At 32.3% G+C, this 72,089-nt stretch overlaps 2 protein-coding genes across 3 annotated transcripts; one reads left to right on the top strand and one right to left on the bottom strand.

Annotated features, from left to right (window-relative positions):
* Nucleotides 1–12,238: 12,238 nt before the first annotated feature.
* Nucleotides 12,239–13,400, bottom strand: LOC132728591 (uncharacterized). Its single transcript, XM_060714255.1, has one exon. The coding sequence runs from the start codon at nt 13,398–13,400 to the stop codon at nt 12,255–12,257; it is 1,146 nt and encodes a 381-aa protein (XP_060570238.1). The 3' UTR covers nt 12,239–12,254.
* Nucleotides 13,401–20,440: 7,040 nt separating this feature from the next.
* LOC132728592 (heat shock 70 kDa protein 12A-like) lies at nt 20,441–26,550 on the top strand. 2 transcript variants are annotated; one of them, XM_060714256.1, is made up of 5 exons: nt 20,441–20,539; nt 21,980–22,307; nt 23,191–23,415; nt 24,352–24,508; nt 24,976–26,550. In XM_060714256.1, exons 2-5 carry the CDS (start codon nt 21,999–22,001, stop codon nt 26,034–26,036), a joined length of 1,752 nt encoding a protein of 583 aa, XP_060570239.1. In that variant the 5' UTR covers nt 20,441–20,539; nt 21,980–21,998; the 3' UTR covers nt 26,037–26,550. The 2 variants fall into 2 exon arrangements, with proteins under 2 accessions (XP_060570239.1, XP_060570240.1); XM_060714257.1 differs by lacking the exon at nt 20,441–20,539 and adding an exon at nt 20,790–21,130.
* The last annotated feature ends 45,539 nt before the right edge of the window (nt 26,551–72,089 follow it).

Genomic DNA, 72,089 nt, shown 5'->3' with positions numbered 1-72,089 from the left:
AAAAATGGGTAGCATTTTGGATGTATCTTGAGGTTAGCAACCTAGATATTGCAACTTGCAGATTGTGTCATGGTGGAGATCGTTTGTGCCAAGTAATTTTAAAACCTTTGAATTGTCAATAACCTTATAGAGTGGACATGAAAAATATACGTTTTAACATTGGACCTTCGAGTGTGACCCTGACCTGCTATCATAATTGTGCTCATACCTGCCAAAAACATTAAAGCGGTTTAAATGTTATGAAGCGGACACGAAATGTAGACTTTTTAATACTTGAACTTTAAACCCTTTACTTCAAATAGACATACTTTGACGGCTTTTCGACCCCACCCTTTTTTGAAGGGGACAGTGAAAAATTATCCTATATAGGCCTCAAAACATTGTTTTTCGTTTGGGAAATGGTGCTAATAAAAGGTTATCACTTTTTGGCGCCGCCCCCTATCAAAAAGGTTCATCAGGGGGGTGCCAGAAAGTGGATGTGCCCCGTTCTGTTTGGGGGTTTGAAGTGGGCGGTAGTCCCCCTCATCGCCAAGAAAATGTTGGATTTGTTAGAGGCTAAAAATGACCCCATGCCGATCATAAGGTAATGTGTAACCAACGCTGAAAAGCCTTTGACTCAATCTCAATCCATTGAGAATTTGCAGCACTTTGAAATCAATTTTGATGGAAAAGATCAACGCAAGATAGTGATTTTTGGCAATTTTGAGATGTCCCGTCGTTGCCATGGTAACAGATAATGGCTGAGCATGTCTATACAAAGGCAATGGTCCAGTCAACATTTGAGCCAAGTTTGATTAGTACTGAAGCATTTTTCATAGTTTCATAGCAGTTTGAACTTGTAACAGGGGACACATCGTCTCATTATGATGATCACTTGTGCTAAAATAATTTTATCGGTATTGACTTGATTGTTTTGTCCTGTACATGGTATTATAATGGTGATTATTTCTGCCAAGTTTTCTTAAAACTATTGCAGCGGTTTAAATGGTATCGAGCGGACACAAAATGTAGACTTTCAAACACTTGGCCTTCAAGAGTAACCTTGACCTTAGGGGAGCAATCCGATTATAGCGCTTTGCACATTGTCTCATAATGGTGATTATTTCTACCAAGCCATTTCAAAATATTTTAAGTAGTTTATAAGTTATGGAGCGGTCACGCAATGTAGACTTTTTAACACTTGACCTTTAAGTGTGACCTTGACCAGTGATCTAGCAACTTAAAGATTGGGATTTGCAAACCATTTTATAATGGTGATCACTTTTAGCTTTTTATTTCATTTTTGTCAGCGGTTTAAAAGCTATGGAACGGAGTGTTTTTAGAATAGCCAATGAGGATCCCAGATTTTATTTCCTAATATTTAAAAGGATCAATGAAAACTCTTTTTATTTTCAGTTCTTCCCTTAAATGTTTAAGGAAGTCGAACTGATTTTAGACTGGCCTTTGACCGCTAAGACCTTGATAGACCTTCAATACAAAATCGAAGGAGAAGCACAGAGAATAATGACATGTAACAACGTAGATACTTTTGACAAATATTCAGATATTTTGAAATATATTTTCATTTCATTTCAGTATGCATTAAATGTTTTTAAATTCCATATGACTAGGAACAGTTTTCATTCATTAGACTACAGTGGGTGCGTTTCATGAAGAATCTTAAGACCGACTTTAGTGGTAAGTGCAAAACTGTGATAAAACTCCGTTTCCAGAAAAGTCCCAAGTACAATTCTGAACTTAGGACTTTAAAGTTGCCTCAGGGTACTCCTTACTTTTGTCTTAAGTTATAAATACAAAAACAAGTGCTAAACAAAAATAGCAGATCTTGTTTTCATTTCTGAACGTAAAAGTGGTGGGCGTTTACAAATGATGAAAAAGCATATATATATTAACAGTGTTTAGTCTGCAATACATTTGTTATTATTGCACTGTTTTTTTTACATGATAACAACTTGAATATATTTTAAGATAAATCAAACTTTTCTGAAAATTAACACGTTTATTGTTGCTTACCAGTGAAATGATAGGTTTTATTCATAAAAGAGCATTCATTCTATACCATTATTCATAATATATGACTGAACCATGATTGTTATGGCTTTGACAGACTTATTTATTTGTTTCAATATGCAACATTCTTTAAACATTTTGTATTCAAAAACGCTTCACAATATTCCCATATAAAATAATAAGGCAATTAAGTGCATTATTACATAAAATTATTTATTTATTTATTATGCATGACATAAAAAAGAGGAATAACACATAATATAAAGTAAGATATGACGTCATATAAACCAAATGACGTAAGATAAATTATGCTCAATAATGTTCAACATGTTTTTATGATTATTCTCCATGTAAGAATGGAAATAGATATTATTTTTCTTACGTTACAATTAAATAATTTAAGGTTAATAGTTCAAATGCTTTGTAATAAATCACTCAGACCTATCAGCTTTTGTGAGTATATTTATGCCAAGTGCATTTTACTACAACAATTCACTCAGAATTGATATTTGTTTCCTAAATATTAAGAGGATCTTTTACGTTTGGGAAAATTGTGGACGATTTTTTCAAGAAACATGTCCACTTTATGCAATTTAATAATTTTATAAGAAAGTTATTAGTGTCCAAGGTTACAATTATAACATTAATGATATGAAGCAAGTTAATACATATATAAGAAATATTAAATTAATATATAAATGTAAATTTTTCAGCGTTATTTTATTTTATCATCTGCTATTATACACTTTTTTACATGTCAATGACATATTACAGGAAAAGGAACAAGTGATTATTTTTTTATCTCCATTAGTAAGATTTTGTCTTAAGTAAAAAGTTAGGACTAATTTTAAATACAAAAGTTATGAGAGTTTCTTTAAACGCTCTTAAGTGCAATATTATTCCAGTCCTATCTTTAGTCTTATATTTTAAGCTTACGAATCTTTATGAAACGCATCCCGGGACTATACAATTAGTTATCACAGTCTTCTTACTTCACTGTGTATTAGTTTGGTTGGTTTGGCTGTATGTACCTTTGTATGGCTGTATCTATTTTTTTATGTTTAAAATAATCCAGGTAATCCTTAAGAAGCCTCAAAATATAATGTACTTAAACATACCTGATACAATTTGAATATCATATTACTAAAATTTTAAAGGACTTCAATAATAAAAATGTTTTGGTGTGATATGGGGAGTATAGCTTATGTTTTCACTAAAATATTTTAACTGTTGTGTTTGTTTATCGTTATACAGATCATTTTTAAGCGATATTTTCCTTGGTTATATCTCATGTTTAGGAATTGTTGAAACACATCCTCACAAGCAAAAGGGAGACACGAACTTTTTCACAAATATCAATTTCATTGTATTCTGTGTTGCTATGATATCCAAGCGTATTGAAAAGTGGTAATAATTGTTTTGTTGATGATGGCAATGGTGAGAAGAAGCATATTGATTTCGTGATAACGATTATGATACTAGTAATGAATGAACAAATATATTTTAATTGTGATGATGATGATGACTATGTTGATGAAAGTGATGATGAGCACAAATATATTGATTGTGATGATGATGATGATGATGATGATGATGATCATGATCATGATAATTATGTTTATAATGGTGATGATGAACAGATTTGTGTTTATTGAAGTGATAATAATTCTGCTGATGAAAGTGATGATGAGCAGAATCATTTGACTGCAATGATGATTATGTTGTTGCTGTTAATGATGACTCTGATGACCATATATGTGTTGATTGCACTGATTATGTTTTTGTTGATGAGCAGACGTATTTTGATTGTTATTATACTTTTCTTACTTACTTATTTATTTATTTATTTATTTATTATTATTATAATTATTATTATCATTATTATTATTATTATTATTATTATTATTATTATTATTAATTATTAATATTATTATTATTATTATTATTTATTTATTTATTTCATTTTATTGTTCAAATGGGATAATGGACTCTAATGTTTAGAAAATATCAAAATACGAAGAAAAAACGCTGCGAAAATATACTAAGATAGCAGCAACACGAAAAAGACAAAAAGGTTTGTTCTTAGTTTGTTAAAAACGTACGATTTTTTCTTTGTCATATTAAATAAAATTATATGAATAAATGTTCTTTATGTAGATCAGACACGTTGATGAGCAGAATTTATAAAATGTATATAATTATACTTTATAATATTGCACGTTTGTAACGTCGCTTTTCATTGGATAACCGTGACGTTTATATAGAGAATAATAGGTTGGTGCCGTGGATGGAGAAAGTTTATCTGGCGAGGCGGAGGAATTTATTGGGTGAGCCGAAGGCGAACCCAATAAAATCCGGAGCAGAGCCAGATAAACTTTCTCCATCCACGGCACCAATCTATTATTCTTTTTATCCTGTCACCGTTTTTTTAAAGAAATTTATTTGGCAAACTACCTTTAATCACACTATCTTAAATGTTTCTATATAAACAAAGAAGGCCCTAATTATTCTACAACAATGCACTCGCCGTTCTTATTATCTCCCTGTGTATTTTCACATTGAGAGCGCCATTTTGTTTGAAAAATGTGATAAATAAAAACAATTTTTTGTCGAATTTTGTTGTGAAAACTATCTAGAATGAAAGAAAATGGTCTAACTAAGAAAATGAATTCGAACACCAATATCTTTTATTCAGTCGTTAACCGCTGTACAGACGTTTTAAAGTTTTGTTTACGTGACGTCACAATGTAGCGCCAAACAGCACGTGCAAAAACAATCAAATCGAGTACGCTATTTTAATATCGCAAACGAGTTAAGTTTTACATTTATTTCACTTTTAATATTTTTTATTTCGCTTGAAAAATTATAGAGTGAAATAAAATAAACAAACAAAGTTTTATCAACGTTTCCAAAATTCGTTATTCTACACACAGAAGATTTAACGACAGTTTTTATATTTTTTCTTGAAAAGTAGTCCGGCAAACATACATACCACGTGATCAAGTGCCGTAGATCAGTAAAAATATACGGCACCTTGTTATCGGGCCGAAATTGATACAAGTGACAGGATAAATAGTTTTATATACACGGCTGCTGTCGATTCATGAAGAAATCTTACGTTTTTTCTATAAAAATGATGCTTGCTGTATTATAAATTCGTTATAAAGATCGTTGACAGGTTATATGGCCGTATATAAACGGCTGTTTGCAATATAACCCTCTCCTAACGGCTCGGGTTATATTTACAAATAGCCGTTTTTATTACATGCTTTTCGGTGGTTTATAGATCTGAAATATATCAGTGATATAAAAAACTGGTAATTTCACTGTTTGAAACAGTGAAATTACCACTTTGATAATTTCACTGTTTTGAATTTAAGCCCCTTACGTTGTTTCAGTGAAATACCGGCGTGCACAGAACTGGGTACCAACTTAATGACGTGACGTCGTAAATGACGTCACGTTGTATTATTTTTTGGCGCGCTTTTCATTCAGTATTAGGTTTAATGTCTTTTTAAAACGTTTTTTTGCATATAATAAAAAGAAAATTTGTTTAGTTTAGTGTAAGATCGAAATATATTTCACCTTGTGAACACCAAAAGTTCATATTTCACTCGTGGCTGCGCCACTCGTGAAATATACCTTTTGGGGCTCACTCGGTGAAATATATATTCCGATCTTACACTGAACTAAACAAATATACTCTATATATAGGACCATATAACCTGTCAACGATCTTTATAACTAATAATATATATATATATATCAACATATAAAATATTCATCACATACCTGTCATACACATACAATTGTCCTAACGAGATGAGGCGGTATGTGAAAAATGAAATCACTTAAGTAAATTAAACAAGGAAGTGTTGGCCCCCGAGTGTGAAATTAGATATTTCTTCCTCAAAAATGACAAAATGGTTTAATCTATATCCTTTCTTTATTTCTATGAAAAGCTTGTCAAATATTCACAAGTAGTAGGACAATCGGTTTTTGTTATACAAGTAAGATACTCATCTTTATATCTACAGGCTTCAAGAGTTGCGTTTCATTACAAATCGTAATGCTTAAACATAAGACTACAATTCAGAACCGTTTCAAGAAATGCTTGTACTAAGGAATAGTCCTAGCTTATATCTTCCGAATGAAATTAGAAAACGAAATCGCTCATGCCTTATCCCGCGATAATTCATGGTCGTCTGATTCAGTAAGCGTAACAAGTACGTCAGACACTACTAACGTTGCGCGATAAGCAACCTGACATTACGGATAGCTGCTTTCACTCAATCTGTTATAGATTTCATTAACGGGAATGTTACATGAGTAAACATGGAGCGTTGGGAGTCGGTGACAGAGCGGTTTATAATTATCACGCAAACGTTATATGAAAAGGATGAAATGCCATTAAAATGAGATTATTATTATTTTCATGTTTGACATAAAATACTGAATGTGATAAGGAATTTAATAAAGTGTAACTCATTGCTTTAATATTTCACATGTTAAAATTCTAGGGAAAAAGAGTTATCAATGAATTAGCAAGTTTGTCACGACCAATGTCCATTTATTCATTCACCTAAACGCACTTTTCAGTTAATATATCAACATTTAAATGGGACTTACGCCAATCAAACGGCAAGATTTTGTAAGGATACGTTTGACACTACTCGCAAACTTCCGGCAAACTTATTCCATATAACTGACATTGTATTTGAGTAATAATATGTACTCATAAAATTTATTTAAGTAATGCGCTGAAAAGTATAGTCGCGCCACAGTACTAGATTTTGCTGAAAGCGTAAGGTACATAACATTGATGATGAATTTTGGACAATAGCATTCCTTCTTCATTAATGGAATGATTCTACGATTACAATATTACTGAGCTTGAAAGAACAGTTAATTATTCAGTCATGTGATTTGCTGCTCTACTGAAATTACATTAACTAAAGAAAAGTTGCCTTATATACTAAAACTGCATTATTATTAAGTAAAACATAAGTTTATGTCTGTACTAAAATGAAGTATGAATAAGTATGAAGTATAAAACAGTCGTAAAAGTCGCTGTCTCATAAACTACATACGAATTAAGTCAAACATAATAATAATAACAATGATATAATAATATTGTTTATTTAATAAAATCAAATCTCAGATATTACACTTACTGATCACCTAATTGATTTGATACTGTTTTTGAATATTTATGTTTCTCTACTGCACGTACATGTAATACATGTTAATTATGTTATATCATCATTTCATCTTGTTCGTGTATAAATATGTGCATTTTGTTTATCTCCTCATATTTGTTTGTCTACCTGTGTCAACCGTATTGAATTCGTCAAAATTTGTCAATATCAAAGTCGAAAATTTCCATGATAAAAATCGCTTTGAAATAGCGTCTTGTAACTTGCGTTTACTGTTGTGTCAGTGAATATATTTTCTTTATGTTTTCAATATGGTTATGTTAAACTACAAGTTTTGCAAGTAAATGATACAGTACTTGAAGTAATTATTGATGAGGAGCAGGACTGGGCATTATGACAAGCAAAATGATAGCCGTAAGGAAATTGAAATCAGTTTAGTAGTATTTGAAATGAAAGTGTTTGTATGTTTCATAATCATAAATCATAAATGACGGATACTTTATCATGAAGGTCAATACAATAGGTTTACAATTTGCAAGTTTGACCCTTAACTAAAAATACATAAATAAAACAATTAATTAATCATTAATTGATTAATAGTGAACGGCCTTACAAAGAACGAAAAATGCAGTAAAGGACAACATCACAGGAACACGCGCCATTGTCGCATTCTTTTTGTGTGAGTCACACAGGGAGCTATGTAAAAGTAATTGACTGCACTGACTGCCTCTGTACTTTCATTATAAAAAACTTAAACGTTGGTGAAATTGCATCGCTTTAGCACTTGAAAAGCATGGCGAAACCGGTTTACTTACATGAAACTTATAACACATTGCTAAATTACCCAATGTATTTGTATATACAAGTTTAGCGCTAATTAATCTTTTAACTGACATTAACATCTGCTTATGGTAAAGGAACCCTATATTATCATTCTGTAGATTGAGATTGATATTTGGGCTTTATTAAGCCATAAGTATAACATGAACAAGAATGAGGTAATTTTTCGAAATATCTGGCAGGGAAAAACCGCCAGCACCAAATAACAACTAGAAAATAGAAATATCATGATAAATCAATATTAACAATCGGTATATGACTAGAAAGAAAAATAAGCATGAAGTTACAAAACCATTTATTTGCAAGACTGTAATGGAAATTTATAATTGTGGTGGGAGGGTGGGAAAAGCAAATGCGAGTTTCTTTGTTCACTGAGGTACGCGAAGTGACGTAGGCTAATTATAAATGCACCGTTTATTTGTCGGTAACGAAACTTCGGTATGCGGACCTCTATCTGCAGTGCATAAGATATATGCGGATTTACAGAAAAGTAAAGTGAATGATATTAAGAATTATGTTGTCTTGCCATATAAATAATTTTATGACACATAAAATACATTTATATTAACTGCAACAACCACCAAAAACTCAATTGAAGCTTGTATGGAGAAATAAGAAACAACCATGTTATGAGATTGATATTTGGGCTTTATTAAGCCATAAGTATAACATGAACAAGAATGAGGTAATTTTTCGAAATATCTGGCAGGGAAAAACCGCCATAAATGGGTTGTCAATAAACCAACCCATATCCGCCAGACAAAATTGAGTTTTTGGTAGTAATATATACATGGTGTAAATATCAAATTATAATGTTAAGATATGGGAAATGTCTTATATGATAATAAAATTGAAAAAGTAAAAAACATAAATTGGCCATAGTAGTTTCTAAGTAACGTGAGACAGTTTAACTATAATACTGTTTAAAGTAAATATTAACAATCATCGTATTACTACATAACATTTGTATAATATGCTTGTTGTTTATAAACTATATTTTCATAATTATGCCTTTGCCTAACTTAGTCCTGTATAACAATTTAGATTAGATTATTTAGAAATATGATTTTAAATGTAATGAGGAAACAAAATGTAAAAGTATCAATTAACGTTTTCATGTTCTAAAATCTTGTTGTCCAAGCCTGTCATGAAAATATGAATAACAAATAGGTAAATGTAAAAATATTAACCGTCATAAATATGTACAGATATATAGCTGCTTAACTAGTCAGAAAAATATGAATTAGAGTTAAAGCTGATACACTGTAAGATTTACATATATGTACAGATATCCTGCTGCCTAAGCCAGTCAGGAAATATAAATGATCAGAGTAATAGATATAAGTTGTGAAAAATGTTGATACATACAAATATCCTGCTGCCTAAGCCAGTCAGGAACATGTTAACAAGAGTTAAAAATTCCAAGTTGAAAAATGTTCATATGTACAGATTTCCTGCTGCCTCAGCCAGTCAGGAACATGTTAACAAGAGTAAAAATTGTAAGTTGAAAAGTGTCAATATGTACAGATTTCCTGCTGCCTCAGCCAGTCAGGAACAAGTTCATAAGGTTAAAGTTGCAAGTTGAATAATGTTCATATGTACAGATTTCCTGCTGCCTCAGCCAGTCAGGTAACTGTGAAAACGAGTAATCAATGTCAGTATTACTTAACATTTAATATTACAAATATCCTGCTGCCTTAGCCAGTCAGGACGTTGCGAACAACAAAACAATCACTCTAGGTAGTATGATGGCACTAGCTTTTATATGGCATAAACTTTTTCGTATTATAAATTGACAGGGCGAATATATCCTTTGAAAGCATTGGATTTCCAGCGGCCTAATTTCTGGATTTGTAATTGAGTATATTGACAGTTGAAAGCGTGTGTGGCGCCACCTATTCTGAATGAGTGAGGTGTATATTTTGTTGGATCCAAACCTATATGTTCCACACAACTTCTCAACAATGAGCGAAATGTAGAACTGAATAATGTACGGTCATTTCTGCATATGAATAATTGACCAGACCGTGCTGACCTTCTCTTAAGGTAACTTTTTAATGCATTAACCGGACAGATGGTAACATCGGAATTCTTTTTCAGTATAATTGTGGAGGTTTTACCATCAAAATGTTTGTACTTCGGCATATAAATTGTTGCTTTATTGATTTTACGGGTGGACTTTGACCTGTGGAGAGTGAGGTTATTACTTTGTATGACATTAGTAGAACCTGTTGGTGTGAGTGTTATTTCCCCAATCCTTAAGAGGCCAAAGAAAGACACTATGAAAATAGCCCTGTACAAGAGTTTGTCATATGATGAGGGCACTATCGTGTCAAGGGCTTGAATAATTGATTTCAATATAGGGATAGTCATTGGAAGCCTACTGTCAGACGGGGTGGAGGTTGTTCTTATTGAATACAACATTTTCGAAATGACAAATGAGTCTGTAGGATTGCGATATTTATGAATTTTGTGTAAATAAGCAATGGCTGATATTTTAGTGCGTATAGTGGAATAGCGGTAACCTTGTTCGAAACAGTATGCTATATATTGCGCAATTTTATACTCAGAGACAGGGAAATGTGTTTTTCCCGGGTAGGTACTTTGCATAAATGTGAAAAAATGTTTTAATGAATGTTGATATGAGTGTTTGGTTGACAATGACAAAGAATTATCCAAGAGGTCTAAGACCGTTTGGTCTAAGTGAGATCGGACACGATTGATGTTACGTCTGTGGGGTCTGGATCCATGTGCTGTTGTGCTACTGTTTTGAATTGGTTTATCTGTAAACGTGATAAAAGATCAGGGAGATAATTCAATTTACCACTGATATGGACAGCTTTAATGAGAATATTATATTTCATACAAAGTAATACAAAGCGTCTAACTAAACGCATTACTAAAGGGTTTTTGGAAGTTTGTTTGTTTAAAATATATACCACAGCTTCATTATCAGAATGAAGAACGAGGCATTTATGGCATAATTTTTGCCCCCAAACCTCAATTGCTATTACTATAGGGAACATTTCTTTAAAGGTAATGGCCATATTTGATAGACTTTCCGGCCAAGTACCATAGAACCAATGTTGCCCAAATATTGCTCCAAACCCTAAAATTCCGGATGCATCAGTGAACAAATTTAATTGTTCATCTGTCAACCATTTTCCATCTAACAGTAAATTTTTTCCATTAAAATGTTCCACAAATATTTGCCAGGCTTTAATATCTTTTCGGCTTTAAGCATTAAGTGTAATGCGGTGGTTCGGTTTATTGACCTTTTTAGTAAGATCAATTTATCTTCTAAGAAAACATCTGCCAGGTGTGACTACATAGCAACAGAAGTTTAGAAGACCAATTAAGCTTTGCATGTCTTTAAGAGTTATTTTCCTACGTTTGATATAAAATGATAGCAACTGTCTTAATTTAATAAGCTTATCTTTGTGGTAGTCTGGCCACCATTTGCACAGAGTCTAATTCTAAGCCCATAAATGTAATGATATTACATGGTTGCTGGTCTTTTCAGATTTAATTTGTACCCAATTGAATTACACATGGACAAAAATTTATCTAAATGGAGCTTACATGTATTTGACTTTGGAGGGCCCATAATGAGAAAATCATCTAAAATGTGTATTATATGTGGAATTAGCAATTTTTCTTTGCAATCCACTCAAGGCTAGAGCTAAACCGTTCGAAGATGGCACAACTGCTGGAAGCTCCCATAGGCAGACATTTGTCAAAATAAATTTGGTCTTTGAATTTGAAACCTAACAAGCTATGATCATCTGGATGAATGGGTATTAATCTATAGGCATCTGCAATATCTGTTTTACTGAACAGGGAACCAGGGCCCAACTTAATGAGGAGGTTGACGGCATCATCAAATGATGTGTAACTTACTGTTGATAATGAAGGATCTATAAAATCGTTTACTGAAGAACCTGCTGGGTAACTTAAATGATGAATAAGACGGTATTGACCTGGTGTTTTCTTTTCAACAACTCCTATTGGGCTAATTTTTAAATTATCGAAGGGAGATACTTCAAATGGACCAGCAATTCTATTATGTTTTTTCTCGGCTTCCAGTTTTCTTTCTACAATTTCTGGATATTCCATGCAAGATTTCAAATTTCTACTATCGCATGCTGACCTATCACCTATATAACCTAAATGAAACCCTCTTGGAAACCATTTTTTATGTAGTTTATGTCGTTATAACCTTGTAATAAGGAAATGAGGGGTTGAATTTCAATGGGGGTGGGAAGCTGGTTTTTGCACATATTTAACAGACTGTGGTTTGGTGAAATTGGATTGTTTCCCTTGGTTTTGGCCGAGGAGGGATTGAGCTGCATGCTCTCTGTTTCGATAATGGCACTGGCCTGCATGATGGGTACCTTTACAGAAACCACAGACATGGGGTAATGTGCAGTTAGTTGACCTGCAGTCTTGTCTATTGTAAGGCCAGCATGTATTTGGCCAAAACTTTGACAAGGGTTGGGAAGGTTTAGGTTTGTTCCAGCGTCTATTTGATGGGAATTCTGAACGAAAGGGCCGGGGACTTGACTGCGTATAGGGAGTTGGATCGGTGCATGCCTTTAACCAAAGTTCGTAATGCATTGTATCCCAAGGCATGCCCATCTGGGATTTCAGTAATCGGAACTGTGTGTCATAATTTTGCCACGCCAGTCCTGGTCGACGGGTTGATATATCCCGGACTACTTCAGCATATTTCATCAGAGCAGCTGTTAAGTATGGAAATTTTTCCGAATAAACAGCTACAAATCGCAGAAAGGCAGTTGTCCAAGTCTCAATGTTGAAAATTTTTCTGGGTTTGTGAGATGGAGCTAGGCTTACGTTATTTGAGGCGAAGTTGTTTATTTGAAGCGTAAATTGATTGGTATTGGTGGATGAGGGTTGCATTGGTAGAAGGTCTGCCATATCAATGTATGCGTCAGACCAGATTTTATTCTTTAGTTTTTTGTTAATCTGTGGGGAAATAGGGGTAGAAATGGGTGTATTTAGAAGAGTGCCATCATACCCACCATTTTGAAAGAAATTATTTGTGTGATTAGCCGTAATTTGACTGAAATTCACATCATCCATGTCTGAATCTGAACCATCACTGGATGTTGAGGATTCTTGGTCAGTTTCCACTGAGATATCATCTTCTGTGGGGTCTACCGGCATTGATTGGTTCTTACTCTTAGCCTTCTTTCTGGGAGGGGGTGCTCTTCTGCTTCTATTAATGTCTTTATTTGAACCGATTTTAGTTCCTGTTTTTAAAAGCGATTTTACATTGGTAGAGGAAGATTTTCTCTGTCCTCGTTTTGTCTGTATTTTAGTTGATTTCCTTTTCTGAGCTCGGCTATCAGAGGCTTCTGTACTAGCCTCCATGCCTGACCGGGTCCGTTTTACCTACAAAAATTTATAAAACATTAAAACAAAGAACAAATATCTTAATAAAAATAAAAGATAACCCTCTCTAGGTATAATATATGAATATTCTTGTATAATACAGTAAATTAGATAAGTAGTAAAAAGCAGTACCACTACAAAGATGTATTGAAAATATTTTTTAATATAATATAAATATAGTATATATAAAAACCTATACAATCAGGTTTAAAGTAATATATTAACGTTAATGAAATCTGTTTGTCGTTCCAGAAATTTGATTATTATTTAAGACTAAAAATGTTTGCGGAGGAGATTTGTATATGAAATGAACTTTATGTATTACTTTAGATATGTATGTACATTATACATGTACTCTGTAAAAGAAAGTAGAAAGTAGAAAAATTTTGGAACATCGGACCAAATTAGGAAATTTACCTATAAATTGATCTGGTTCATCAAAAAATATATACATTTGTTATTAGTAATGTACAATAACACTGTTACTATATATTAGTGTTAATCATCGCAATAAGGCGACTATAGAGTAAGTGTAATCATCGCCATTTATAAGGCATACTCTGTTACTATAGAGTAAATGTTATCATCGCCATTTATAAGGCATACTCTGTTACTATAGAGTTAATGTAATCATCGCCATTTTTAAGGCATACTCTGTTACTATAGAGTTAATGTAATCATCGCCATTTATATGGCATACTCTGTTACTATAGAGTTAATGTAATCATCGCCATCAGGCATAATCTATTACTATATTGGAACATCAGACCAGCCCAAGTGCATGATCTAGCTCATCAAATATATAAACTGTACTGAAATATGTTTTGTCTATGAAACACTCTTACTATAGTGTGAAACTAAAATATTCTGGGTCATTAGATTCCAAAGGTAAATTAAATCCTTGAGGGAATCTAGAACATCAGAAGATATACTAAATAAATGCTGTATGACTGCACTTAAATGAATTAAAATATGTATATGTGAAAAATACATGTACGGATCATAAGGTAAATTTTACTTGTGGTTCTTTAAGCTAGTAGATCTACATGTACATAAGCCTCTAGAAAATATAAAAAAAATTTATGTATATGTAGCTATTGCTATATAGTATGATATACAGTTTCAAATCCTGATAATAATGATTTGATAAAGACATTATAAGTCTTGAGAGATAAGATATTTAAAGAAAAAAAAAAAAAAATCTAGCAGTGTATGGAATGTATACATATCTTGATTTATAAATCCTTTGTTACACTGATAATGGCTGCTCTAACATTGTTGTACAGTTTTCTGTTCCCCAGGGGAGATAAGTGTGTGCCGTCTGCAGCAAATACCCTCTGTTGATTTGTTTCTGTCCAAAAGCCTTTCAATCGCCACAATCTGGAGTATCCTTTAGGCAAATGGGAATGTAAATGATGGTTGAATGTGTCCACCTGACTGTTAAATAATTTGCAGTCCACCGGATATTTAAACAAAACACGTGGGGTTATTCTGTGTAATGTTTGTAAAACGACCACATATTTCACTTTGTACACATTGTATAGTTTTTCCGTAAGAATGCATATGTCCTGTGCTATACGTTCTGGATAATTGCCCGTTTGGTAAAGATCACACGTTCCTATCATTAAAAGCACAATGTCAGGTTCAAAATCCTTCACAATTTCCAACGAGCTGCTTCGAGCCAATTTCGACACGGTTGATCCTGGGAATGCAGAAAACTGCACCATGTAATGAGCTGGGTCCAAATTAAATGAATACGAAAGATCATGTTCATTCCGAATGAAAAGTTTTAAATGAGACACAAATGAATGACCATATAATAAAACCTTTGTTGTTGACATAGTTGTAGTTGTGCGCATGCGTCGGATTGCTAACAGCTGATTTCCGTAGCTCTCATAAAAAACTCTGTAAACACTGTGTTTCGGACTGTTACTGCATTTCTGCTGCTGTTCAGAACGTTGAATGAAGAAATCTAATGAAAGTTTCATTCATCCATTGTTAAATTAACACCCAAAGTATAGTCACAGGTATCTATTCTGTCAAAAAATTTTCCCGCCAGACCAACCTTGACCTTTTATTGTCCAACTTCCGGTGGGAGAAAAAGGTAAACAATATGTTTGTAGGTATTTTTATATCCCTTCTTTTTCTCTCGACATTACTTTATATGGTGAATGTACCAGATAATTTCATCAGAACCAACATTACCCTACATCCTAGGCCCTCCATCCTGCCAAACGCAATGTCGCCGTCAAAAATCTCCTCGTGTGGAATTATTGTAGGCAACCTGAAACTTAGGTTTAGACGCCACCAAATTCCCACCAAAATTCATAGAAGTAAGACCTTATCACATCTAGTCATACTACTGCTGTCTATTTCATGCGATGTTGAACGGAACCCTGGCCCGGATTATCCTTGTGGAAGCTGTGGGTCTGAGGTCAAAGATTCTGACCATGCTGTTGAATGTGATAATTGCTGTATGTGGTTCCACATACAATGTCAAGGGTTGAACAGCACATGGTACCAAGATCTAACCAATAGCAATACATCCTTTGCATGGACATGTACAATATGTGATGAATCAAATCTTTCGAATATTTCAAGCATCCTCTCAATCTCATCACATAACAGCTTCTCACCTCTAGTAGATGAAAATACAGATACACCTAGCTCTATAAATCCCAAAAATCCAAAACAAAAACAAATTGATTATGTATCCAAACTGAAAATTATATGCATAAACTGCCAGTCAATAGTCAACAAAAAACATGAATTTCAAAATTTATTAATAGATCAAAACCCAGATATTGTTACAGCCACAGAGTCATGGCTAAATAAAGAACACTATAACAGTGAAATTTTCCCACCTGAACTCGGCTACACAGTTTTTCGCCGTGACAGACTCAAAGGTAAGGGCGGTGGAGTGTTTATCCTTGTTAAAAACAACCTCCTACCAAGTGAACAACCAAAACTGAACACCGATTGTGAAATAATATGGATAAAAATAGAAATCAAAGGTAGTAAGTCACTCTTTCTGGCATCTTATTACAAACCACACGAACTTGATATGAATAGTATTTTAGAATTTGAAAAATCCCTTGAACTTGTGCGTAACTTAAAAGGTACAAAGTTAATCCTTGGCGATTTTAACCTCCCAAAATTAAATTGGGACTCTGAACATACACCATATCTTAAAGAAGGCTTAAACACAAGTCCTGTGTATGATAAATTCCTGAAGATCATTGATGATCATAACCTCGTACAAATGGTCAATGAAAGTACACGAAATGACAATATTCTTGACCTATTGCTCATTTCAAACCACACTCTTGTTAACAATGTCAAGGTCATACCTGGCATATCAGATCATGACATCATATCCACAGAAATATCTTCTAGGCCTACCCTCCTCAAACAAAAACCTCGTACTTGCACCTTGTATAAAAAGGCAAATTGGACTGAGTTGAAAACCTTCATTAAAACCTCAACATCTGAAATACTTCAAAAAGCTGAATCTTTGTCTGTTGAAGAACTTTGGTCGCAGTTCAAACACACACTTGAGGATGGCATATCAAAATTCATACCCACTAAAAGAATTACAGCTAAACCATCTTTGCCCTGGATAACAAAATCCATTAAAAAATTAATTCATAAAAGAGATCAGCTCTATAAAAATATTAAAAAACCAAAAACAAATAAAAATAAATCTGATCATGATCAATGGCTAAAATTTAAAAATTTGAAATCGCAAATAAAAGCTAGAATTAAACAATCATATGAAGCTTACTTAGAAAACATCCTGAACCTTGCAGATGATGATGATGAAACTAATACACAAAGTAAAGTTTGTACCAAAAAACTATACTCACTTATAAAAAACTCTAAACAAGATTCACAAAGTGTGTCTCCATTAAAAGATCAAAAGTCAGGTTCTCTCAAAATTAATAACACTGAAAAAGCAAACATTCTTAACAAACAATTTCAATCAGTTTTCTCACCAATTATACCACTCACACTTAAAGATCAATGTATACAAAAACTGAGACTCATGGATCCCAGAAAGTATTGTCAGTACCCACAAATGAATGACATCATCATCGGTAGGGCAGGTGTACTAAAGCTCCTCGCCAACCTCAATGCCAACAAAGCTGCCGGCCCTGACAACATTAGACCAATTGTCCTGAAGGAGCTGAGAGAAGAGATTGCTGACATCGTTGCAGTTCTTTTCCAAAAATCCCTGACCACCGGTAATATTCCCAATGACTGGACCCGTGCAAACGTATGCCCTGTCTACAAAAAAGGTGATACAAGTGATCCAGCAAACTATCGCCCAATTTCCCTTACATGCATCCTCTGTAAAACACTCGAACATATAGTTGCCTCTCAACTATCCTCTCACTTTACCACCCACAACATACTCTTTGATCTTCAGCATGGATTCAGAGTAAGACGATCATGTGAGACACAACTCATTGAACTTACTGATTACTTTGTGAACAACCTTTCAAATGGCAAACAAACAGATCTCATACTTCTTGACTTCTCCAAAGCTTTCGATAAAGTAAACCATCTTAAACTCCTAGATACCCTGCAAGAACATGGTGTTTGTCCTCAAATTCTAAACTGGATACAGTCATTCCTTATTGGCCGTAGACAGACAGTAGTTGTGGATAGTGACTGCTCATCTGAAGTCCCAGTTACCTCTGGAGTGCCCCAAGGCTCGGTCCTAGGGCCCCTCTGTTTCCTTCTATATATCAACAAGTTACCATCTTCTGTCCTCAAATCCCAAGTCAGATTATTTGCAGACGACACTGCTGTATACCTAACCATCAATTCCTCCTCAGACCCCCCAACTCTCCAACATGATCTAGACAATATGGTTCTGTGGGAGAAGCAGTGGGACATGGAGTTTAACCCTTCAAAATGCCAAGTCATCCATATCACCAAAAATAAGACCATAATTAAACACAAATATATGCTCCATGGCCAAATCCTAGAGTCTGTTACAAATGCTAAATATCTCGGACTAGATCTATCTGCTGACCTTAAATTTAATACACATATATCTCGAATAACTTCCAATGCAAACAGATCCCTTGGCTTTATTAAAAGAAATGTCATCACTAAAAATGAGAAAGTAAAAGAACTAGCATACAAGTCCCTGGTCCGCCCACAGGTTGAATATGCCTCATCTATTTGGTCTCCTTATGCTAAAACCAATATTGACAAAGTTGAGATGATCCAGAGACGTGCAATAAGATGGGTTAAAAGGGATTACTCCCCTCACTCTAGTGTCACAGCCATGCAGGAAGAACTGGGCTGGCGATCCCTTGAACATCGCAGACTGGACTGTAGACTGATAATGTTTTATAAGATATACCATAACCTAGTTGCAATTAATCTCCCAACTTATGTTCAAACCCCACATAGATTAACCAGACATATGCATCCCTTATCCCTACGTCAAATACAGGTATCCTCCGACTACCATAAGTACTCTTTCTTCCCTCATAGCATTATACTATGGAATAAACTTCCTAGTAACATTGCCACCCTGCCCAACCTGAGTCAGTTCAAACAGGCAGTGGTGGGTTTGCAGTACTAGTCTTACTCCCAGTGTTTTTAAACTATTTTATCTCTTATCATCTTGTTTCACTATTAACATTTTAACCATGACTAGAATACATTCTCAGTCTCACCTTCCAAGCATGTCAATGTTTGGACTTTTCTTTTTAGCTTTTCTCTTCACCTTTTACTAACAATCCGACGTGCACTAAATTCCTGCCTTTAACACTCGTAAGAGGGGTTGGCAGTATCCAGAGATAGATAGATAGTTGTTCGGTTGAAGCGTCCCTGTTGACCTACTTCCTTTGTTTGAAAATTTTGGTCGATAAAAATCCTTCGTAAGCAGTCTAGATAAGTTTATATCCACGTAAACACGGTGAAATATAATACCCAAAGACGTCGATGATACAATTCCGCTGATTATTTAAATGTAAATGTAGAAAAACAAAAGTAATACACAATTTGATTGAGAGAAAAGCAAATGCGAGTTTCTTTGTTCACTGTTCACTGAGGTACGCGAAGTGACGTAGGCTAATTATAAATGCACCGTTTATTTGTCGGTAACGAAACTTCGGTATGCGGACCTCTATCTGCAGTGCATAAGATATATGCGGATTTACAGAAAAGTAAAGTGAATGATATTAAGAATTATGTTGTCTTGCATATAAATAATTTTATGACACATAAAATACATTTCTGTAGTATGTATGCATTGCCTTTAAAGAAAGTTTGTTGGTATCATACTTGAATAAAAAAGACATCAAAACACGCCTGTCTTGTATTGCATTGCTTAGGTTCGATATTTGAAAGCAAAACTTTCGTATCTCTTCATTGTAAGAAATCTGTCAACAATGGACAGTTTTGATTTACCAGTCCGACGGAATTTATCATAAAATACACTTGAATAAAAATCCTATACATTTTTTGTTTCGTTTTTTTTCTCAATAGTGTCCCTTAACTGTACCATAGTGCAAAATTCTTTAAGAGTATCTAATTATAAGTATAATTTTAATAAGGTAATTACATAATATATAAACATTATTATATATATCTCGATTCACAGCTACCATAAGTGTTATGAATTACTTGTAATTAGTTTTACAAGTATACTTGTTTACGAAGATAAATGATACAAGATCAATAAGGATGATTTTTAAAGTATGTTATAAATATAAAATTACTGTAATTACCAATCTAATCATATAATTTTGAATATAATTCTTATTTTATTTCTTACTTTTAAAATTGACAATACTATTATATTAGCTTAAACATTTGACATGATTTTAAAATTGGAAATGCATGTCATGAAGTCTTGACATAAGTATATCTTTCAAATACTATTTTCAATGTAAAAAAGTCATTGTATAAATTCGAAAGCTTTAATATTGATTAAATAACATTTTAAACCCGATTTTACACAAGGTTTACATTAAACTACTAATATGCGACGTTGCCACTTTATTTATGGTTTCGTTATTGATAAATACCTTGGCGGTTTCGTAGAAGTCGTAAAATAGGAAGTAAATTAGATATCATTTCAACGGTGGCAGCGCGTAAGTCATAATAATATATTTCAACATAACAAGGTAGATTAACTTGTTTAAATGGGGGATTTATTGTAGATTATTAAATTAAAATAATCATATGATATGACAGTAACTACGATGATTCTATTTCCGACTGAAAGCCTTCCAGTTTGTTTAAAATGTTCAGACTGGAGTAGAGATATTTTATATTGTAGATGTATTTTACCAAATTAAATGGATCTTAAAATGTTAAATCAAGCTAGTTCTTTTATGTTATCATGTTCATTGCTAGAACCAATACTTCTGTTTTCCGTTCTTAAAAGCGAAAGTAAGCGTTCTGAAAACCGAAAGTAAACAAAACATACCATACGTTTAGAAGTTTCAAAGGTTTTCTAAACAAATGCAGTATTTGAATATTTGGTAGCACAAACGGAATAGAAAATTTGTTAAAAAGTTAATATACGTAATTTTAAGGTCATAGTTGTAAAGATTTGAGTTACGATTGGGATTAGCTTCAGACCAGGAAGATATTTATATTCAGAGAATAAATTTTTTTAACGAGAAACAAACAAGGAAGTTGTTTCACATCCTTAACATACAACTCAATCATTTGTACAGGTAGATACTTGTAACATATCCTCATTCATGAACAATTTTTTATGTTAAGGTTTTAATACGGTAAGCATTGCGCTATTGTTTTAAAAAATAAATGAGCCGCGTCACGACAAAACCAACATAATGGGTTTGCGACCAGCATTGATCCAGACCAGCCTGTGCATCCGCGCAGTCTGACCAGGATCCATGCTGTTCGCAAGTAGAGAAACTGATAGCGAACAGCATGGATCCTGATCTGGATCCATGCTGGTCACAAACGCACTATGTTGGTTTTGTAGTGACGCGGCTCTTATAGAGAAAATAGGAATCCTTACAAAAGGTCTATAACGCCCACATTGAACAGCAAAATGGTTCGTTAAGGGCACAGTCAAGTGCTAACTACCATCCACGCCCCTAGCACTAGCTTAAGCAGAATTCAACATTCAACCATGAAAATGGTGACATTTTAAAAAAAAACTAAAATTACAACAGACACAACAGCAATGTTGGACTTAAAGATCTCAAAGATGTTTATATATACTTATCAATTATGAAGCTGTTTAAAGAAAGATAAGAAGAAGAAGCTTTTTCTGATTTTTCTAATACAAATTGCAGAAATTGTCCTTATTTGGTGTTTAAAAATTAAACGATCGACTTTGCATTTTTGAAAATGAAAACGCTTAAACTATATGTAAAGGCGATGTTTCTGTACGAACCATCCTGTGTGTAATCTCTCATGCTATAGTTTAAGATGTGTCTTTCGGAAACCATCATCCTACCATCACATAAATTACATTCTTTTAACTATTTTTACACAATAAACAATTAAGATTAAAAGCCCTTTTAAACATATATTTTTCTGAATTTTTATAGCTCAAGTTAAAAAAGTGTCATGTCAAAGGGCAACCAAGCACTTCTTGTGGCAGCCATTGATTTTGGTACCACCTACTCTGGATATGCTTTTTCGTTTCGGCATGAGTTTGAGCAAGATCCTCTGAAGGTTTGTGCCAGCTCCTGGACGACCGGATCTAGAGTGTCAATTTCTCTGAAGACGTCTTCCACGATTCTGTTTAAGCCAAACCGTCAGTTTGACTCATTTGGATTCGAAGCTGAGGACAAATACAGTGACCTTGCCCTTGACGATGAGCACCGTGATTGGTACTACTTCAGAAGATTTAAGATGATGTTGTACAGTTCAAAGGTTTGCATCTTTAAATGTTTCTATTATCAAAAAATAAAAACAATTGTAGGTCTTTATTCATGCCAACACAAAGCAAAATAATTTTACAAGAGTTATTCTTCCGTTCTCATACTTTTCTTGAATATAAAACTGTTTGAATTGTATTGCATATGTATATAATGTAAATGTATATATTCGGAAAATTACTATGTTTAAACTAGACCAAAATATGACGACTTGATAAAGCTATGATGTTTCAATCAGAATAGAATTTAATTACAGTTGCTGTTTAATAAGCTAATGTTACACCTTTTGATTTTATAAAAGAGAGGTGAAAATAAGTAAATATCATTAAATAAGTTTTATATTCAGCACGAAGAGGATATTCCATTTAACGCCACCTGATCGATAGATGGTTTGTGTTCATATCTGTCATAACATTCTCACATTTATCGTAAAGTAAAAATTATTCTTCAGCTCAAATCGCTAGGCCCACTAAGAAAGAAAACTGTGAAATATCAAGATCACCAGTGTCAAAGACCGTACTCTTTTGGTGTTTTTTTCCTTCAACTTGAATTTGTTCATTTTTATTTTGCTTTCGATAATTTATTGCACATGTAAATACAGCATCTACAGTTTACTAACGGCGGTTTCTAAATGCAAAATTTCACCATCATCATGATTAAATGTTTCATTCTGCCTCATGGCGGTGCTAGGGGGCGTGTACGGTAACTTCCACTGTCATTACCGCCCATGAACAGGCTCAATCAAACCTAGCGTGGAATGTTTACAATTTTGTCGTTTTGTGCGTTCTTTAAGGATTCTTTATGTCTCTCTATTTTAATGATAAAAAAATCTTTTTTTTTCCAAAATCTTAATATATTCCATGTAATTATTGTTCAAGGATGTACACAGGACATCTTTGATAAAAGATGAGACAGGAAAGGAATTACCAGCAATGGAAGTTTTTGCTGCTGGCATCCGCTATTTAAAAGATCATATGATGCAGTCTTGCACCGAGAGAATGTACGGGGGTGACATGAACTTACACGACATTCGATGGGTATTGACAGTTCCTGCAATTTGGGATGATGCGGCTAAACAGTTTATGAGAGAAGCTGCATTAAAGGTATGCAGATACAAACCATGATGTTAATGATTTCAATTTAGAAAAAAAATGATGTGAGTAAAAACCCAAGAAACATAATATTAAAAAAAGGATGTAAAGGATTGTGAATGGAATATGCTTATGCATTTTGTCAATAATTTTAAGCATAGACTTTAAAGTAGATTGCTCACCAAAAAGTACTTCTTATAGATGTACTTAAATATTGGTATAAAAGAACAATAGAAGTTTATAACAGGGATATTCTTGTAAAATCTTGTAAGAAGTTCTAAGTGATTTAGTATGAACATTTCTTTGATGATATGAATTATAATATTTTGTTCTAGAACATTCATTATCTGCAATATAAGGGTAAGTAATATCGAACCATATGTTTCACACTAGCTAACGGCGTACACATTTGTGTTGCTTAGTTTGCTGCTGATATATGTGTATACTATCAACGTAAATATGTGTTGTATCACGGAAGTTCCAATATAGACCAATTCACTTTAAAAGATTATACCATCATAATTATTTGATCGGGTAGGGTTCAAAAAATTTACGCATAAAGTGTTATGAATATAAAATATTGACAAACTATGCTCAAATTTGATATTTGAAAATACTGATGATAGCTTCACAGTCTTTTTGTAAATATAATATAACATGATATGACTTCACACTTAGTAGATATGTTATGTTTTAAATCCTACACACTATAAGTGGACACACTATGAATATATAGTGTCAATAAAAAAAGTTGCAGACCCATAATAAGGAACGCGGACTCCCATGCATAGTTTGTACATCAAATATCTAAATTAGACATATTCAATAAGAATTTTATAGATTTCAATCAATTTCTTCAATAAAAATATTTTACTCAAAGATGAAGTTCAACATAGCCCTCAGTATATCTTAAATATATTTTATTTTAATTTTAACTATTATAATTAGGCTGGAATACCCGGAGAGTACCTAAAACTTGCACTAGAACCGGAAGCAGCTTCAATGTTTTGCAGATATCTTCCGGTTGAACGAATGATGGGATCTGCAGACAAGAAAATAACTTGCTTTCAACCAAAGTCAAAGTACCTTGTTCTTGATGCAGGAGGTATAGCCAAAATAGCTATGTTTCGACATTGAATCAGCATAAAGAAAATCAAAACTTAAACATTTTATAGCCATACTTTCAAAATATTTTCAAAACATGAAGTGCAAATAACTCAACATTGTGTTCACAAATTACACAATATATATGCATTCCCCTATTTTGTTCTAGTGTGTTATAGTAAAGTTGTAACTCTGCATACATTTCTAAATTATTTAGCACAACTAAAAACGGTGAACAGTCAATAATGCTATACAATTAATGTGATACAAATGGCTTGCCGTCATTCGTTTGATAAAATAATAAATATAAAATAAAATATGTAATATATTCTATATATTGAATATTATGATATATATTCATTAAATGAAAGGAAATGAATAGATCGCCCTCTTTTGTTAAAATGTGTTTAAAATGCTATTTTGAAATATAGAAATATGAAATCAAAAGAGTGTTATATCAAATTTCAGGAGGAACCGTAGATATTACCGTGCATGAAGTTATACAAAATGGAAAGTTAAAAGAACTCTATAAAGCAAATGGTGGAGCCTGGGGCGGCACAACTATTGACGAAGCTTTTATGCGCTTTATTCAAGCTATAACTGGAGAAAAAGTAATTTTAAGGTTCCAGGAAGATCACAAAGACGACTTCATTGATCTACTCAGAGAATTCGAGATAAAGAAACGAACAGTCAAGCCTGACATGGACTCAAAGGTAACATTTAAGATACCGATAACCCTCCACGAGCTTTATAGAGATGTAAATGACGGAGAGATACGAGACGCCGTTCGCAAGATTCCTACTTTAGAAGGAAAGGTTACGTTTGCCGGTGATAAGATGAGAGTTGAAGCAGACACTGTAAAAGCACTGTTTGCACAAACAAATGATACAATCACTAAGCATCTACAAAACATATTAAGCTTACCAGTAGCGCAAGGTATATCGTCAATTCTCATGGTGGGTGGATTTTCTGAGTCACCTATGTTGCGTCACGCCGTGGAAACATCGTTTCCAAATGCTCGTGTGATTATTCCACACGAGGCTGGATTGGCGGTTTTAAAGGGCGCTGTTATTTTTGGCCATGACAGCAATATCATAACTTCACGCATTGCGAAGTTTACATATGGTTTAAAATGCTACAGTGAATTTGATCCTTCTATACATCCAAAGGAAAGAGTTATCTATAACAAATGCGGCGGGAAAGAAGTGAGGGGTAGTTTTTCAAAGCTTGTAGAGGTTGGACAAAGTGTGTCAGAAATTGACCAATCTAAAATGATGTCATATCACCCTACTGATGGAGAAAGTGCTTTCTGTATAAAACTGTTTGCATCACCTAAAAGGGATCCAATATTCGTTGACGAGCCGGAATGTATTTCAATTGGTGAGGTTAGCGTTGATTGTAGAGACCGACATGGAAAGATTGGAAGTGCATCTGTAGGTCTTATTTTTGGAGGAACGGAACTAGAAGTAAGGGCAGTGCACAATACAACTGGAGAAGAAACGAAAGCAACCTTCGATTTTTTGGAGTAACAGGGATTTTATTGGCATCGTTCTGTCGTATTAATTTTATTGACGATTGAAAATGTTATTTTTAGAAACATTTTTTTAATTGTATTATTGACCTTATTTCGTATTTTATAACGGAAACAACTTTCTTAAAACTTTTTTTCCAATTTAATCGAGCAAATGAATAACTGCAAATGACGTTAAATCTGTATTGCGTGACAATTAAGGTCATTTGCGTTTAAAGAGAAAAAGCTGATAAGCTGGAAATACAAAATACTGTACACATGTCTTATTTTAACAAAATGGGGAAAAGGGACATTCCTAAAACGCGATAAAAACATCCCAAGTACATCAAAATGCAAATTTGGTTTGATTGAGTGTTTATGAGGGGTAATGGAATAGTGCAACACCGACTTAAGCGGTATTCAATTTTAACACCTTATGTACTTGAATCATCCCAAGGGAACAAAAATATAACAACACTGAAGTGAAGTAGAGGCAACTCACGTCATTTGACATCTGCTGACGTGAAGTATTACTGTTTAAACTACAAGGGAGGTAATTCGAAAATTTATTCAATTTCTATGTTTTTAAGTTTCAAAATTTATGTAGAACAACATTCATATGTTCGGCAGTCTCTTTGTTTGTTTAATAGAGCAATATTTTAGATATCCACTGACACAAATACTTTTAATTGAAAATTGTTGTACACATCCCATGCACCAACTTAGGCAGTAATAAATTGTCTTAATTATACAAGCAGAATAACCATCTTCATATTGTCTAATCTGTACATATCACTGTCGTCGTAGATGATACCTTTCCTTTTTTTTTAGTAATTAGGAGTAAAATTTAAAATAAGATCATACCTTGTTAAGTTTAGTAAATCGTAATTGATGACTAACATTTTAAGTATGTTTTATTGTTTTAATAGCATAAACTGACTACGTTTATATCGTATTATAAAACATGAAACATCTTTCATAAAGCTAAATTAACAAATTATTGAAAATCATGTTTTTAAACATAAATGGAGGCAACCTCCTATTGGTTAATATGATCTATCTATACTACATATCACTTATGTAAAGAAGTGGCGGCGTGCCCGAGTGGTTCACGCGTCGGACTAGTAATCACAGGATTGCTGACCGCGTGGGCAAGCCGCTGTTTCCGCGAGCAAGAAACTTGACATTCATTGCTTAGTACTGGTTGGTTCAAGGTAATGATTTGAGAGTGTAATATAGCTTTCAACACAATCGAACTGAAATAAATTTGTTTAAAATTGTTAAACGTTTTATGCATGATTCTATTTTTCAAATGAGATTGGATACTACTGATTCTTAATCCAGTTGATGATTATTTTGTGACAGCATTTGTTGCACTATTTAAGGAATTTGTGACATTGGTAGTTTTCTCTCCGGACAATGGCAGAAAGCTACATTGAATTTCACAAAGCAAAGATCAGCCAAAGCATAGTTCCTGGGCAGGGTGTCCAGCGGTTAACCAGTACTAGTTCCCTTCCCTTTCGGAAGTAACAGGTAACTTCTGTACATGAAAGTGACCTACACTTTCCAAAAATTGGACCCGGGTCGCCCGATTCACAGTCCAACGCTTTAGATATTCGGATAACCTGATGACTTATTTTGAGAATTGTTATATGTAACCTTCTGTAGTTGGTGACAGGGAGACGTGAGAGGTGTTTGCGCCTATCATTATCTGCAATTTCATCAAATTTGTTTTCATTGCGTTCGAAGATCCCCCATTTTTGTAATCTAAAATTTATTTATAAAGGCCTATTTAACAAGGCCTAGTATGTTAGGTGAGGGGAAATTATACAATTTTATCATAAAGTTTGTAAATTCATGTTATCAACAAAGCGCCTATTCGTTCTTATTTAAACGTGTGATAACTCCTCGGGTCTTCTTTTTTATTATATTTCAGTTATCTCCCATTATTTAGATTTAAGGCAGTTTATGATTTAGATTGTTTGTTGTACGTAGTATGATTATCGAAATACAATGTATATCAATTGCTATAGCATATGCATAAGCTATATGTTATAGCAACAATAACGTTTAAATTATAAGAAATACGCTATACATGTATACAATGTACTGGATATGTGAATATGTGACCGGGGTATTAAGCAAAAAGGTGCTTATTTATAAACTCTGTCAGTATTGCTTTGCTCACCAAAGGCAATAACTTAAGAAAATATGAAACAAGACATGAAATCGTTTAAGATTAAATGGTCAATGTGCGGGGTAATATCTAAAATTTTGACAGGCTATATGGCCCTATACAAACGGCGTTTTTTTATATATAACCCGTGACGCAAGCCCGCACTTATAATTGTGCTGAGACAAATATATAATAATCATAAGTTTTAATTCTATTTGCTGAAGGGTCTCAATCTATTTATTTTTGTACCATTCTCAAAAATCAGTAAATACTACAAGTAATCAACACATTTTATCTATCACACAAAATAATGAAAAAAGAAGTCAATGTTCAAGAAAGTCTTAAGTGTGTCCTTATGACAAAATATAACAATAACAAAAGACCGTTTCAATAAATACTTTCATCTTATTCATTCTCATGAGAAAAGTTACAAAAAACAATGGCATGCGCTTCTATCTGTAATGTGTGAATGTTCGTCTGAATCGCTATTCAGAAATTGAAGAGTCTGTTAACATAATACCCCGGTCACATATTCACGGAATACGCCCACGGAAGAGCCACGGATTAATTCCGGCATCTTCCGTAGCTACCCGTACTGGTCAGTAGCTCTCCGTATTGTAACCGTAATCAATCGTAGTAGTCCCTGTATATCCGTAGCGATCCTTGACAATTTTTGAACATGCACAAAAATTTGCTACGGAAAAATCAACCGTAGCTCATCCCTACTAGTCCGTATTAATCCGTACTGATACGTACTGGTCCGTACGAAAACCGTAATAGTCCGTACTGATTCGTAGTCCACCAACTTGTCAAGGATTTCCACGGTTTGGTACGGAGAACTACGTATTTGAACGGTTACCCTACGTATAAGCTACGGTTTTAATACAGATTATTACGGCATTGTCACGGAAAGCCACGATAGTAATACGTTGTACTACGGAGAGGCAAGGATTAGCACGGCCTTATACGGTTTTTTGCGTTGCAGCACGAAACGGTACGGAATGGTACGGCCCACCACTGTTTAGTACGGATTAATTAAGTATCATGTACTTTTTCAAGGGTATAAATACTACCTTCTTGTTAAAAACAGACATATATATTTGCAGGAACATATAATAAATGATAATTGCCATTTACTGGCTGCAACTTTATATTGAAATGGCTCAGAATGCGGAGGCAGTGGTCGAGCTGCTTGATGACATGCATAGAAGTAAATTTATACTAATATCGTACTACAATTCATAAGAAATAGAATAACATTTAATGTTACATATGTTACAAACATTGGATCGTGAAAATGGAGTAAATAGGTACATAAAACGAAGTGTCTCATAAGCCTCGGACACTGGCTATTGAGTGATAATAAGATTAATTAACAAGCTTTTTACATATTTTAAAAATAAACATCACGATTATGAATGTAATTGTAAGATGAACAGCAAATCTCAAAATTAAAAGAGAAGCAGTATTGATCAACAGTTTTCATTCATGATTACTAGTCCATATCTAATCAGGTAAGGGAAGACAGACGAGATGGTGGACTAGAGATGGGCTTTTACGAAGAGAATGAGGCGCCCATGGCCGAAATTGTTGAGGATCCAGCGTTCTTCAAGAAATTCACTTTAATTGGACCTGATGTGTCTCGGGGTTCGGACGCGATTAGGCTGAATTCTCTCCGCCAAAATCATTGAACGCTACAGTTCGTTTTCTAGGTGTTCTTTTCTTCTGAGGCATTTTGAAAATGAGCAAGCAAGAGGTTGTGGACGGATGTATTAGGTCCGTATAGATCCGTGGCAATTCGTTCTTCTCCGTATCAATACGTTCTTCTCCGTGTCAGACCGTACTTATTCGTACTAACCCGTGCTTATACCGTAGCAATCCGTAGTGTATCCGTAGTGCGTCCGTCCTGATTCGTGTCGCTCCGTATCAAACCGTGTCGGTCCGTAACAATCCGTGTCTCTCCGGGGGCTTTTGGTGGTAAATCAGTCGGACTCCGTACTCATACCGTTGTGTGTCCGTACTGGAACCGTAGCGGAATACGGAATTTCACTTATCCGTAGTAATCCGTGAACGATTAGACCGTAGCTCTTCCGTGGCATTATCCGTGAATATGTGACCGGGGCAGTCATATGTTAGGACATTTTCTTTGAAGCAAATATTGTCAGACTGTGATCAAATTATGCATAATTGAGGCATTTCTCGCACATTCTGGATTACTCAAGTGCACTAAAGCCTAAAAACGTAATTATATATTGAGTGGGTATGTTTGCAAGAAAAAACATATTTTAAAGAATTGTCATTTTTAATAACATTACATTAATTTGAATCAATAGCTCGTCATTTATGTTGTAAATGTTTGTATACTAGACCATTAATTTATATATACAGCTTCACGTGAAAACCGACCATGCAAACATATTCATACTTTTAATATATTATTTACACCCGTCCTTAACAATTTCAAAGTAGGTTGAAATATCATTTTTTGCATTTACGTCAGTTGGGTAAATACCCAACTTTATCGCAAATAGACTGTTAAAGCTATAAAGGTACTCACCCGTATAAATTTTATCAATAAAAGTGTGCCACAATCGTGATAATTTTTCGCGTTTTTGCCAATGGGAGGCAAAAACATAGTCACGTTTTAAACATGTATTAAAGGCAATTAATTGTTGACTTTAAACAAGGATGCAGAAATGCAATACCTGTACTAACGAGCATAATATATGCACAAGTTGTCAAGCAGTTTATCATGTACCAGATGTATTCATTTTTCGCAAGGAACAACTAGTTACTTTTGTGTATGACAAAGCAGAGTTACAGTGCGAATAATCTTAGAAAAGATGGCATGATCGAACTAAACGAAAGTGACTTGCAACGTCTGGGAATCAAACCCCGATCGCCCGAATCACAGGCTAATGCTCTAGAATAATGGGCTAACCGGGCGGTGTAATATGTTCAGAAGCCTACTGCGACTAGACTAGCTTAATATGTAAACAGTACATGACCAATTTCTTACCAAAAAAAACAAAACAACAACAATCAAATGAACAAATAATCATTCATTTACATTTATTGTGCACGGGTTGTCTACAGTTAAAATCATATTGCTTATTATCAGTTTTATTAGTATGTACAAGATTTCTATCTTTGTAATGAAACCTTTTAACATAAAGACCAGTGCTTATTTTGTAAACTAGATACAAAATGTAGCTTGAGTTTCATTTCATTTTTGAACCATTTTACATCGTCGGATACCCACGGCTGAACCATTAACATGATTATGTATTTCATATTACGTAACAAGTTAATCAGCCATGACCATCAAACTTTGACATTTTAGCGGCCAGATTTATTTTTCAGATTATAACACATTAAAATGTTTGCTGAAGAATTACTTAAAAGGTTGTATTGTCTTCCAGCTGAGTAAATTTGGTCTTACTTACTACTTTCATTTGTTCCGAAATACAAAAAAGATCATTTGAATAATCAGTTCTATTCTATGAACTTCATTAATGCTACCCATGTCGTGATCAACATTGACGCACGGCATATTAAATCATATATTTCAAATTATACGTTTAAATGTTTGAACACAAATTATTAATTTAAGTGACAAATTCGCTTGATGTTACATTATGTATTACTAATTTACACATGCAATCATCGGACTACATTATTACTGAACCAATTTATCAATTAACCACTGAATAAGTTTTATCCATAATTTTCAAATGGACAAAATACATGCACACACTTGTATAATTATTGCAAAGTTGGCACAGCCACTTAACTAGTACTCGACAGTTCCAAAAAGAATCCACAGGCTCAACATTCTGGTACAAATATTACAAGCAACACGTACCTGGTACAAATATGACAAATTACGAAAAAGCACGATCTTAAAATGCCGAACTTTGGCTCTGTAAACAGACTAGGAATACAAGACAAACACAGGTGCTCATCAACGTATTACTAAATAATTCATATATATATATATTATAAGAACAGTAAAACGTAAATTGTGTACATTTTCCAAATATTACAGAACACATTTTTTAATTTCAGTAAAAGCCATTCAAACTATTTTTAGAGACATACCGTTACATTTAATAATTTAAAATACACTTTCAATAAATGAAAGAATCGTTTACATCCTATTGCTTTAAAATGAGTAACAAATTATAAAGCTCTATAGAAAAAGCCTATTGTCAGTTAGGTTATGAATGGAATATTTGCATCATTATAAACTTTAATTGCCATATTAAATTATCGTTGAAACAATATAGCCAGTATTTATTCTTGCTTTGACAATCGATCAGATATATACAAATACACAACACATGTGTCAAATAAACATATTATCAGCGTTATTGCTCAATGCTTTTATCACGGTTTGATATTCTTTCAAAAGATAAACATATCTTCATCACAGAGCCTGTGGTTTACGATAAAAAATTTATATATATATTGACCGCAACTTAATTCTATAATCATTATTATAGTTATATCGTAAACCTCAGGCTTTGTTATGTGGATATGTTTATCTTCTGAACGAATATCAAGCCGTGATAAAACCATGGGTTTTACGTCTTGGCTAAGTACGGCGCTATCATATATTTTATCATACAGCAATATGATAAAATACGAGTCGATATTGTTTAAGATATAGTTAAATGGTCTACATATACACACGCTAATGTATCAACTTTATAATATAAAGACTACTATGCTTACAATTGTATATTATGTACTTTATAGATATTAACATAAACATTTATGTGCGTATACGCCTAGCAATTTGATCTACTCAATAACTCAATAAATAACGCTTGAATGAGCAAGTAGTCAAAATAATGAGACTTGAATATGTCCATTGCAACGGTTCTTCTTTAAATAAAAGATATCAATTTATTATTGAAGGACAAAATATAGCTGATTGTATTCTCTAAACCATTTATGTTTGTTTTTATTTGTTTGGGTCGTCAGACCAAACAAATAATGGTAGCGAAATTTCAAACTCTAATGCTGTTAATTGCAACTGCCGAAAGTAGTCCGCTTTTTTGAAGCGGTTACTACCCTTTATATGTAACACTTAGGCCGAAAAATTTAGGGGAGATCACTGCGTAAATATGGTCACATGACAGGCGGATTAATTTTCAAGCAAAATAATTCCCGAATAGTCGAAGATTTCTAATATTGTTTTATTCTTTATAGATATACATGCTTATAGTAAGCGCCATGATTATTTACAAAAGTGTTAAACAACAGTTAGCGTCGTTACAAACCGTAACTAGAATACATGTAATATGATTTTCTTCAGACCGTAAATATGTAAATCCACTGTGGTCGAGGGGTTTGCGCACTCGCTTAGGATGCGACAGAACTGGAGTTCAAATCCCAGTAAAGGCAACACGTTTTTTTTTTTCAAATTGTTTAAGTCAAATAAACATTGGATCGAATATCAGTGTTGCAATTAGTCTTATAGCCAATCTACTACAATTAAAACGCTAGAAAGCATTGATGGTACTATACAAAAACAAATTGTTTTATAATCTCACAACCTCCACCTTTCTGACATTCTGAAACCCAAACAAATTCAGCGCCTTCTGTGCTTTGATTTATTTATGTATCTAGGCTTAAGTTGCGATGTCCTTGTGATATGTTTACATGTTTTTAAGTTCATACGTAATAAATAGGCCGATGCGTCAACGTATTGTATTTGAATGTACTAATAACTATTTTTTTTTTAGTAAATACCCGATTCTATTTTAGGTTAATAATCTATTTCTGTCCTACACGTTTAACATGAAGGTGTTAATACATCTGTATTTCCGTATTCAGTGTCTATTTTTGTAATTTAAAAGTTGTTTTTATAAAATGAAAAGTAAACATTTACAAAACAAATATTTTGCCCGAGTTTACACCCAGATTATCTTTTATGACGCTTAGCCCATATTGACATAGTTTGTATATCTAAATCTAATAATAGGAAATTATATTGTATTGTTCATATGATATCCGCCTTTGCCTTCTACAGTAGATAGGCGTCCTAAAGACAGAATCACCACATAATTATATAAAGAAAATGATGCGAAACACCGAAGGTTGCGATCAAAAACATCATTCTTAAATATATCAATAAATGCAAAGCACATGTTAACAAATGTTCACTTTCCTCATTGCAAAGTAAGGTTTTCTGACAATAGGAATAAAGAAAGAAAGAAATATAGTTCCTGTCTTGAGAACGACATCAATTGAGTTATTATTTGTTACTTTTCGTACCATTGCATAATGATAAACATATGCATGTCATTTGGTTATAACCTTGTGGTTATACAAACTGGTCAATTTAGAGATGTTATCCGTCGAAATGAGACACATAAGTACACTATATGTACTCATAATCACGTGTAAGATTGATTAAATATATCTTTAGCTCGGTGTTTCCATGTTCGTCTGCTGACCTCAAAGTGGATACCTGATTGATACTCGAGGCCATTAGATATAAAAAAAAATAAACTTGTCTATAATAGAAAGGAGTGTTTTTAAGGTGTTTATTTTAGCACTACATGAATAGGACAAAATAAATTTGATCAAAATGGCATTTATCAATGTTCAAACGTTCGGTTTCTAAAACGCATTAAGTGTCTAGGTTAAGTATTTGTTTATTTGTCTCGGTTTATCAGCATATTTCACACTTGAAAAGATAAGTCTCGAATCAAAATTATTGTAAAATGGCTACGTCGCTATCAATTTGGGATCGTAAAAGCAAAATTACATTGAAACAACGGAAACGGTTTGGTTTCTTTTTTTTATCGCATACTTGACTATATTAATAGGTCAGGAATTTAAACATTTACATTTCATTTATTGTTCTCCGGTGGAACTCCCTAGCTCTTGATCAGCCTATTTATTGATATTTACAATGTTGATCAATATCAAACAGTAATGATGAGTGCTGCTTAAAAACATGATATCTTTCTTTGCACTATAACATAAAGAACACAATATTTTCGAAACTTGTCTTTTTATGATAAATAGAATAAAATACATTATCAGACGACAGATTAGATAAAGATCTTAAATAATGCCCGTACTTCATTTAAAGCTCCCAAATTTAGGCTAATGTTCATGCCGGTGCTATTGGACTTCAGCTGCATTGCCTATTTCATTACCAATCACGGAAATCTATCAGGTAATAAAAGTTTTATTTACAAATATATGCATATACAAACTGCAACAGCCGTTTGCATAACAACATAATATTGTTATGATATTAACTATTATTTGATTTTCTTTCAATAAACGCACATTATGCTCAGAAGTCCATTTTTGTTTTGAAATTCTTTAGAAATCTTAAACAGGTGTTTGATAATGTTTAAATAATGGAGTTTAACAAATGACCTTTCAGCCACCATCTGTCGTTAAGGTAACAAAATGTAATCAATCAAGTGGTAATTTGACTTCCTTACAAATAATGATTCCCTAAAGTTGTACCAATTACAAACAGAGCAAGGGGCGTCCGTGGCCGAGTGGTTAAGGTCGTTGACTTCAAACCACTTGCCCCTCACCGCTGTGGGTTCGAATCCCGACAGGGACTTTCGATTCTTTCATGTGAGGAAGCTATCCAACTAGCTTACGGAACGTCGGTGGTTCTACTCAGGTGCCCGTTCGTGCCTGAAATAATGTACGGAAGGGCACCTGAGGTCTTCCTCCACCAGTAAAGCTGGAACGTCGCGATATGACCTATACTGTGTCGAAGTGACGTAAAACCCAAAACAAACAAACAAACAGAGCAAAAGAAACAAAAGTGTGTTCACATAATTATATGGCAAATGAGTACCTTTTTATGGAGACTATAACGAATAACGAAAAAAAAATCTATGTTTTTGAAAAATAAAAATGAAAGCATTTTTGAGTCATAATTTCTGGGTCTTTAAATACACAAAAATAACAAATTTTGATCATAATGTGAAGCCCAAATTTATAGATTCAGCCAAAATTTTATTATAGTGCAAAAGTAAAATTGTTTTAACAGACCCCTTTCCCCCTTGTATTTTTTATTACTCTTTGTCCTATACGTTCATTGGATATCGCAATCAACCAATAGTATGTATTACAAATACAACATGGATTACTATACTGTCATTTTGAAAGATTAGTGTTACGATCAATATACATTAAATTTAAACTTATAAGTCGCACCCACCAAAATCAATGAAAGGATATATTCAAAAACGTTGAAAAATCATTGAATGTTTCGCTAGATTATTTTTTATTTCATGAGCTTTACTATGTTCTGCGCATTTCTTACACACCACACAGTTCAATTATAATATTATATCAAAGACAAAACAACGAGTTACGACTATATTCAAATGCAAAAGAAAACAAAAGAGAAAAGATGTTTCAAGTTTGGACATAGCAGGCCTACATTTTGAATTAAATCTTAAATGCTTACAAATAATTTATACGAAACTAATGTAAATGATATTTTCGATTCATTGATATTTGAAAAAAAAATATTTTATTATCTTTTCGTATACACTAGGCGTCTTCAGTTTAACCAATCGAATGTTTAATGATATATTATATGATATATTTAACAGGAAGTGGACATGCATTTCCTTATATATTTTTAAGACATCCTTTTACTACTGATGAACGTTTATATAGAAGTTTATTTCATGTTTGCGTTTGATAAACACTTCCATTCAATTGGACCAGCCTTGAATGCACGCGTAGATAAGCAGATTGGTATGTTGAGTAGAAATATGTGATTTAGTTGACACAATTAACTTTAATACTTGAACGATTGATTAAAATAAGACAAGACAATACTATCAACAGTTGTAAGGATTCAGAACGTACTATAATTACATTATAATGTTATTTTTTTTAACTGAACAAATCAGTTATTTATTATTATATTACCAAATATTAGTAATAAAAATAATAAAGTATTTCTTTAAAGAAAACACCGTTTGTGAAATATTCAGAGAAAACGGTAACTTTTTGTTACAGATAGTAGGTAATGTTTATCCATAACTTCAGCAATAACATATGAATCACGCATGTGAAGAAATCATTTACATGTATATATATATTTAGTGTTTAAAACTACTTTTTTGTCCAATAGGATTGCAGTATTTGAAATTAATCGTAACACATTTACTTTCAATTGGCAAATAGAAAAACAATAAATCAGTAAAGTAAATCGACTGTTGATAAAAGTACATTTGTAACTTCAAACAAAAATTAGTAGGTGTTATTATAAGTAAGCATTTTACCAAATTGAATCGGTTAGACGTGACCAATTTAATTGTGTAAATGCTTACAAAAAACACTAACCTATATATAAATATGAAAATTGTGTTATCAAAAAATAATAAACATTCGAAAATTTGCTATGAAACCACCTATGTGACAGTTCCTTTCATCCCAATCTGTACTTTTTGCTATGGACAACATAGTGGAGATATGTTTCACATAAAGCACTTACATATACCTAACCGGTTTTCCTGGATAACAAACTAGTAATTACAAAGTTCTCTGCCGGTAACATTCGACTATTACACTCAAAATCCGAGATCAATTGCCACATTGTTTTGCATGGTCCAAGGCTTGAACTAGCGACTTTTGGATTACTTGACCGATGCTCTCCTTATTTTTGCAGCGATAATGGCAAAACACGGTACAGAACTGTTAATAACTGCTGTAAGAAAATAAAATGACAACCTTATTTTTAATAGCACTATATTGCTTGACAAATTTAAAAAAAATGATGAGTAGAATTATACAGTTTATTAAGTTACACTGCTTATATTGACATGATACTAAATATATATTACCCTCTACCATACAAGTGTTTGTATGTATCACAAACTGAAATAATTATAAACTATGTCAATTAACAAGAGCTTATTTTCTACATTATCACATGCTTCCTATTCTATATGATGAAATGAACAACTTGTATGATAACTATATATATTACAATAACAACTTTAGTTTGCACTTAAAAGTTATAAAAAGATTGAGGTCAAATGATCCATTTGATATATACGTGACTGCATTTTTGAACTGCCTGCAATAGCAATACTATAACATGAAATATGTTACTACAAGGCCAATCAGTAAGCAATTATAAGAGTTTTTTTATTAACATTTTATGTTTGCATTATGTCCTAATTCAGCTATTTAACTTCGCTCTCTATTGATACAATCAGAAATGATTTGTAGCTTATTTTTGTTAAATTAAACCTTAACCATAAGTGCCACTTTTCTTTCCTAGTATTTTATTTATTAGACAGCATGAAACGTCAAGGCAAAACAAAATTTTTAACAAAATGTGTACATGCCGAAAGTGTAAATTGTATCACTCAAGAAACTTTTTTTTCAGATTCGGGTCCAAATGTTGATCCGTTTTATTGGAAAGTCATACATACAATCATACAATTATGTATAATCATACAAGTATATAAAGAAAATTAGTAGAAAGTAAAAAAATGACACATGTGATATGATACAGTTACATGAGATTTATATTGTCATCATGTAATTTTGAAATGCGATTATATAAATATTCGTCAGGAGAACATTGTAATATGGTGGTTAAATAATTATATTAATATATGATAAGAAGCATTATTACTATTACTGACTTCAAATTGCTTGTCTCGTGAGTTACGACACAACTTTAAAATTCTTCTGAGGTTGGTTACGTATAAGCATGTGATTGTACCGGTAACATTCTTAATTCAAAATGTAAATTTTTAGGACCGTTTCGATATTAAATAAATATATTTGCATCTTATTTCTTCATAGGAAAGAGAAACTATGGATCATTTTACCTGTTGCTTTTAAAATCGATCAATTTGTTACTAGTCTTTTCCTTTATTTACAATTAATGCAAGTCATGTACTCTTTAGAATATAATGTACTTGTTTAAGTGATCTTTTTTTGTTCCTCCAATATTGCATGATTGATTGTAATTCAATGTTGAAAGAACTGAACAAATATATTTCGCCCTCTTTTGAGCTATAAAAGTTGTTAAATCATTTGATTATCTGCCGTGTCACCAATACAATCATAACATGCTTTTTTGCTAAGACAAAAATACTTTAGACTATTAATACAATCAGTATTAATAATAAATCAATGATATGTTTACTGTTGTAGGCACACAAATGTTACATCAAATTACTATGAAATATATTTCAAAATGTATTCATTCAATCACAAAGCTTGGGCATTTTAAATAAAAGGATAACACACTAAAGATTAAACCTAATATTTTATGTAAAAGTGTGGGGCGTCCCTTGCCGAGTGGTTGAAGTTGTAGACTTCAAACAACTTGCCTCTCACCGCTGTGGGTTCGAATCCCGACAGGAACTTTGGATTCTTTCATATGAGGAAGCTATCCAGCTAGCTTACGGAACGCCAGTGGTTCTACTCAGGTGCCCGTTCGTGCCTGAAATAATGCACGGAAGGGCACCTGAGGTCTTCCTCCACCAGTAAAGCTGGTACGTCACCATATGACCATTATAGTTGGTGTTCCATCAGATATATCTCCCAAGTCTACTGTTTAGACAAAATTGAATGGTCAGGCTTGTGAAACACCTTACAGGAAATGTTCTCTTAAAGAAAATTCCCTATTTTAATCTTGCTTTAATGTTTTATGAATGAAATACTTATGTAGATAGGTTTGCCGTCATTTGACATCAAATGTGTCAGAAGGACTGTTATCAACTCCCATCAACATAGTAAGTGTTACACCAGATAGATTTCCCAAGTCTACTGTACACGACAAAATTGAAAAGTCAGAAACACCTTACACGAAATGTTTTCTTAAAGAAAATTCCCTATTAAATCTTGCTAATATGTTTTATGAATGAAATACTTATGTAGATAGGATTCGTCCATGTAAACATCCTTTGTGGTAAAACAACACGCTCATTAACATGTTATTATCTAATCTTTTTAAACATTTAAAACGAGTTAGCAAAAACTGCTGAAACGGTAAAATTAATTTGGACCATGCTTACAGCAAATTATTTTTAGTACGTAAGAACAGAAGAGAAATATTCTAATATTTTAGTGTTAAAACAGCTCTACACTACGCTATCGAATATGACTTTATTGTTAAGTTGCACATATTTAGCTCATAATCAAAACAGAATCAACATAACCGAGTCAGAAATTTGGACCTGTGAAACTAAAAGTTTTGTTTAGCTCTTTCCATGTTTCTATGGTTGAAACACTTTTGTTCTGAAGGTTAAACATTGCAGGTTTTTAACAAACAACTCATGTAAAAAGACTGCAAATGGATGTTCTTGTGATGTGTTTAATTGCTTTGTTTATCATGCTTAAGATGAATTCCCTTGGTTTGAGAATACGTCTCATGTTACAGAATGAAAATACTACAAACATTAATAAATCAGAAATATAAATTCGTTGTAGAATAATTATGTTTTTGCAACGGAAATAAATAAAATTATCACATAAAACGCGGCGCAGGAGTGTAATAAAGCCATTTAATAAAAACGATATTACACTAGTGTAATAACACTTTGACGTGACGTCAATTGCGCTATATAGAAACATAGCGTTAAAGCGCACTAATGTTAGCGTTACACTATAGGCGCGTCATTGAAAAATTACTCATTTTAACAATTTACTGTTCTTATTTTATATATGTGATAAAAAGAATATTATATTCGTGCAGATTCAATACTAAATTTATTGAACTCGTTGAATAAAACAATATTATGCTCACCAGAGGCTCGCATAATATGATTTTATTCAACTCGTTCAATAAATTTAGTATTAAACTACACTCATTCAATATCCTCTATATCTTAAAGACCCACCAGTTTTGTAATATAAGTAACCTCATACTTGGGGATATATTTACGTCAATTTTCACAAAACATTTTATGAATGTCCTACAAAAAAATCAGTCCTACGATGACTAATTGTAAAGAAAGCATAATCGAGTACTAAGATCACTATATTAAGTAAAGTTGTTTATTAGTACACTCCAGGTTTACCCCCACTGATATATCTGGCAAATCTTGACGTCATACAAATCTTAAAATAGCTATAGTTCAGTTAGTAATTTTTTAAACAATACTGATTGAATCTAAAAACCTCTTAAGTACGTCAATACTGTTTAAAAAAAGACAAGAAAGATAATAGAGTACACCTGTACATTAATATATATCTAATCTAGAGTTTGAATCTATTTTTTAGCTTTGTGTAAAAACCACATTTGACGCAGATTAATTTCTACGAAATAGTGTTTACCCTCCAACGCCCTTAACGCTCTTTTCATCGGTAATGATATGATCTTTTAGTATTAAAAAAATTGTAAAAATACAAAAAAATTTAAAAAATTTATAGCGCACGTTTGCAAAGTCGTTTTTTTTAAATTTTGATTTAATTGTTTTACGTATTCACGATAATGTTTTATTTTGTAGAAGCCCTTTTTTTCTAAAAAAATTTATGCTTTCTGTATTACATTCTTTAAAAATTTTTTGAAGGTTTTTAAGGCCGTATGAAAATTTTAAACCCAGCGTCTGGGTATATTTCCAAACAACCGTTTATTTAAGTCATATAACTTGTCAAGAATCGTTATAACTAATAATATCCACGTCAGCTTAAACATGACTATATCCTAGCTATTTTACAGATACTCTCTGACCTTTGAATTGCCTCATATATTTAAAAAAGTACTTTCGACTGCCGTTATCTCACAGTCACTAGGGCTGTTGAAAAGAGTCTCGATTAAAGTTAATAGGTCTACAATGGGCGTTTTATCCGTTGGTAATTTAAATATTGATAACAACAAAGGAAATGTCCAATTTTGATTGTCTTAAATTATGCTGCTTGAAAAATGACAAATGATAAAGTTTGCAAATAATTTGTCCTACTTTCATCCCACATCAGTAGATTCGCATTTCATATAAGCATGCCAATCAAAAAATAAATATTCATTATCTTGGTCAAACGTGCGATTTATCTATCTTTAAAAAAATAAACGTAAATGATAGAAAGAGGTATAAGATTTATACAAAGCTTTGTACTTCACACAGCTGAACTGCCAAAATAACAGTTCTGATTTTTTTTTAGCTTTGTTGTTGTTGTTTTTTAGGTTATTTTTTAATGATTTATTAATCTCAACAATGTTATTATATAGAACAAGGTATAAGTAAATATAAAAAAAATATTGCACCAACTAATTATGAAAACAAAGTGTATATGTCTTTCCAAAATATCTGTCATTAATTTTATGATACGGTACGTTTGTAGCGTTCCTGTTCATTGGACAGTCGTGACGTTTATATTTTTTTATGATACTGCACGTTTGTAACGTCATTTTTCATTGGATAATCGTGACGTTTATATAGATTTATATACACGGCCTAGCGGCTATAGGGCCATATAGCCTGTCAACGATCTTTATAACTAATTATATACACGACTGCTGTCAATTTACGAAAAAATCTCACCTTTTTCTCTAAAAAAGAAGTTTGCTATATTATGAATTCTCTATAAAGATTAATAACAGATTATATGGCGTTATATAAGCGGTTCGGGTTATATATGCAAACAACCGTTTATATAGGGCCATATAACCTGCCAAAAACTTTATTACGAATAATATATGGAAGTAGTGTATGATGCATTACTTCAATCTAAACAATTAACTTGCAGGTTTTATCAAATAGATAACATTAATTATTTATTGTCAACATTTTTTAAAGAAAAACAAATATGGGACAGCTCTTTTGACAATATACACGAATATATGTGTGATTGCGTCATAAACGCTTGAAATATGAGTAACACTACTCTAACTTGTTTATCTGTTTGTCTTATGGAAAAATCTAAAAAATATATGAAAAATTCACTTTTAATTTTCCCGATTAACATAAAGCTAATCGACATTTTGTCACTCGGTAAAATGTTAAACAAATTTCTAGATCATTAAAACACTATAAATATATTACTTTTCGGTAAAAATAATTATGAATTTAGAACTGGCTGTAAAAGGGAAAAAGCTATTTTATTCTATCCTAGTGTTATTTATTCCTTAATTTAGCGGCTTGTGAAAAACAAAGTTTTTTTTACTTCATTAGAAAGGTAGAATTAATATGAATTTTATAATGTTAAATAAAAATTGAAAAGAAGTTTAGATGCTTGTTATCTGAAGGAAGTATAGCAATAAATGTACAATAAATTTCCTAAAAGAGGGAAAACAAAGTACATTTGTAGTAACGTTACTGTGACTTCATACAAAATAAAAAAGATCAATATAACTGTACTAATTTATAAAAAGCAACAAATAAAAAAGGTTGTTCAGGTAATGTTACTTTTTGGATACATTGTAGTTACTATAAAAGCACACCAACATTAAAAATCTTTTGAGAAATCAAAATAAGATAATTTCTGAGACATAACGAGCATTTAAACGAATATTCAGTAATATGAACTTTGAGAATTAAGATCAATTAAAAAATTAACGTCAGCATGACAGCTGCACTCAGAGACACTTGTAACCCGACACTTACATTTTTCTGTATAAACTGGTTAACATACAGATTTAGTGATAGTGATACTGTATTTTCATTTTGTTACGATATTTACAGACATTCAATGATTTTTCATTTTGCAGTAGAATATTTGTTTTGTTATTTTCTCTCCTTTCTTGTCAATGAATTGTAAATAAAATGCTTAGTAGTAAGTATGATATGTTGAATTTTGTATATAAAATCCGTTCACAAACCGAAAAATGTAAGTGCCTCTGAATGTACTTTGTATGTTTTCTTTTAGGATGAGCGTAAACAAACAGAAACTGTAAGGTTAACTATTATATACATCAGAGTTTCTTCCCTGATGAGTTGGGCGACTTTTATGAAACATGCAACTCTTTAAATTATATTATTTTATTAATTGAATAATACATTAAAGATTTTATCTCCCTTTTATGTTATTGTGAGAGACTATCATGTTATTACGAAAGTATTAGTAAATTTTGAAAAACCAATTACACTTAACTGTATTTGAGCCGCGTCAAGACAAAACCAACATAATGAGTTTGCGACCAGCATGGATCCAGACCAGCCTGCGCATCCGCGAAGTCTGATCAGGATCCATAATGTTCGCTATCAGTTTCTCTAATTGTAATAAGGTTTGTAAGCGAACAGCATGGATCCTGATCAGACTGCGTGGAGCAGGCTGGTCAGGATCCATGCTGGTCGCAAACCCATTATGTTGGTTTTGTCGTGACGCGGCTAATTTGTTTTTGTCGTGTATGAAGTATAAAAAGATACAGCATAATACACACAAGATAAGATATATGTTATATATTAATTTTCATTCAGTTCAGCCAATCAGGAAACGGACGTAAGCTTCCTTATTGCTATTGATGAAAATAATCTTTCCTCGACTTATCTATGTTCATGTTTAATATAAACCAAAGGTCAACACGGTTTTAAATTTTTCACTCATTCATGTAAACACTTATCTCGCTAATTTTTAAAAAAAAGCTATTACATAAAAACTCTATTGGATTAGTGTTGAATCAGTTTATGGAAGAACGCCGACACTTGAATTTTGAAGAGCAGTTATAAATTAAATGCTTGAAATATTTATTCTGATAAAGTACATGATAAAAAATACTTCCTTGCAATAAAGACAGACTTAATGTTAATTTTATGTAATATTCATCACACTATTTTCATAAGTAAAAAAGCGTTTCAAAAACAATTAAAGAAAAGTACAGATTTGTCATTTAATACAAACAAAGTCCTCATATTATGTACCATGCTCGTGAATAAAACGTAAAACCATCTTTACATGGTTTAAACATTTTTTCGACATACATACATGTATATACACACACAAGTATAGACAGCAATAAAGGATTGGTTAATTCTAGTACGTAAACTTAATCAAATTCCCAGGGAAAAGAAATTGTTTAAATAACAGTAGGAAAAAATAATATCTGAATGAAAAAAAAACACACAGAAACAGGACGCGTAATCTTAAAAATTGAACACAAATTATTCATTTACAAAATTTCCCCTTACCGCGGTCTTAAATACTACTACTATTTAATCGTTATAATTTGTTGATATAAGAAGTAAATTGTGGTTAAAAATTCAAACTTTCTGACAATATTGAAGACATATATGACATGATATGGTGCACAGACCACAGGAAAAAGGTTTCCCGACATGCAATTCTTTAACTGTAGTATATGTATGACATCTATATCAAAACATGTTTGTTAACGTCATAGAAACGTGGTAATGTGCAACTTATATAGATCTATGAATAATCGTATATGTAACAAAAATGTTTTCGAGTGTATGCGCGTGCGTGCGTATGTATGTGCTGGTGCATTTGTGTGTTCTTGGGTATGTTTCAATATATGTATATGAAGGTTCATGTGTGAATTCAAACAATATAAACTATGAAAATTAAGAACAACACGGGAGAGCGACCCTCCGACCACACAACCAATCTTGCCCTAAACTTCCCCCACCCAAAATATTACTTACCACCACAACGGATCATCGGTAAGGCGCAAAGCGAAGTTACGAATACAAGCAGGGCAAGGATGGAGACTATACATTTACAAATTTCAACATAGTAAGGAAATTCATTCAAAATTGAGAACACTGTATCATTTAATATGGAACAAGTACAACTTGTGAAATGTACATGTAATGTACTGACAAAACATGTTTGACGTAAAAAAAGAAACAACTGGAAACGGTAAACCGTATAACAGAAACTTTGACAAACACACAAATATAGAAAAAAAAACATACTGAAGTATTTTTTGCACACTGAAATGATTCTTATCTAAGCCGTGACAGTATTTTATCATCTCTATACTGTTTAAGTTTCCTGCTCGGTATGATGAAATAGAAAAGTATGACAACAACTTGATTGCACTTTAAAGGGTTAAATAATAATAGGTCAAGTTGTCAAGTGAGACATATGAAACACACGTGACAGTTAAACTTCCAGCACTTTAAGTGTTCGAAAGTTAACCATAATTTAAAATCAAACGTAAGTCGTTATATAGTTGATATCTATTACAAACACAAACTGCATTTTTCATTTTTAGTATTTTATAGCCCTTCAAAATGAAAAGACACATAGTTCAACCATTAATGAGTGTTACAATCTGTAAACATCTATTTCTGTATTAAAGTTACTGGCTTATATAAAATACGTGTGTCCTAAAAAACTTTTTCCCCCTAGTATTTATTAGTATCATAATTTCAATAAACATCATCTATAAAGAAAGAGTGAATGACGTAAAATTTATATTTAAATTATCTGTCTCGTTCTGATTCAATTGATACTAGTTTAACGACGGTATTACACAGTTTTGAAAAGGTATAACGTAACAAAAATGAGACAGCAAATAATGTAGTTTGATTTATAAAAAATAATATACCGGTTCAGGAAACCTTTTCAGTGTATTTTTATAGGTTAGTTCTAAATATTTTCTCGTCGTTATGCAGAAGGAGGTTAATATACCTTAACCTTAAAATTTATATAAAAAAAAAACTTATGTAATTAAAAGATTACAGTATGATTCAATGACTAACACGCCAGTTGTTACATGTATAATATAAGAGTAAGATAAATAAAGACAATACCTTGGTCATTAGATAAACTTTTCATTCACTTTACTTGGTCAATAAATCATAACAGATATATGTAAGCATTTTTTGCTTTTGCCTTTAAAGATACATGTTCGGTTGATGTAATCCACTAAAGTAACACACATTGATTTCGAGTGGTTTATAGTTAAGAATATATTGGTAATCAAAGCATGTGCTAATTTAAATATGTTAGGCAAGTCAAATTGACCTTGATGTTAGTTTCTTTGAACCTGACTACACGTTCGATATCTGTGTTTTCTTAAGGAAGTAAACGATGTTATCAGTAAAATAAATACATAAATCTTAGAAAAAAACAATTTGTTGGTCACATATAGGTACCTACTGGTAACGTCCTAATGCAAGACTGTCATTAAAAAGATTTTAACGTTTGTAAACAAGTCAAAATGTCTGTCTTTCCAGAAAAAAGATAATAAGCTTCACAACCAAGAAAGCATGGTGTTTGTAAAATTTTTAATCGTGAACAGGAAAAAAATAATTTCAAGTAAATAGCCATAAACTGGTCTTACTACGTTTTATGAATGAAATACTTAGTACGTGGATAGTGTAATACCTCCATAACGAGGGAAAAAAAGCCTGCTTTATTGTTTATACACGCTTATTAAGTGAAAGCCTTTATATCACATTATAAAAAAACTCAGATCTTCCTTGTCAACAGTGGTATGTTACACTTACTAGACATTTAATTCTTCCTATATCTTTATATGATACATTTTTACTACAAAAAGCTAAGGCCGATTTAAGAGGATGTGTTAAAGGTTGTGCCTATGTTAGGTTTAGGCCTAATATGTTGTACCTTTAGACCTTATTTACTGTATTCTTAAAACATTATTCACAAATTTCTTGTAAATCTCCTGATAAAAAGTGATTTTTTTTACTTTTATTGATCTTAATATACATGTATAATGTATTTTGACTATTTTGTGTCAACTCAGATGAAATGAGAATTGTAATCAGTTTAAATATATCACAAACTAATACATCCATCTGAAAGCTATGCAGAGAAAAGATAGTCTCAAACTTTTACTTCTATTTAATACGGTTTAAGAAAGTTAGATTTTTACATACGCACAAGCTTAAAGTTCTCTTTTAAACTCAAACTGTTGGTTGAATATTATACTGTTTAAGAAAGCTTTCATTTTCATACGGATAAGTCTGACATTGTGGAGTATATTCAAGACATCAAATAATAGGGTATGAGTTGACACAAGTAATAGTACAGATATTTTATCCTGCAGTCATTTTTTCTGAACAAGGGCAAATTCCAAATATACCTCCACTGTGAAGGTTATCATACACTTTCATTTATTTGATATCATAGGGTTCTTAAAATAGTTTTTTGACAGTGTTTCAACTTTCGGAACGATTCAATGAACAAAATAATAAAATCGTCAATATATGAAAAAGAACAAACCAAAACAAATAAAATATAAAAGGAAAAACAACCACGTCGGCAAACACGAGAGGAAAGCATGATTAGACACAAAACACGTGGTAGCATAATCAAAGTACTTTTTTCACAATTTGAATTTGCTGGTTTGTGTTCGTCGTCGTTAAATATGTAGTCTTAATTATCATAAAAGATTTTCATTCTTCTCGAATAGTACTTTTAAATAGCCAAAGAAAATGTGCACTTGGTTACGTTGAGATTCTGTAAACTAACTTGAGTACAATATTAGCATGTTTGATGTCACGTTTTGCAGATTATAGTTACTACACAATGGTCTACATGTCTTTGAAATTTAATTACTAACTGAATTGTGCTTACCTTTACAGCGAAAGGGTAATTCTAAAGTTATATGAAAAATAATCAGGATCCGTTGGATCAACCTATTCTACTGTTCAGAAAACAATGTTCGACACTGCATTGACCTGACTGGTGTCCCATTCAATAATTATTATAACAAAAGGCAAAAGCATCATAACAAACTTCCAAGTATGCATCTTTCAATTATGACCGATAGCTACTTGTAAAACAACATTGTGTTAATTTGTCAAATTTTAATTAAATGTTATTTTGTTTACAAATTTTGATATCAAATAAACTAATACTTTCATTCAATAAGTATAACAAAATGTCCCATATCCACACAACTGAGTATATTTTAACGTTCTATTTAATATCTGATTGATGTCAAACTGTATTATTATAGATGATTTTCGTTTAAAAGCATCACAATAATTATAATTATAGACACTTTATTATATTTTTTAAAACTATTTTACTAACTGATGGATTGATTTACGAACAGAGTAAACTATATTAAATGGCATGAATGTAATCTTTTCATAGATATAAACTTCATTGTAAATGCTTGAATCGATATAAATCGGGTTTTCAATTAATCTTGAAGTCATAAGGTAGAAAAATCAGTGATTTTGTATTACAACTTAGTAAATATATCTCCTGTCGCTAAGTTAGCGACTTAGCCGGTATGTTAACAGGGTGAACTTCCTTTTATATTTTTATTACTATGTTTTATGAATGAAATATTTACGTAGAAACGCTGTAACCATGTATGTTTAAAACTACAAATTTTATCCAATCCAACACATTGTTTAGGTGTTTAGAAAAAAAGACAAATAACTTAAAAGTTATACGTAAGCCGCAAATAATAACCTTTTTTATACGTTGCCCTATTATATGACAATGTCTATCAAAACGGGTTCACAATATAGGTCAACCTTACAGCAAGTACGCACGGACCCTTGTTGCAAATTGCGTATTTTGTATATTGTAAACGACATTTCTTAAAAGTATAAGTGGTCTTAAAATCATAAAACCGTAACGACTTGCGCTTGTATTTTATGAAGGAACTAGTTAAAACCCCAGTCACACTAGAGCTTACGATTACTTGCGACCACCGGCGACTTGTAAAACTGACAATTATCAGCGATTGTCTGCGACCAAAACCATTTATGCAGAGATAAATTTACGTTTGCGAGTATCGTAAGACAAATCATCATTGACAATCGTACGACAGGTCATAAGTAAACGTACGATGGTCTCAAGATTGCCTGGGATTACTTACGACTACCCGTGTCATAACATGCGATCACCTACAACTTGTCGTACGACCATCACACGATTACTAAAGACTACTTAGGATTATCAGTGACTAGTGGCAATTTTTAATGACTGTCGTAAGATTGTCGCACTTCCGAACGACCATCGTGCGACAGCCTTAAGACCTTATAAGATCACTAGCGACCTGTTTGATCGCAAGGAGGTTTTTGTGCAAGCTCAAAAACCTCTTTACGACTGAAATTGGTCGCGGGACCTAAATAAGATAACCTGCGACTGCCAAAGATCACCGATGACCGTCGTAAGACGTTTTAAAGATTGTCTGCGACCAGAGGTCACTGGTGATCGTGAACTGGTCTTCAATGGTCGTAAGCTCTAGTGTGACTGGGGCTTAAGGGTGCAAAGGATTTTTCCATTTCATAATGATAACAGCGATTCCAAATATGATGCCATGTGAATAGAAGATGGCATCCAACTTGGTATAATTTTTGTAACTGACGTGTGCTTAATACATTTTTTTTTAATTCCAGTTAGGTATTCAAAAAAATGAGCCATTACTAACTGTAACTGTGTTTAACTCTCTATAAATAAGTAACGGACTTACATAACAATTAATTGTGTTAGAATAGAACGATGACACTCAAAGTTCACCCCAACTGAACATTTTGACTTGCTGTTTTCATATTTGTTTGACGTAATAATAATGTTACAATGATTACATTTCAAAACAATACTGACTGAATCTTAATGTATCCCTAAAGCGTCAGTATCATATAAAGGACAAGAATAACTAAATGACGTAAATTTAGATACCCCATCCAGTTGTATTCAAAAAAGCCGTTGCCGTATACAACGTATAAATTGCTAGTGACCACATTTATACATCGTAGAAACATATATATTCACTTTATTTGCAGAAGCATGTATTCTTTTAATGTTTACTCCTCTTCTTTACATTTATTCGCTAACGGGGGTTACCCGTACTCTTTGCGACGGTCTTACGTCAAAGTAATAAAACAATACATGATATGTGATACTAGTATTTTGATATTATCTGACAGTGTGCGAATGTATCAAAATACCGAATGATTGAAAATGGGGTGTATACTGTTACACAAAATTGTATTATTTTACTTTTTCAACCACATGCATTCAAACATTTTATTATATAATGTAAAATGACTCGAGACCCGAAGCTACTTTAATTACACATTTTCATTTTTTTCTACTCTTTGCAAAAATGTAAAATTTCCCTTTTCTCTGCCAAAGTTTAATCTTCTATTGCTTATAAATATATTGCGAGATGAACCTGTTGACTTATTTATCACGGGTATTTTAACAGACGCTTGCCAACATGATGCACGTCTTTTATTAGAATTTAGCAAAGCCTTCAATTTTAATGTTCAGAGTAAGTGTTAAGCTTAATATTTTTCACCGAGAACGTACTTGTATATCAAGTAATATATTTTAGTAAGAAAAATGAATATATTATTTAAAAAAGATAATTTCTGAAATTACTTAGTATGAGCGTTTCATAATGAATTTTATCATGAAGTAACAAACAATATATAATCCACAGCCCACGCAAAATTAAAGGATTGGCATACAGGCGAATTATTTAAAAGAGATAAAAACATTTCGTTGACTGTCTACTTCACCTACTTCACAGCAGATAAGTTTGTATGAATTTTAAAAGTACCCATACACATACATATCATATAGATTACTGTTTTCTTTCCTTTTCATTATGTACATTATCTCTTTCATAGAATGAATATTATTCTAAATTGTTATCTACTTTGTTTACAGTAAGCTGATAATTCATAATTATATCGTTTATATGCTAAAACGACATTATGTATATATATTTACTTTTTTAACTCATTGATTGAACAGATGACAATCATGATATTAAATGATAAAATTTTACATTGAATTAACAAATAGATAGGACGTGTTGTCCAATAGGAATTGCTGTCGTCCTTTATGTTTGCCTGCCCTTCTGTTTCTACTTTGTCCATTTATTTACTTATTCATATATTTATTTATTGTTGCTATTGAGGATATCCCTTTTCTAAACGTTAATCTGCAGAAAATATTTTAATGGAAATGCCTTTGTATGTGCTTATTCAATTTTTTATCAGTTTATGTATAGACATTCACAGACTTACATTTTGTATTTTATTTAACAATATTTTTATATTAAAAATTACCCAAATAAAAGCACTTTTGAAGAACCACAAACAAGGAAAATGAAGTCTGCAATTCTTATGAAATTTTGTTGTGATTAATGCTTCCGAGGGATCACTTTGTTTCCAGAATTTTGTACTTCACAACAGCAGGTGTCAAGTGCCGTGTGGCAGCTGTAAAAAGTTGCCCCGTACTTCACTTCAGTGTTGTTATATTTTCTGGTCCTTCGGGATCATTGATGCCAGCACTATTAAGTGTTGAGAATTGAGTACCGCTCAAGCCGGTGCTAGGGGGCGTGAGGGATGTTGCACGTATTCATAATCTCTCATGTACAGACTCAATCAAACCGAGCCTGCAATTCTTATGTAATTTTGTTGTGATTAATGCTTCCGAGGGATCACTTTGTTTCCAGAATTTTACACAATATAGGGTGAAGTCCCTTAAGGGTGTCGCACCAAGCAAAGTTAAATGACGTAAATTCAAGAGGGCATTTACCGTCATCCATAAGTAGCAGTATTATCTGAATTTGTATCGTAAATATTCTGTTTAAACTTATGATTTCGTGATGATAGTTATTGCATGATGATGATAATTTGAGATGATTTGCCATACACATATCAAGGGAACATATTACTACTTAAGACATTCAAATTACATGTAAATAATTGGTTGTCATGTGGTTGTCATGTAAAACATCGTTTAATAATACAAATGTATTTGTATTTATGATTATTCAGCTTTGAATTAAATAGAGTCGTGATTATAAATTGATGCTTTTGAATAGACATAATTAAATATTTTTCTATTTTAATAATATACTTTAAAAATAAATTGTTTTTGACACGATACGGACGATAAACATTGCGTCACAAAATACGTATATCCCATTTAGTATGGAGTTAGTTTTTGTAAACAGAGGTAGAGATATTAGTGAAATCTTTACTACATTCACACTTTTTTCTTTATGTTTTGTGCTTTCAGACAAAACTAGTTATTTCTTCTTTTGAAATGCAATAATGCACTAAATTTGTTGATGAAATACAAATTTTACATCTTTTATCATATTAACATATCGCGAGTGACATAGGAATACATGTACCAACGTAACAAATAACGGGTAACGCCTTGTTTGATAAAAAAAATTGTCATGTAAATCAACAGTAAACAGTATATTAATTGTATCTGTAAATCAGATATTTGTCTTTGCCTTGCTATTCAGCTTTTATTAAAGTAGTCAAGGTAAATCAATCAATTCTTTTGAATAGCATTTCTTTGACAAAAACAATATGTATTGTATTTAATGCAGTCAAAAAATGCGGCGAATATTAATTTTCTTTTCCCCTTCTTGACAATCACGTCAAGATACGGACTGTTTCCGGATGTGTTGCACAATTCATCCTTTGATGTAAGCAATAGAGATATCTGTAACATCTTTACACTACATTAAAACCTGCATCAAAATTTCAATGCCGTTATGATTTTGCAAAATATTAAATGCATTTCAGACAAATTAGTCATTGCCTCATTTGAATTAAAGTAATTTATTTTATTAAATACATTTGTATTTCTTGTGTAAGATTGTTTAACTATCTACATTATATTTGTTTTAGGGAGTGTACGTTGCGTAAGGCCCTTTACTTTAAACTACCTGCTCATCACCTTTGTATATCAAATTCCCGCCCGTGACTTAAAAAATGCACAAATGGGCATCTGAGATCTTCCATGACAAGTAATGCTGGAAAAGTCTCTACTTTGTACTTTGCTGGTTCGCCGTTATAACTGCTTGAACCGGTGCCGGATAGGGAGCGTGGAAAATGTTGCACTTTTCAATATTGCTTATGAACAAACAAAGTAAAATCGGGCCTGTGATTTTAAATTATTTGTTTATTTTCTTTACATTGCTTTCAATGTGTGCAACTTAAGGAAGAGACGCTGCTTTAAACATCCGGATTTCTTAGTTTGAATACTTAAAAAGGCAATCACGTGCAAAATATATGATTAAAAGATTTACACTAATAAAAACGAAAGATGTTAAAGAACCATAGAATAATAAATGGTTGGCAAGTCACTGTGATCCGCGATAATTCACTTTGAAATCCGGTTTAAATCACACCAGGAAATCTAAATTAAATGCATTTCCTTATTCCGTACAACTTTACATTTGTTCTTTAATATTTTTTATCACCATTCATAAACATTACTTTATGCAGTAAGTCAATAAAACGTGCAATTTGATTTCTTAAACCATTTATTTAATAAGTAAACAGGAATGTTTGTTATCGCCAAACTATAGTGGATGTTTTTCAATCAACAGTTTGATGTAAAATTGCTTTTATATTGTCATTTGACCAGAAATTATCTCCAAATCGGTATATATTAAATGGTTTAACTGATATATATTTATTTTCTAACTCCCTGATTAGTTTGTGTGTCTAAGTGTAATATTTAAGAACCTATTATTAATTACCCTTCAATATTTGGCACGATTTCGCTTCAAATGTTAGGCTAATATGAAGTTCACCACGACATAATAAACTTAAAACATGTCAATTTTACAAAAAGTACGGCCTTTATGAAAACACTCAGCTATTTTGAGATTGGAAAATTTTTGAATGGGTCCCAAACTCGGCCATTATGATTCTTTTTTTCCCCATTAAAAACGTCGCCATTTTGAATTGCTGCGAGGTAGGTGTCCGAAACGTTTTTAAAACAAGAATCTCATTTGCAACACCTCACAAAACGAAATTGTACAGAATTATGAACGAACCGGATGACTCTTATAGTAGTCATTGATTTCAGCGCAAGGAAAAAATAAAGGTGATTTTCTTTTAGATTATTTGTATTTAATTAATAAAACTCTCAATAATTAAGTATTTTCAGAATGGCCTTGTTATTGGGCTTTAGACTGTCATCTTAGTCTTCGGTCTTTGGCCTCGAGCTAATACATGTAATATGACAGTCTTCAGCCCAATATAAAACCACTTACTTATCAACATTATAGTAATATCTTAAGCAAGTGGCACTTTCGTGTCTATTTATCTGGGGTATGTCGCTTATTTTCTTTGCATCTGAGATTATTTTACGGGATATACTTACAAAGATTAGTTATTATATACATCACTATTGTCGGTTTCAATTACAAAGTTCAAAATATAGAACTACAAAAAACTATATAAACATCATTGGCACGTGATGTTCGTATGACAATAGTTATACCGGGCATTCGTTTTAACTTCCTGAGTAATGTACTCAAATGTGAAATTTAAAAAAAACCGCACGTACTTAGAATAACAATGTACGAGAGAAGAAAACTGAGGTCGAAACTGAATAAATGTACTCTATGAATACCAGTCCATTATAATAGTTCAAACACTTGCGTTGACGTCACAACTGTTTTAAGGAAATAAAAACGAACTGACTTATACAATCTTTACTGTTATATCTTAATACGTGTTTGTAAGTATTCTTCAATTCACCAGTTTATGCGTCTTTCAAATATACTAATATGGATGTACACGAATTAGTTTTTGTAAACTACGTAATAAATCAAAGTACAAGAAGACCAATATAATAGTATCAGCACTAAATAAACCTCACTTGATAGCTTTCTTGTATGAAATAATTTGATATTTTGAAGTATTTATAATTATCATAAAACTTCAGAATAACATTCTTAAAACTATCAGTCATATGTATCGAGCATTTGTAAGTGAATTTTGTCTTTCAGGTTCTGATTATTTAACCTTAAAATAATCTTGTGATCAAAATATTTCAAAATTACATTAACATTTACAATTAAACTTTTTCTCTTTCGTTTGCTCATGTACAGGTTTAAGCCAGGACGAAAAGATAAATTATGAGGATAATACCATATAACTCTTACTCGACATCTCACGGTGTCCATTCATAGTTATACAGATTTTTGACAGGTTATATGGTCGTATATAAACGGTTGTTTGGAAATATAACTCGAGGGGCTTGGCGATGGTTATATTGCAATCAGCCGTGACAGCAGCCGTGTATATAAAATTACATAAACGTCATGATTATTAAATGAAAAGCGACGTTACAAACGTGCAGTATTATAAAACAATAATACACAACTTTCAAAAGCGTAATGTTAAGTATATAGTACATAAATTTTACATTTATAATGTTACAATATTTATCCTCAAGTCTCTCATTCTTATTGGTTGGCTAATTATTATTTTATATAATATCTAAATATTGAACTGAGATACACAGATACATGTTCCTGTTAAACTTCGAGTAAAGTTGAATTAGATGTTTGAGAAGTTTGTAGTGACAATCGTTTATATTTGTTCCTTCTGGTAAATAAAACACATACGTGTAGCTAGTATACAAAATTCAATATGATGAGTAATTCGATACAAGATCAACCAATCAGATATTTGTTTGCAAACATAGCACCCAATTCAACTTTACTCGAAGTTCAACTTCCTTATCAGATCTATCCTTAATGTATATGTTAAACCGGCCTGATTTGTTTTTAAAAAAGCTCGGACGTCGCCGTAGATAAGTAAATTAACGACTGCATATTCAAAATATATGATGTCAACTCACACCTCAATAAAAAGCGAAAACAATTATTTACATGACAGTAAAAACAAAAGAAACGTTCTAGAAAACATTGTTTTTATCGGAAAAGGTGGACGATAATGACGTGGTATGAAATGCATAACCCGCATATCTGCCTGATAAGAGGAAGTTTAGTGCACTTCCTTGTTAGACTCAAACTGTATCTCACCGGTCCCCGTTCTTTGAAGAATAAATCACATATTTTCCACTGCCCAGGCATTTTTTAATCGTTCTTCCTTTGTCTGCTAATTACAGTACGACTCTTGATTGTTAATGTTTTAAGTTACCAGTTTATCAATGATATCCAAATCAATTTGGCGATCATCTTTTCATTTCACGAAGGTAATCTGGCAAAACTACACAATAACGACTTTTTTGAATGGTTCCTTTGCCTCCAGGCCATTTGCGAGAGCTCATTCACATTGCCGATTGTGCCAACATCTCATGGATCTCTGAATTGCATTTGAATTTTAATCTTAGTATTTCATTGTGCTGAGCACAAGAGGAAGTTGGGACAACCTTACGTAAACAATTAATTGGGTCAATGTGAACTTTATGGTAAAGAAAGAACTCAAGATGTGTCTTCTCGTTAACGAAAACGCATGACTTGATATTTCGTATAAGATAATGTCATTAGGTGGTATTTTATATCGCAATTGCAACCAGAATGATACAAGCAAAGCATTCATCGATTATTTTTGAGAAACAATCATTTAAAAAAACACGTACATTTTCATAAATTGTGTTTACCTTTTTCAGCTTTGCGTTGGTTGAGGGCTCTATAACAAGGGTATCACGGGCTCTCGTCTTAACAGGTCAACCAAATATGACAGAGTCACCGTTTACAAGGGGTGTCCTACTGAATGAACTAATTTCACCGACTGGGCATTAGATACTGCTAATGTTAATTGTTAACATTAATTCAGGAGTTACAAAATAAAATTTTTAATAAACGAAAAACATGCATAAAGCTTACTGTGATTATCAGCAACTCTTACATTAGTGTAGCAATGATTATAAATGCAATATTTCCATGCATTCTGGTCAGTCTCTTCGTTAGTTCAAAAGGGGCGAATCATTTTCGGGTCCAGCGTGGCGAAGGTTAAAAGGTTAAAATGATAATAATTATTATGTTACATTTGTATTCACTATCATCGCTTTAGAAACAATAAAAAAATATCATTCTTAAATAACAGTGTAAGCGCATATCTATTATTATAGCAAACAATTTAATGAATAACAGTTTACTGTTTTAGAATTAATCTAAAAATTTACACTTTTATCATAATTATACTGCTATGTTTGTGCTTTCACTGTAATCTTGAAGTCGCATTCTTAAATTACATTGTAAGCGTATATAACTATTATTATAGCAAAGTAATTAATGGATAACAGTTTACTGTTTAAGAACTAATTAATAAGTTGACAGTTTTATCACAACAACATCTTTAGTTAAAGGAACGGTCTAAAGCTTGTAAAACTTAATGCCTAATATAAATCACAAATGGCACAGTGTGATCTTGGATATGAAAGCACTACTATAAAAGTAACAATTAGAATAATGAAAATGAGACAGTAGATAAAGATCTGTATAAAGGTTAAACAAATTGTCGTCACTACATATAAAACATAATATGATATGGCAGACATAGCTATTGTACTTTGTATTTTTTATCACACGAATAACTCGTTAACAAAACATAAATCAGGATATAACAATATTGATAAGATCGCATTGTCTATTGCAGATATCAAACTAAGTAAACTAAATGCTGTAAATAGAAAAAGGTTCAGTATGTTACCGGACAGTTTCTAGTAGTTTTTATAATGCTTAAGGGCGCGCCTACTGCATGCACGATACAAATGACCTTCAATTACATGATATTGAGTCCACGCCTAACGCTTGTTAGAACAAGTCATTTTTGGCAACATTATATGAAACCTATCAAATTGCGACATATCTAACAATTTGTAAGTTCTAAATTTATTATTTGAAAACAAATCATGAATGTAATTTATTGTTACCTTATTAATCATTGCATTAAATAATTACATTAAACCGATGCAAGTTTTTTTACCATCAATGGTGAAGCAATTTTACATTACCACCCATGATCTCTTGTCCAGACATGGCCATTGAATTCTTTAATATGAGTTATTTATCCAGTTAGCTAACGAAACGTCGGTTTGCTTTAATGCCTGGAAGCTCAGAGTGGCACCTAAAGTCTTCCCCATCAGTTGAGCTGGAAAAGGGCAATATGACCTTTACAATAAATGATTGTGTGACGTAAAACCCAACAACAAATAAAAGAAAACAATAATCAGCAGCATAACAATCGACACATTAAATGTGTCTACGATATTATGAACATTAAATTAACAACAAATTATGGTGAAATCCATACACACGTGAATGTACCATCGACTTTATATGGTAAGATGCTAGAAATCACCACGCTGTAGTAATATGGCGTCTAAGTGGAAAGATTGCATGAAACCAAAAACAGTTTCATATTGAACATTAAAATGCATGTCTAGCCTCCTTTATAAGTAACGTTTGTTTCAATATTTGTACCCATTTGAAATAAATTGTTCATATCAATTGTGTAACATTTACCATTGTGACAACAACATTGTGTGAAAAAAAACACGTTTTTTCTTCAGTCTACAAGGTATTAACTATATCTATAATATATCAATTAGATGATAAACACTACATGTCGTTATAAACTTAATAAGATAAACTTTACATATCATTATAGAATTATCTATCAAACTAGATAATTAACTTGTAAGACAAAGAGAAACATGACGATAAAAAGTTCATCATGAGACCGTCATGAATTAATTAGTAATAGCTCACCGATATTACTGTATCAGGTAGTTCGATTAATCAGTATTTTATCAAATCTTATTGTCGCATGACAGTGTTAAATGTGAGGTTTACACACGGGACTTAACAAAAACTCATTTCGTCTTTTAATTGTTCATGTAATAGTTATACTGTAATAATGGGGGTAAACGCTTTTAAACAATGGGTCACATTATTTGTGGTTATTGATAAAACATACTGATGTATTCAGGTTTTAGCTCGTTCTAGAAAAGGCACTGGACTTCCTCAAGAATTGAAAAAAGGAAGTCGTCATCTGATCTGAACTGTGTTGGTGTGACTTTAATCTAAACAAACAAAAAACTATAATCATATAGAAATAAAATAGAGACTGTTATAGCCAAAATCATCTTTCCTGTTTCGGCGCCATAATTGTGTTTTTTGGCTGTTAAAATAAACAAATAAAACAAACCATAAAGTATGACTGGTACCTTTAGAACATAGCTACACTGTAAAATCATCGAAATGTTACATGTAGCTACTGTCCTTGCGTCTTAGAACCAACTTAAGCAAGAGTACGCAATATTAAGAAATGTCGTTTAATTATGAATTAAGAATATGTAATGATGTTCATTGGACCTCCAATTGGAAACTTTTAAGATATTCCTAGAAAAGAGGCACTTGACGTCGACTTTTCGTTATCTTGTATTTTGTTATTTAATTATTCATTTGATGATTTAATGTTTTCGAGTTGCTATTTGGATATCAACTTGCTACATTTTGTAAAATAAATCATTAACGATGTTCTATTTTATATCTTGAACTAGCAGTTTACACAACCACATAATCTAAATAATTTAAAGCCATTCTTTTAACAGTTTTTTTTAAATAACTTGTGCTACAGTAAAATTATTTTTCCCGATGTATATGTATCAATGAAATATCTTAAACAACACTATGATCACACTTGGTAATGAATCATTTATCACTATCAGCAAAGTCACAAGTCATTGTCAGATAAGTATAATGTATTGTACTAAGTAAGTAAATTGATACAACTGTATATTAATTTATGAAGAAGGTTTAAAAGCTCCGAATCAACCTGATACACAAATAACATTAAAAAAGAAAAGGACAAATATGACAAAAACACATGGAAAATATCTGCTCGAACCTGAATAATGCTAGAAGGGGGCAACTGAGGTATTTCTCCACCAGTAAAGCTAGAAAGTCGCCATTAGAGTTTTGCAGTGACGGTATGACTTATAATCCAACAAAACAAACAAACATAAACTACCTAAGTCTAAGACAACATTTGTCCGAAGCACAAAAGGCTCCACTGATGGGCATCCAATGATATCTCTGGTAAAAACTCCCATTTCAAATCAATGGTTTTCGTTAAAAGTATATGGTATCACTTCATTTCACATATAGAACAAATACATGTAGCGGGTATGAAACAATATCAAGAGACACAGAACCAGAACTCTTGACATTTTTTACTGAATTGATGCCACAAGTATAAGAAATAAACAGAACCTCTATATAATTTAATTCAGTACGTTATTCTTATGATTTCGTACCGTAACTTCGTAGTATTAGAGATTAATGCAAACGTGTCTGCTATTGTCTCTGGGAATCAAACGGGCTTGAGAAATAAATTTGTTTTCGACTTCCTAGTAAAGACTGTCACATTTTTGCTACGGAATATACTTCAAATTGACATAAGTATTTTAACTATATTATCGACTTTCGTTAATCCTTTCCATTCTTTCTTTGCCCTCATACCCTCTTCCGTTTCTGCAGGACTGCATTCTGTGAATTTCGCCTTTGTTTCTATTTTTATCTATTATCTCAAGGCACTGACATGTTTGACAGCCACAGATATCGGCCAGTTAAAATTCAATTCTACTCAGCTTAACTCATGGTCAACTGTTAGTCTGTTTGAACAAATTAAGGTTCAGGTACAAGTAGAGTGTGCTTTGTTCGCTTTTAAACGCATATGGCTTTGATTTTATTTTCAAACACACATACGTTTTATTTTTCATTGGCCATTCTTTTTTATATCAATTTAAGGAGTATCGTGAAGAGGGACGTAACTATATGAATTATATCATAACTTTATCATCGAGACTTACCAAAGTCTAAAATTATACACCAAGTCAAATGAGACACTTAGTCATATTATAAATTTATCTTTAGAGTATTATCAAAATTAAAATCACGAAATATGAATAATTAGATAAAATTAATGAAATAATATCAAAACATGACAAATACAGCATTAGTGGGCCTTTGATTACATAATGTGAGTAGATATAACTACTTATTTGTAACAATTTAACGATTTCTCATCTTCCTGATTGTAATTTTTTACATTTGAATAACATTAAGTGTTTACAAATAAATACAGGCGTATGGTTTTACATCATCAGAATGTAGTGTGCGCAAACATAATACTTCATATACTGTCTACAATTGTTTCTCATTTTTTGTTCATATTCTTTAGTACTAGTATATGTTTAAAAATGGTTGTCATTTTCCTGGATTAAAATTGAGATCTGTATTATTTACATGAAAGATAGTATATGAGTAAAGTCTTAGATATGTTTGTTAGAAGCTGTTTATCAAATTGCAGTTATCAAAATGTTATCAAATTTTAAGTATAATTCTTAGGTCAGCTGATACATATTTCTGATTTTTAAGTTCATCATTTCTCGTTATCATATGGTACTTTTTACTAGTTATTTTCAACAATCGGAATCAATAGTACAAGTTTATGAAATCACATGAAAATAGCTTTTCATATGAGGTTATCTTAAGGCGAACGATGCTTATTAATCATGGTTTCTCAGATCAGATAACATTAATACAATTCAAAACAAGTGACAAGTTTTCCTTTTGCAGGAGCGCGATGACGTAGTATCCTACCATTGCTGATGGTCCCTTCAAAACATTATTCAATTGGATCCTGTCTGCTGAACAAGATGACCGTCAGAGCTAAACATAGTAAAACCCCTAAATGACATCTCTTCCTTAACTGTTTGGTCAAGTTTGATGAAACTATACAGGAATGATCCTTTTTTCAAATCAAATCCAGTTTTGAAAGGTCTCCTTTATCTGTAAACAATTTTAAAACCCAATACTTGAGATATATTACACATTGGTGTATACAAATTGATAGTCATATGTATGTAACATTTATGTATTTAAATAGTTTAAATTTGTTAAATTTATAGCGTTCCTTGTTCAGGACCTCATGGAAGGTTGATTTTTTGTTTAAATGAGTTCTCTTGCTAAATAAAGTCTTTATTATTATTATATTGTTGTTGTTGTTGTCATCGCTATGCCATTTTAGAGCGCCTGAATTTTATTCGATTTTCGCTGACGAAGCTGTGGTGAATACCCAGCTTATCGTGTAATCTAAGCCAGATACTAGTAAATCAGCTTTGTACGACTCTATTACGTCAAACCGCATTCAACCTAGAGTAATTTAAACCTATACATCTGTCAAAGTAATGACTAAGTACCTTTTTTGTCGGGCAGTTTCGTCTATCATTAATATTTTACAAATTAAATAGCTCAGTAGAAAATTAAGTTTTGTGAACAGAAAAAAGAGCGACTAAAATGACTTTGGGGTTTTTCATGTGGGTCAGCTTTATATCAAACTCGTTGACGGAACATCAGTTGTTCTACATACATTTGTAGGTGACGGTATTTGCTTAAAACATATACGAACGTTTACCAACGGGTATTCTGGTGTTAAAAAAAAAACGTTTTATAAAAGCTACTAAAAGGTTTATTTATATTTTGATTTACGAACTTCGGTGTATTTTCTGTTTAATTTTCTTAATATAAACAATATTAAGCCGTATGAACACATACGGATTATTCTAAATGATGACGTGTTTAAATGATGAATTCTGCTTAAGCCGGTGCTATGGGGTGTGGTCGTTAGCTTGCGATAACCATAACTATCCATGAACAGGCTTGATCAAACCGAGTCTGCAACATTTGCAGTTTTGACGTGTTTGGTTTTCTTTAGGGATTTTTTCTCTATTCATTTTTACAATGAATATTAAACTTAAGCTCAGTCCTCGCGTACGTCAATCCGTTTACGTAACTGGGAATGAATTTTGTGTAAATTTAATTTATTTCCTTGCACACCAATGCGCATGAATTATGTATTCATTAAAGTTCGGGTAACTGCCTTTAGTGTTACTGTAAACATTTAGTGACCGTTTTGTTAGGTAGTTAAATAACTTTACGACAATATGTTTTAAATAAATACGCCCATGTGCAAACAGTGTTCTTCAGCTCGACTTTCAACAAAAGATTGAATAGAATACAAGGATGGTAAAATAAAAAAATATTCATGATTTTACAAATGATTAATTACCTGTTTCAGGAAATTCACATCCAATTCACAGAACTTTAAGCGGAATCTATGTGTTGCATGGTACAAAAAAAAACAACAAATAAAACAAACAAAAATATAAAAACAATAAAATAATTATAAAATGATGATGTAAATGGCAAGTACATGTAGGCCACCGCTATAATTATCTTTCTTGAAAACACGGGTATCTTATCTGAAAGTAGCAATATCACACACGTATTATGCTTTTTTTAAACAACTAAAAATCTTAATTTTTGAATACATAGCAGGACGACCTGACTTTTTCATATTTCCTCGGGTTTTTGTACATTTTGGTGTTCATTGACCGCTGTACAGTAACCTACTTTTGGTTCAAAATTCAAATCTTTGCTAATAATCAGAAATAAATTATAACCACTTTTTGCTTCAAAACAAATCCTTTCGGACATAACTGGTGACCTAACTCGACAGCGTAACTGCCTTCGTACCTAAACGGGCAGATGGACCTTCATGAACGTCCAATAAACACACACACACACACACTCACACGCACACCAAACTCACACGCACACGCGCGTACATACATATGCACGCGCGCACATGCACACACACACACACACGCACACACGCACGCATACACACACACAACATAGGTACCGACCTACCTACCTACCCCTACCTATAGTATACGTACGTAGCAATGGACATTTTTCTAAATGCAAAGCAACTATCAACTTCAGTCGTGTAAATTAGTCAAAATTGTGTTTTATACTTGTTAAAAAAATCCATTTTGAATATTTTTTGACAGTTTGAGCCAACATGTGACATTGTACTTAATGAACTTTATTATCAGGCCGGGGAAATTTGTGTTTTCCCCTTAAATAGTTTTGTTTATTTAATTCGGCGTGCACGTCAGTTTTCACAAATAAATCAAACATTCATAAAAGAACAGGTGATTACCCAAGCATGTTTACAAGAAGAGATATTGGTGTCTTAAGTATGTTCGCTGAAACTTTTCAAATAGAATACAACAAAAAGGATCCGTTCGTCAGCCCCGTCTTGTCATCTTGATTTTGGTATATTCTTGGCCATCAATTTATGCGAACATCTTTTGAAGCAACAACCTCAAGTTTAGTCTCTCGGATATAATTTTTTTTATTATTTATTTGCATGGCAATGCACTATGTAATAGTTTTAAAATATATATTATGTTCTTTTCTGTTCTCTTAGTCAAAATGGGTTTAGCTCTGTGAATGTGATGCAGTAGTGTTTGACATAAAAACAAAACGCGTTTTATCACAGAAAGTAACGTGTTGGAGTATGTGTAGATTTATGTAACTTTTTCAAAAGAAATATATTATTTATTTTCGCTGGAAACACACCTTTTCAAAAACATGTGTTACCGTGTGTTAGAAATCAAACTTAAATTTTCAATTTTGTCGAAATGTCAGCGGGTGGGGGCATGTTTTCAAAAAGACATAGCAGTGTCAAAATATAAATATCATAAACAAGATCAACAAGGAAAGGCGGTGTATAATGAACGCAGCCTCAACACCACCCAACAACAAGAACCAGTGGCAAGGAGCCCAGGAGGACTCCAAACAAAAACAGGACAGGGCGCAAGGAAGAGCATGGGCAGGCTTATCACTATAATCATACATAAGAAGAATTAATAGTAACAGACAATAAAATCAAAGAAAACAAATAAATAATCGATTAAAAACAGGACAGGGCGCAAGGAAGAGCATGGGCAGGCTTATCACTCTAATCATACATAAGAAGAATTAATAGTAACAGAAAATGAAATCAAAGAAAACAAATAAATAATCGATTAATAGGCCTACTTAGTAAAAGGGCACAGGGGAAGGGGAGAGGACATTCGGGAAGGAGGGGGGATGCAAAATTAAAGAAATAAAACTTGGGACAAAAGGGAAGATACTTACCGCAGACGAGAGACAAACAAAAGTGTCACCAAAATAGTACGAAACAACAAGACATACACCTGAGGAACACAGAGGTGCGCCGTCTTGGAACAGTCAGCGCATAAGTACTTTTGGGGAGTTAAAACCGGTGCACCAAACCTCACTCTTAGCCCCACCATGTTACTATAAACGAAACAGTATTAATAAAATAGATCCCCGCCAAGTGAAATTCTAACAGTTGTTATGATTAAAAAGAGTGAAATATGTAAAATAGAGAAAACAGAATCCTAAAAGAAAACCCAAGACGGCAAAATTGTAAAATGTTGCAGGCTCGGTTTGATTGAGTCTGTTCATGGACGGTACTGGAAAGTTACCGTCCACGCCCCCTAGCACCGGCTTAAGCAGAATTTAACATTTAAACACATAAGTGGTGAAATTTTAAATTTAGAAACATCCGAAAATGTGTTCATACGGCGGTTATCATGGAACCTTCAATGTGACACGTAGTGTCATTCCACGAAAAGCGGCGTATGGTCCCCAAGTAAAAGAATGTGTGTGCCCTAAACGAGAAAACAATCGGCGGAACTAAATAAAATGGAATTTTGAAAGGGGATCTGAGGTTATGAAGCCTGCATATCACAGACAAGACGTCAAAAGACAAACTTAAAAAGCAGGCAACATATCCTAAGGGCGATTATACAGTATTCAGGAAGCAATACTGGAACCACCCATGTTGAAATAGGCCAAAAACAAGAAACTAAAAATACCATCTAAAATGCATACACAACAATAATGTCGTGCTGAACGATCTTCAAGGATCGAAAATAAAACACCAAATTGATCATGTAAAAACATACAAAAGAAAACCCAAATGACCATAACAAAAGTACACAATGTCGTAAAGGAATACAGAGCAACAAGAAAACCACCTCCAAGGGCCAGACGAAGCAATACAGAAGACGGAATATTAAGGCAATTAAGTCCTAAAGGGCTTTAAGAACTGTCCATCATAAAGTCTCCCACATGGTCCATCAGATGTAATCAACAGAGGAAAGCCTAGTGTCAACTGTAAAAGAGTTGAACACTAATCATGCAGTATGTCTTAAAATAGTAGGGTCATAACCTCTCTAAATAAATCGTTTAATGATTTTAGTGAAAACCGAAGAAAAAGTACCGTAACCCAAAATCTTACAAAGTTTGTAAATCACACCGCCATTAAAAAATCGCCCTTGCACTTGATTTCTTAACATTCTTTTTGTGCCTTACAAGTACAATTTAAAAATTTAGTCCGCAACTTAATTTTTAATCGATGGAGGCGGTAGGAAGCACTTTCGCGATTACGTTTCTTTGGAAAAAATTGTATGTGAATTATATTGTGATTGGTTTTATACCACATACGTGAAATTTTGGCTTGAAATAATTATTCGCTCTTGAAAAAAAAACATATTTTAAATAAAACATATATTTCAGGTAACTAAAACTTTAAGTACAATAAAGAAATTGAAAAGTCGTCTATACAATGTAACACGATACTTCATTCATCGTTAAGTAATAATTTATGAGTATACCTATTTGATGTTTTGAATCTTAAGTTATAAAACATAAAAATTCCCAAAAATTATTTTTAAAATTTTAAAATGGGGATAAATGTTGATACTCCGGGCCAAATATGCCCATTTTTTCCCGGAAAATGCCCCCCTGAGAAAAAAAAGGGGCTTTCAAAAAAGTAAGAAAATTGGGTATCAGAAAAAAAAAACCCATGCTGATGATAAAATAATTCTCTGACAATATGATTTTAGCGAGATTTTTTTAAATAAAAAAAATTAAAAAACCCCCCCCTTTTTATCCAAACCTTAATTAGGGAAAATGAAAATATTTCAAAAATTTGCATTTTTCCTGTCTGGTAGATTCCCTCGTTACGAAAGGGTGCGGTATTTCCCTTTTTTTCAAATTGTTGAATTTTTTGTTTTTTTTTTACTTTATCGTGGGGTTACGGGGGGGCCTTCGGGCTTAACTGATAACGAACATACATTTTTTTCTGCATGTCATTCAAAACTGAGGGAGACGAACACTCCCTGTAAATGTCTTCCTATCTCTAAAATTACTTTTGCACTTAGTTTTTGTCGAAAAATTAATCAATTTGAATAGAATCAGGGCCAAATAATGGCAAATTAAAGGTCATTTGATTGCCAAGAACGTATTGTTTGACTGTATAGAGGAAATATAAGTGGGTATTTATTCGCCCTTTTCCCTGTAACTTAATCTTTGAGCGATAAAAAATTAAACCTTTACTTTCTTCCAGTAAAGAGTTAGACAAACCAGCAAGCAAATCCGCATACTCTCACCTTAATCTTATATTTTATAACTTCTTGTTGATCAATTTAGTATTAAATTATAATTATCAATTCTATGAAATATAATAAGACTAGTTAAAAATTCATAGCGGTAAATGATTTATTTTAGTGGCTGACAATTTAAAGATTTGACAATCTCTTCCTACCTATCTACCAATATGTGGTTTATTTACTAATAGGTGATATATTGCAACAAAACCCGCTTTAAATAAAAACAAAAACTATCTCTTTTTAAAAACTCTTTTTTCAGTGTTTTTTTTTTAAATATCTTTATTTTAAAAAATTTCCCTTATGGCAAAGAAAAAAAGGCCCAAAACGACTTAAAGGGAAAATTTTGAGTTAAATTTTCCCAACCAACCTCTAAATTTCACTTAAAGGATGCAAAAGGGTAAAATGAATTTAAAAAACCCCCTTTATAACAAATTTTTGTTTTTCCCCTAAAAAACCTTAAAAAAACCTTACCGGGCCAAAATTGGAATAAAAGGGTTTTCGAAACGGGTTTTCAAATTAAAGAGAAAAACCAAAGCAATTTTTAAAAAAATTTCCCAAAAACATTGTTTCAATTATTAAAAAATAAAAAAAAAAATAAAAAATTGATTAAAAGCCCTATATGATAAAGTTTATTTAAAAAGTTTACATTCACGTGAAAACTATAAAAATATTTTTTGTTTCCTTTTTGGAAATTTCGAAAACATAATTTTCATAACCTATCCCTAAAATGCAAAATGTATCATACTTACGCAAACTTATTATTTCATAATGGATAATATAAAGGATACAAAAACGTTTTCGTGTTGAACAACTTACAGTTGTCTACATCGTACCATGTAACTATGTAAATTGTGAAGTGATATAAGAAAGAAACACACTAAATATTTAGTTTTTCTTTTATAATTCCGTAATGTAAAATTTTATTCGCATTATACTTTATAGTTTTTAAAAAGGTGCAATAGATAAGTCAACGCGTTTTATCTGAATAGATGACACACCTTAAACCTCCACTTTGAATAGCAGGTCTTTATCTAGTTGACGGAAGATGGTTTAATTATAACAAAATATATATTAATGGGACACGACTGATTATATTTTTCTGTCATTTAAACACGCAACTGTAAGGAAACTAAGGAAATAAAAAAAAATAATCTAACTCCTGTTTGATAGCATGTTTTCAGTGTTTAAATATTTGAAAATTTACTTTAGGTCTTTATTTTTATATATCTATGTATCTCCGTTTCTAGATGGTAAAAGAAACGATGAAAAGAAAATACTGAATAACTTATTCAGTGTATATAATATATGCGATTGAGTACAAATAAATAAGACAATTTGTTTTCCACTGTTGAGGATTAAACGGTATGACTCCGAATCGCATGTTAAAAATGAAAACTATGTAGAATCTAGTTGGGTATTATCTTGGTACACTATCAGATTCCATAATACTTTACCTGAAGTTTTTTGTTGAGGTCATCCCATTTAAAGTAAGCAATATTTGGACATTTTATCATATCAGGATGAAACGCCCACAAATATCTTATCAAAGTATACGCATATTATTTTCAATACGTCTCAGTGCATGGCGAGTTTGAAATACACGTGAATTTTGTGAATGTACTGCACGTACACACTTAAATTATCATTTTGGGGAATTTTGCTTTTAATCTTTCAGCATGCTTATTTGTTGGTTTAAGTCAAGGTGAACGTCAGTCGCCTTAATTGTACATATATTCAATAACGGGTTATCATCCTGGTGTGATATATTTTTTACCAGGGCTTCTGCGAAGAACGGCATTGTTAAAGCTGACAAATCATCAGACCTTTTTGGCCCTTCACTTTTTAGTTATTTGTATGTCAAATGTCTGTTAGGGACATCGGACATATTTTCATTAAATAAGCAAATTTTACCAGACTGTCACCTGACTAAAATCAGCGTTATAATTAGATGACCTTCTGGTAAAATATAATCATGGTATCTCAGCGATACTTTGCTATAAATCTTGCTGTTAACATAAAATGTTGTGGTTTGTTGCAAAGTTGTTGCTATCCTTGAAACCGTGACGTCAGTAATGTTAATACGTTGCGGTTTTTTTTATCAATGCATTGTAAGTATTTATTTATTAGTGTTCTTGTCATAAAAATGTCCTTCGTGGGACGACCAATTAAGGTAAACCACATATGCAATGTAACATTAATATAGATGTAATCTTTTTATGCAGGGGATTTGAGGACGATCTGATCTTTTTGTGTGACTGTGCAAACTAACTTTATGCCTTTCTTTGCATCGTGATGAGCAGGAAAATAACATCTGAATGTACGAAATTGTATGCATTCGGTTTCAATCGCTCTAACAGATTTAAAGTACCCTAATTATCTTAGATATTTCTCATTTCTATTTTTTTCAAATATGTGAACTTATATTACAGTGCAACTTTAAATGAGTGTTCTTTAACAGTACTGGAAAAACACACGGTATTACAGTATTAAACGTTACATTATCATTAATCGTTAGTCAATATGCACAGTTCGCTATTTATTCAGTTCATTTTAGGGATGTAAAGCTATTGTATTATCTTATGGAAAAAATATGAAAACTATCAACAGTTTACTAGAACATATCAACCATTTTATCGATTAATTAATAGACGAATAAATCAAAGTTCCTCTTTTAACTTATAATAATTTATAGTTCATGCCTATACAAAAACCAAAAAACTCATGCAGTTGAAAGTGGTTCTCTCTATACTTACCTTGCCTAACTTTATTTCAACAGTAGATATCATATCTATTATAATAGATAGCAATACGTTTTTTCTTTTTTATTTCAAAATCGTGACATTTTCTGCTGAGACATAGTTATTTATTGCACTGAAACATTAATGACATTTTATATGTAAATCTAACATACAAGTACAATGTATCTATTACTTGCATTTTTTCGTTTTCGTTTTTTTTTTAATTCATACCGTTTGCGCTTCCTGAATAAATAAAAATAATTTATGCTTCATAAAAAGTATACAGATACATCGGCGTAGATATAGAATGTAACAGCCTGCACGAACTATAAACCTGATCAATGTTGTTAATAATGACTTTGTGTTATTGTTGTTGTTCCTGTTATTTTTCATTATTTTAAGGTTAATGATACAAGTTTGATGTTCAAATATTATTTTGTTTATTACGTATGACAATTAACTAATCATTATAATAAATTATATTATGTTCTTAGTTGCACTTTCTAGTACCGTCCATGAACAGGCTCAATCAAACCGATCCTACAACATTTCACTGTTGTCGTTCCGGGCGTTATTTAGGGATTCCGTTTTTATTTATTTAAGATATATTTAATCATTGCTATTACGTGTGGGTGTATATTTCTTATTTTAACATATCTCCATTTTTGTACTATATCATTCATCTTTTCTGAATGAAATTGTTTGCTTTGTTTGCTAATCATATATTTTCCAAATAAAAATCGTGATCAAATTTGCTTATCATCCATATTCAAACACTTTATCAGATTGTCATGTACTTACGCATGCATATCCTACTCCGTAATATTTGCAGCAATAGTCCAATCAAAAGCAAATTAAATAACATGATTTTCAACTTCATTTGAATAGAATGTTCATTATTGTTTCTTATGTGTGTGGAACAGGATATCTTGGCTATGTAATTGAAAGGTTTATTACACATGTGACAATGTACTTAAAATTCTGAGTTTATTCCCTTAAATTCTTTTTTGTTTAATAATGCGTGCATGTTGGTTTCCTTGTATTAAACATTCATAAAAGGGACGGGTTATTTTTTAAACCATTTTTTTATTTACCATATTTAAAACATGTTTAAAAATAGACACGTTTTGAAACCCTCACAAAACCCTTTTTGGGA

Source organism: Ruditapes philippinarum, unplaced genomic scaffold (genome assembly GCF_026571515.1).
Source record: "Ruditapes philippinarum isolate M1 unplaced genomic scaffold, ASM2657151v2 ctg8311_1_1_1_1, whole genome shotgun sequence".
Lineage (NCBI taxonomy): Eukaryota > Metazoa > Mollusca > Bivalvia > Venerida > Veneridae > Ruditapes > Ruditapes philippinarum.
The sequence above is the reverse complement of the archived record's forward strand: the minus strand, read 5'-3'. Positions and strand labels throughout refer to the sequence as shown.

What these genes read in the sequence shown, in the direction of transcription:
- LOC132728591 (XM_060714255.1), bottom strand. Translation starts at nt 13,400, where the DNA reads ATGGAGGCTAGTACAGAAGCCTCTGATAGCCGAGCTCAGAAAAGGAAA.
- LOC132728592 (XM_060714256.1), top strand. Translation starts at nt 21,999, where the DNA reads ATGTCAAAGGGCAACCAAGCACTTCTTGTGGCAGCCATTGATTTTGGT. An exon ending in TGAGAGAAGCTGCATTAAAG is followed by an intron (nt 23,416 to 24,351) that starts GTATGCAGATAC and finishes TATTATAATTAG; the next exon opens with GCTGGAATACCCGGAGAGTA. An exon ending in CCTTGTTCTTGATGCAGGAG is followed by an intron (nt 24,509 to 24,975) that starts GTATAGCCAAAA and finishes ATCAAATTTCAG; the next exon opens with GAGGAACCGTAGATATTACC.